Source organism: Arachis ipaensis, chromosome B10 (assembly GCF_059453495.1).
Source record: "Arachis ipaensis isolate K30076 ecotype BB chromosome B10, ASM5945349v1, whole genome shotgun sequence".
In the NCBI taxonomy this organism is placed as follows: Eukaryota; Viridiplantae; Streptophyta; class Magnoliopsida; order Fabales; family Fabaceae; genus Arachis; species Arachis ipaensis.
Genome location: NC_142435.1, coordinates 93,159,624 through 93,231,712, shown reverse-complemented (window position 1 = coordinate 93,231,712; position 72,089 = coordinate 93,159,624). Strand labels below are relative to the sequence as shown.

At 38.4% G+C, this 72,089-nt stretch overlaps 2 non-coding genes and 1 pseudogene across 2 annotated transcripts; 1 reads left to right on the top strand and 2 right to left on the bottom strand.

Moving 5' to 3' along the window:
- The first annotated feature begins 51,197 nt into the window (after positions 1–51,197).
- LOC148580897 (small nucleolar RNA R71) lies at positions 51,198–51,305 on the top strand. Its single transcript, XR_015896291.1, has one exon. It is a non-coding gene; the product is annotated as a small nucleolar RNA R71 (small nucleolar RNA).
- Positions 51,306–56,316: 5,011 nt separating this feature from the next.
- On the bottom strand, positions 56,317–57,539 carry LOC107620658 (uncharacterized; annotated as a pseudogene).
- Positions 57,540–64,848: 7,309 nt separating this feature from the next.
- LOC148580896 (small nucleolar RNA R71) lies at positions 64,849–64,956 on the bottom strand. The gene has a single exon (XR_015895848.1). It is a non-coding gene; the product is annotated as a small nucleolar RNA R71 (small nucleolar RNA).
- Positions 64,957–72,089: the final 7,133 nt, after the last annotated feature.

The following is a 72,089-nucleotide window of genomic DNA, read 5'->3' as shown; positions in this document are numbered from 1 at the left end:
ATGTGCCACAGAAATCCTAATTACCCAAATATAAGAGGATTATATGTCACGTATCCCGTTAAGTCCAGATAATTAGAAATTTAGGAGAATATATTTCCAAGCTATTGTTCAAGTAAAGAGCTTTTCCAAGTTATACAAGAACTCAATTAGAAAGAGGGTTGATGAGCGGATAATTTATACGCTTTTTGGCATTGTTTTTAGTATGTTTTCAGTATGATTTAGTTAATTTTTATTATATTTTATTAGTTTTTAATTAAAAATCACATTTCTGGACTTTACTATGAGTTTGTGTATTTTTCTGTGATTTCAGGTATTTTCTGGCTGAAATTGAGGGAGCTGAGCAAAAATTTGATTCAGGCTGAAAAAGGATTGCAGATGCTGTTGGATTCTGACCTCCCTGTACTCGAAATGGATTTTCTGGAGCTACAAAAGTCCAAATGGTGCGCTCTTAATTGCGTTGAAAAGTAGACATCCAGGGCTTTCCAACAATATGTAATAGTCCATACTTTGCTCAAGGATAGAGGACGTAAACTGGCGTTCAACGCTAGTTCCATGTTGCATTCTGGCGTCAAACACCAGAAATAGGTTACAAATTGGAGTTGAACGCCAGAAACAGGTTACAACCTGGCGTTTAACTCCAGAAACAGCCTAGGCACGTGAGAAGCTTAAGTCTCAGCCCCAGCACACACCAAGTGGGCCCCAGAAGTGGATTTCTGCACCAACTATCTTAGTTTATTCATTTTCTGTAAAGCTAGGTTACTAGTTTAGTATTTAAACAACTTTTAGAGATTTATTTTGTACCTCATGACATTTTAGATCTGAACTTTGTACTGTTTGACGGCATGAGTCTCTAAATTCCATTGTTGGGGGCGAGGAGTCTGCTGTGTCTCGATGAATTAATGCAACTATTTTTGTTTTCTATTCAAACACGTTTGTTTCTATCTAAGATGTTCATTCGCACTTTAATATGATGGATGTGATGATCCATGACATTCATCACCATCCTCAACCTATGAACGCGTGCCTGACAACCACCTCCATTCTACATTCGATTGAATGAGTATCTCTTGGATTCCTTAATCAGAATCTTCGTGGTATAAGCTAGAATCTATTGGCAGCATTCTTGAGAATCCGAAAAGTCTAAACCTTGTCTGTGATATTCCTAGTAGGATTCAAGGATTGAATGACTGTGACGAGTTTCAAACTCACAAGGGTTGGGCGTAGTGACAGACACAAAAGGACCAATGGATCCTATTCCAGCATGAGTGAGAACCGACAGATGATTAGCCGTGCGGTGACAGCGCACCTGGACCATTTTAACTGAGAGGACGGATGGTAGCCATTGACAACGGTGATCCACCAACATACAGCTTTCCATAGGAGAAACCTTGCGTACGTGAAGAAGAAGACATGGAGAAAGCAGAGATTCAGAAGACAAAGCATCTCCAAAACTCCGACATATTTTCCATCACAGCATAACAAGTATTATTTATTCCATGCTCTTTTATTCTTCGAAATTCAAATTGATAATTATAATTGATTTCCTGACTAAGATTTACAAGATAACCATATATTGCTTCAAACCAACAATCTCCGTGGGATCGACCTTACTCACGTAAGGTATTACTTGGACAACCTAGTGCACTTGCTGGCTAGTGGTACGAGTTGCGAAAAGTGTGATTCACAATTCGTGCACCAAGTTTCTGGCGCCGTTGCCGGGGATTGTTCGAGTTTGGACAACTGACGATTTATTTTGTTGCTTAGATTAGGAAAAAAATTTCTTTTTGGTTTAGAGTCTTCTATTATTGTTTTTGGTTGAATTTTTTTTTAAAATCCTTATTTTCTCTTTTTAAATTTTTCAAAAATTTTATAAACTGATAATTGAGTTTTTCTGTTTGAGTTTAATTTCATATTTTAAGTTTGGTGTCAATTGCATGTTTTTATTTTCTTTTAAATTTTCGAAATTGTGTTCATTGTTCTTTCTTAATCTTCAAGTTGTTCTTGTTTATTTTCCTTGTTTGATCTTTAGTTTTTCTTGTTTTGTGATTTTTCTTGTTTTTCTTGTGTATTTTCGAATTATTAGTATCTAAAAAAAATTTTATTTATTAAATACCTTATTAAAACACGTTAAATTTATAGCTCAATTGGCTAGAGCGTTGTGCTTATGTTCTTGGTAATTGGCTATCTTCTTTTTAAAACTTTTTCAAAAATAATTTTTCTTTGAATAAATCTTGTGCCAAACTTTAAGTTTCGTGTTCTCCTGTTAACTTTTCTTTAGTTTTCAAAAATTTTATTTTGGTTTTCTAAAAATTTTTAGTTTGGTGTTCTTTCTTCATGTTCTTGTGTTCTTGTGAGTCTTCAAAGTGTTCTTGACTCTCCCTTGTGTTTTGATCTTAAAATTTTTAAGTTTGGTGTTCCTTGGTGTTTTCCCTCCAAAATTTTCGAAAACAAGGAGCATTAGATCTAAAAATTTTAAAGTTGTGTGTCTTTTGTGTGTTTTTCTTTTTCATCATAAAATTCAAAAGTAAAAAAAATATCTTCTCTAACTATTTTTGAGCAAATATTTCGAAATTTTTCAAAAAAATTCAGATTTTTATTTTAAAATTTCTATTTTATCTTATCTTAGTTTTAAAAAAAAAATTCTCAAAATTCAAACTTTTTTTCAAAAAAAAAAATCATATCTTTTCTTTTTTTATTTTATTTTATTTTGTTACAAGTATCTTTAATTTTAAGACATATCTTTTTCAAAACTTCCTAACCAATTTCTCTCTCTTCATTTTTTTTAGAAAATCCTCACCCATATCTTTTTCAAATCTTTTTAATTAATTAATTTAGTTTTTAATTTTCTTTTATTTCTTTTTCTTCTAATTTTCGAAATTATAGTCAAATTTTCATTTATTTTATTTTGTTTTATTTTAATTTCAGTTTTCAAAATAAATAAATAAATAAATAAATAAATAAATAAATAAATAAATAAATAAATAAATAAATAAATAAATATTTTATTTGCAATTTACAACATCTCCCTTTCTCCATCATGGACCTAAGTAGAAATGAACAGTCCAGAAGGACTCTAGGGTCATATGCTAACCCCACTACTGCTTCATATGGGAGTAGTATCTATATACCCTCCATCGGAGTCAGTAGTTTTAAGTTGAATCCTCAGCTCATTATCATGGTGCAGCAAAGTTGCCAGTATTCTGGTCTTCCACAGGAAGAACCTACAGAGTTTCTGGTACAATTTTTATAAATTGCTGACACAGTACATGATAAGAAAGTAGATCAGGATGTCTACAGACTATTACTGTTTCCATTTGCTGTAAAAGACCAAGCTAAGAGGTGGTTAAATAACCAACTTAAGGCTAGCATAAGGACATGGAAACAGCTATCAGAAAAATTCCTGAATCAATATTTCCCTCCAAAACGGATGACACAGCTAAGGCTAAACATCCAAGGCTTTAAACAAGGAGATAATGAATCTCTTTATGATGCCTGGGAGAGATACAGAGAGATGCTAAGAAAATGTCCCTCTGAGATGTTTTCAGAGTGGGTACAGTTAGACATCTTCTATTATGGGCTTACAGAGAAAGCTCAGATGTCTTTGGACCACTTAGCTGGTGGATCTATACACATGAGAAAGACAATTGAAGAAGCTCAAGAGCTCATTGATACAGTTGCCAGAAATCAGCATCTGTACCTAAGTAGTGAGTCTTCCATGAAAGAAGAGGCTAAAACAGTAACTGCTGAACAAGTTACTGAATTCAATAAGCAATTAGATTTTCTAACAAAACAGCTAGCCGAATTCAAGGTGATACTACAAGACACAAGAATGGCTAATATGAATATGGAAGTACAGTTGAAGCAAACAAAACAGCAGTTATCAAAACAAATAACATAAGAGTGCCAAGTAGTTCAATTAAGAAGTGGGAAAACATTAAATACCTCACTTCAAAGCAGCAGGAAGCCAAGAAATGAACAAACTGCTACCTAAAATCCCTCTGAGGACTGTAAGAGCCCAGAGAGGAATAATTCTGGCGCTCAAACGCCAGAAAAGGGTGAAGAGCTGGCGTTAAACGCCCAACCCATGCTAAGTTCTGGCGTTCAAACGCCACAAACAGGCAAGGAGTTGGCGTTAAACTCCCAATGGAAGCTCAGTTCTGGCATTCAAACGCCATAAACAGGTAAGAAGTTGGCATCCAACGCTAATCCAGCTTCCAACCCTGGCATTCAAATGCCAGTGAGGGATCAGACACACACATGTGCTGATAACAACCCCTCTAAAAAGGCTTCTCCAACCTCCTCTGTAGGAAATAAACCTGCAGTAACCAAGGTTGAGGAATACAAAGCCAAGATACCTTATCCTCAAAAAATCCGCCAAGAGGAGCAGGATAAGCAATTTACTCGCTTTGCAGACTATCTCAGGACTCTTGAAATAAAGATTCCGTTTGCAGAGGCACTTGAGCAAATACCCTCTTATGCCAAGTTCATGAAAGAGATCTTGAGTCATAAGAAGGATTAGAGAGAAACTGAAAGAGTTCTCCTCACTGAGAAATGCAGTGCAGTCATTCTGGAAAGCTTCCCAGAAAAGCTTAAAGATCCCGAGAGCTTTCTGATACCATGCATATTAGAGGGTAATTGCACTAAGACAGCTTTATGTGATCTTGGGGCAAGCATCAACCTAATACCTGCATCCACTATCAGAAAGCTTGGTTTAACTGAAGAAGTTAAACCAACCCGGATATGTCTCCAACTTGCTGATGGCTCCATTAAATACCCATCAGGCGTGATTGAGGACATGATTGTCAGGGTTGGGCCATTCGCCTTTCCTACTGACTTTGTAGTGCTGGAAATGGAGGAGCACAAAAGTGCTACTCTCATTCTAGGAAGACCGTTCCTAGCAACTGGACGAACTCTCATTGATGTCCAAAAGGGGGAAGTAACCGTGAGAGTCAATGAGGATGAGTTTAAGTTGAATGCTGTCAAGGCTATGCAGCATCTAGACACACCAAAAGACTGCATGAAAGTTGATCTCATTGACTCTTTAGTAGAAGAGATCAACATGGCTGTGAGTCTCGAATCAGAGCTGGAAGACATCTTTAAAGATGTTCAGCCTGATTTGGAGGATTCAGAGGAATCAAAAGAACCTCTGAAATTTCCTCAGGAAGAGGAGAAACCTCCTAAACCCGAGCTCAAGCCATTACCACCATCCTTGAAATATGCATTTCTGGGAGGTGACACTTTTTCGGTGATCATAAGCTCTGTTTTAAATCCACTGGAAGAGGAAGCACTACTTCAAGTGCTAAGGACACACAAGACAGCTCTTGGGTGGTCCATAAGTGATCTTTAGGGCATAAGCCCAGCTAGATGCATGCACAAGATCCTATTGGAGGATGATGCTAAGCCAGTGGTTCAACCACAGAGGCAGCTAAATCCAGCCATGAAGGAAGTGGTGCAGAAAAAGGTCACCAAGTTACTGGAGGCTAGGATTATTTATCCTATTTCTGATAGCCCCTGGGTGAGCCCTGTCCAAGTTGTCCCCAAAAAGGGAGGTACGACAGTGGTTCATAATAAAAAAAATGAAATGGTTCCTACAAGAACAGTTACAGGGTGGCGTATGTGTATTGACTATAGAAGGCTCAATACAGCCACCAGAAAGGATCACTTTCCTTTACCATTCATAGACCAGATGCTAGAGAGACTAGCAGGTCATGAATATTACTGCTTTTTGGATGGCTACTCAGGCTACAACCAAATTGCAGTAGATCCTCAGGACCAAGAGAAAACTGCATTCACATGTCCTTTAGGAGTGTTTGCTTACAGAAGGATGCCTTTTGGTCTGTGTAATGCACCTGCAACCTTTCAGAGGTGCATGCTCTCTATCTTCTCTGATATGGTAGAAAAATTTCTGGAAGTCTTCATGGATGACTTTTCAGTATTTGGAGACTCATTCAGCTTCTGCCTTAACCATTTAGCACTTGTTCTGAAAAGATGCCAAGAGACCAACCTAGTTTTAAACTGGGAAAAATGTCGCTTTATGGTGACTGAAGGAATTGTCCTTGGGCATAAAATTTCAAACAAGGGAATAGAGGTGGATCAAGCTAAAGTGGAAGTAATTGAAAAATTACCACCACCTGCTAATGTTAAGGCAATCAAAAGCTTTCTGGGGCATGCAGGATTCTATAGGAGGTTTATAAAGGATTTTTCAAAAAATTGCAAAACCCGTGAGCAATCTGCTAGCTGCTGACACGCCATTTGTGTTTGACACAGAGTGTCTGCAAGCGTTTGAGACTCTGAAAGCTAAGCTGGTCACAGCACCAGTTATTTCTGTACCAGACTAGACATTACCATTTGAACTAATGTGTGATGCCAGTGACCATGCCATTGGTGTAGTACTGGGGCAGAGGCATGACAAGCTTCTGCATGTCATTTATTATGCTAGCCGTGTTTTAAATGATGCCCAGAAAAATTACACAACCACAGAAAAAGAATTGCTTACAGTGGTTTACGCTATTGACAAGTTTAGATCATACTTAGAAGGATCAAAAGTGATTGTGTACACTGATCATGCTGCTCTTAAATATCTACTCCCAAAGTAGGATTCAAAACTCAGGCTTATAAGATGGGTGTTGCTTTTGCAAGAGTTTTATATAGAAATAAGAGACAGAAAAGGGACAGAAAACCAAGTGGCTGATCATCTGTCCCGGATAGAGCCAGTAGAAGGGGCGTCCCCCCCTCTTTTGAGATCTCTGAAACCTTTCTGGATGAGCATCTTTTTGCCATTCAGGAAACACCATGGTTTGCAGACATTGCAAACTATAAATCTGCAAGGTTCATACCCAAGGAGTACAGCAGGCAACAAAAGAAAAAATTAATTACTGATGCAAAGTACTACTTGTGGGATGAACCCTATCTCTTTAAGAGATGTGCAGACAGAATAATCCGTAGGTGTGTGCCTAGAGAAGAAGCACAAAAGATCTTATGGCATTACCATGGGTCACAATATGGAGGCCATTTCGGAGGTGAGCGAACAGCCACCAAGGTCCTCCAATGTGGCTTCTGCTGGCCTACCCTCTATAGAGATTCCAGAGAGTTTGTACGTAACTGTGACAGTTGCCAGAGAGCTGGTAATCTGCCTCATGGTTACGCCATGCCTCAACAAGGAATCTTGGAGATTGAGTTGTTTGATGTATAGGGAATTGACTTTATGGGGCATTTCCCACCATCATACTCAAACATTTATATTCTGGTGGCAGTCGATTATGTATCAAAATGGGTAGAGGCCATTGCCACACCCACTAATGATACTAAGACAGTGCTGAAGTTCCTCCAGAAACATATCTTCAGCAGGTTTGGTGTCCCTAGAGTACTAATCAGTGATGGGGGCACTCACTTCTGCAACAAACAGCTTTACTTTGCCATGGTCCAGTATGGGATTAGCCACAAGGTGGCAACTCCATATCATCCACAGAACAAATGGGCAAGCTGAAGTTTCTAATAGAGAACTAAAAAGAATCCTGAAACGGACTGTAAGTACCCGTAGAAAGGATTGGGCAAGAGGCTTGGATGATGCTCTGTGGGCTTACAGAACAGCATTCAAGACTCCTATAGGGACCTCTCCATACCAGCTTGTGTATGGCAAGGCCTGTCATCTGCCCGTGGAACTAGAACATAAGGCCTACTGGGCAACCAGATTCCTAAACTTTGATGCCAAATTAGCTAGAGAAAAAAGATTGCTCTAGCTGAATGAGCTAGAGGAATTCAGACTCATTGCTTTCGAAAATGCCAAGCTTTATAAAGAGAAATAAAAAAGGTGGCATGACAGAAAGCTATCATCTAGAGTCTTTGAACTAGGATAAAAGGTTCTGTTGTTTATCTCTAGGCTCAGGCTATTTTCCGGGAAACTGAAATCCTGGTGGAGGGGACCATATGTGATTACAAGTGTATCACCATATGGCTATGTGGAGCTTCAAGACCTTGATTCTAATAAGAAGTTCAATGTTAATGGACAGAGAATCAAGCATTATCTTGAAGGCAATGTTGAGCAAGAGTGCTCAAGGCTGAGGCTAGATTAAAAGCTCAGCAAGGTCCAGCTAAAGACAATAAAGAAGCGCTTGCTGGGAGGCAACCCAGCCATTAGCAAAACTTTTTCTGTTATCTTATTTTATCCTGTTGTTCATTTTATTTATTTTTAAAGTATATAAGTTCAATATTAATAAGGTAAAGAGTCAATTGCATAAGTTCACAGGGTTACAGAAGGATTCAGAGCACAAGAAAAAAAAAGAGCTCACTGGCAAGAAAACGCCAGTAAGAGGCAAAACTGGGCGTTAAACGCCCAAAAGGAGCATCTACTGGGCATTTAACGCCATTAAAGATAGCCATCTGGGCGTTCAGAAAAACGCCCAGTGACAAAGGAGTTTCTGGCGTTTAACGCCAGCTAGAAGCAACAACTGGGCGTTAAACGCCCAGACCAAGCACCAACTGGGCGTTAAACGCCCAAAACATGCAGTAGTTGGGCGTTTAACGCCATGATTGTGGGGAGTAGACAATTTCGTTTTCAATTCAAATTTTTTTTCCATTTTTTATGTTTCAATTCATGATTTCTTGCATAAACATGTTACAAATCCTAATTTTTCAAATCATTTTTTAAAAGATATCAAATGTATCTTAATCCATAAACCCTTTTCTTTTAATTCTCTTCAAATTATTTTCAAATCTTTTTTAAAAAAACAAATCTATCTCTTTTCCTTCTAAAATCTTTTAAACTCATCAATATCTTTTTCAAATCTTCACATCATCTTTTTCAAAATTCAGATTTATCTTTTTCAAATGTCTTTCATATCTTTTCAATTTTAAATCACATATTTTCCTATCATACTCATCTTTTCCAAATCACTTTTTCTATCATATCTTTCTCAAATAATTTTCGAAACTCACCCCCCTTCCCTTTAAATATTGGTTCGGCCTCTCCCCCCTCCTCCACAAGTTGCGCGTGGCTCTCCTTCCTTCCCTCTCCTTTCTTTTCTTTTGCTTGAGGACAAGCAAACCTCTAAGTTTGGTGTGTTCATCCGTGATCACTAAACCAATACCCACTAAGATCATGGCTCCTAAGGGAAAACAAACTGACTCAAGAGGCAAGAAAGAGAATATTCCAAAACCACTTTGGAATCAAGGGAAGTTCATAACCAAAGAACATTCAGACCATTTTTACAAAATAATGAGTCTAAGGTCAGTGATCCCGGAAGTTAAATTCAATCTGAAAGAAGATGAATATCCAGAGATCCAAGAGCAAATCCGAAACAGGAGCCGGAAGTCCTAGCTAATCCTAAAACAAAGGTGGAAAGAAACATGGTTTAGGAATTCTACGCTAATTTGTGGCAGACAGACAGGCTAATAATAGCTGGAACCGCATTCTATGACTATAGAACTCTGGTCAGAGGGAAGATTGTTCACACCCACCCTGACAAAATAAGGGAGATCTTCAAGCTGCCTCAACTGCAAGATGACCTAGACTCCTTCAATAGGAGAATGATGAGATCAAACCTGAGCTTGGACAAAATCCTAGAGGACATATGCCTCCCTGGAGCTAAATAGACAACCAACACAAAGGGTGCCCCAAACCAACTCAAAAGAGGAGATCTCAAACCCGTTGCCAGAGGCTGGCTGGACTTCATTGGACGCTCTATACTGCCCACTAGCAACTGCTCTGAGGTCACCATCAGAAGAGCTGTGATGATTCATTGCATGATGCTGGAAAAAGAAGTGGAAGTTCATCAGCTGATTGCTTGTGAGCTTTACAAAATTACAAACAAGAACTCCAAAGATGCTAAATTGGCTTATCCAAGCCTGGTCTCTCTGTTATGTAAAGATGTTGGGATAAAAATGGGAGTAGATAAGTATATCTTAGTTGAGAAACCAATCACCAAAAAGTCTATGGAAGGACAACAAGTGCAGGAAGACCCCATCAAGAGAAAAGCAGAGGAGTTCCTCCCGGAAATCCCTCAAATTGAATACTGGGAGCGCCTAGAAGCATCTGTCACCAAGTTGCAAGAAGCTGTGGATCAACTGAAGGAAGAACAGCAAAATCAAAACAGCATGCTATGCAAACTGCTTAAAGAACAAGAAGAGCAAGGGCGTGACTTAAAGGAACTGAAGCGCCAGCAGCTATCTCTCGAAGGGCCAAGCACCCCACAGACCAAAGAGGCATCTACCTCCCAAAATAACGGTTGTTGAGTCCTAACTCTGTGATAACCTTTTATCCATTTTAAGAGTATATGAGTATTAGAGTTAGAGTCATTTATTTTTATGTCTTTAATTTCTTGTCTTTTATTATTAAGTGTCTGCTTTTATGCCTAATTTATATTATTTTTAATAAATAAAGATTAGAGTCTATGCCTTAAAGTTATGAATATCTTATGAATCCATCACCTTTCTTAAATAAAAAAATTATTTTAATTACAAAAGAACAAGAAGTACATGGTTTCAAATTCATCCTTGAAATTAGTTTAATTATTTTGATGTGGTGACAATACTTTTTGTTTTCTGAATGAATGCTTGAACAGTGCATATGTCTTTTGATATTGTGGTTTATGAATGTTAAATATGTTGGCTCTTGAAAGAATGATGAACAGGAGAAATGTTATTTGATAATCTGAAAAATCATAAAATTGATTCTTGAAGCAAGAAAAAGCAGTGAATACAAAAGCTTGCAGAAAAAAAAGGGAGAGAAAAGAAAAATGGCGAAAAAAAATTTAGAAAAAGAAAAGCAAGCAAAAAAAGCCAAAAGCTCTTTAAACCAAAAGGCAAGAGCAAAAAGCCAGTAGCCCTTAAAACTAAAAGGCAAGGGTAAAATAAAAAGGATCCAAGGCTTTGAGCATCAGTGGATAGGAGGGCCTAAAGGAATAAAATCCTGGCCTAAGCGGCTAAACCAAGCTGTCCCTAACCATGTGCTTGTGGCGTGAAGGTGTCAAGTGAAAACTTGAGACTGAGCGGTTAAAGTCAAGGTCCAAAGCAAAAATAGAGTGTGCTTAAGAACCCTGGACACCTCTAATTGGGGACTTTAGCAAAGCTGAGTCACAATCTGAAAAGGTTCACCCAATTATGTGTCTGTGGCATTTATGTATCTGGTGGTAATACTGGAAAACAAAGTGCTTAGGGCCACGACCAAGACTCATAAAGTAGCTGTGTTCAAGAATCAACATACTGAACTAGGAGAATCAATAACACTATCTGAACTTTGAGTTCCTGTAGATGCCAATCATTCTGAACTTCAATGGATAAAGTGAGATGCCAAAACTATTCAAGAGGCAAAAAGCTACTAGTCCCGCTCATCTAATTGGAGCTAAGTTTCATTGATATTTTGGAGTTTATAGTATATTCTCTTCTTTTTTTATCCTACTTGATTTTCAGTTGCTTGGGGACAAGCAACAATTTAAGTTTGGTGTTGTGATGAGCGGATAATTTATACGCTTTTTGGCATTGTTTTTAGTATGTTTTATGATTTAGTTAATTTTTATTATATTTTTATTAGTTTTTAATTAAAAATCACCTTTCTAGACTTAAATATGAGTTTTTGTATTTTTCTGTGATTTCAGGTATTTTCTGGCTGAAATTGAGGGAGCTGAGCAAAAATCTGATTCAGGCTGAAAAAGGACTGCAGATGCTGTTGGATTCTGACTTACCTGCACTCGAAATTGATTTTTTGGAGCTACAAGAGTCCAAATGGCGCGCTTTCAATTGCGTTGGAAAGTAGACATCCAAGGCTTTCCAACAATATATAATAGTTTATACTTTTCTCAAGGATAGACGATGTAAACTGGCATTCAACGCCAGTTCCATGTTACATTCTGGCGTCAAACGCCAGAAACAGGTTACAAATTGGAGTTGAACACCAGAAACAGGTTACAACCTGGCGTTTAAGTCCAAAAACAGCCTAGGCATGTGAGAAGCTTAAGTCTCAGCCCCAGAACACACTAAGTAGGCCCCAGAAGTGGATTTCTGCACCAACTATCTTAGTTTATTCATTTTCTGTAAACCTAGGTTACTAGTTTAGTATTTAAACAAATTTTAGAGATTTATTTTGTACCTCATGACATTTTAGATCTGAACTTTGTACTCTTTGACAGCATGAGTCTCTAAACTCCATTGTTGGGGGCGAGGAGCTCTGCTGTGTCTCGATGAATTAATGCAACTATTTCTGTTTTCTATTCAAACACGTTTGTTTCTATATAAGATGTTCATTCGCACTTTAATATGATGGATGTGATGATCCGTGACATTCATCACCATCCTCAACCTATGAACGCGTTCCTGACAACCACCTCTGTTCTACATTCGATTGAATGAGTATCTCTTGGATTCCTTAATCAGAATCTTCGTGGTATAAAATAGAATCTATTGGCAGCATTCTTGAGAATCCGAAAAGTCTAAACCTTGTCTGTGGTATTCCTAGTAGGATTCAAGGATTGAATAACTATGACAAGCTTCAAACTCACAAGAGTTGGACGTAGTGACAGACGCAAAAGGACCAATGGATCCTATTCCATCATGAGTGAGAACCGACAGATGATTAGCCGTGCGGTGACAGCGCACCTGGACCATTTTCACTGAGAGGACGGATGGTAGCCATTGATAATGGTGATCCACCAACATACAGCTTGCCATAGGAGAAACCTTGCGTGCGTGAAGAAGAAGACAGGGAGAAAGCAGAGATTCAGAAGACAAAGCATCTCCAAAACTCCGACATATTCTCCATCACTGCATAACAAGTATTATTTATTCCATGCTCTTTTATTCTTCGAAATTCAAATTGATAATTATAATTGATTTCCTGACTAAGATTTACAAGATAACCATAGATTGCTTCAAACCAACAATCTCCGTGGGATCGACCCTTACTCATGTAAGGTATTACTTGGACGACCCAGTGCACTTGCTGGTTAGTGGTACGAGTTGCGAAAAGTGTGATTCACAATTCGTGCACCAAGGGTCATACTTCCGTTCCACCCAATTTCATAAGATAAAGAACGAACACAATTCTTGAAATATAAATCAGTACATGAATTAAAATAGAAAAATAATATTATCAATCCATACAATAGACAGAGCTCCTAACCTTAACAATGGAGGTTTAGTTACTCATGGTTCAGAGAGAAAATAAGGATTCTGAAAAATTGTAAATTGTGGAATGAGCTGGAGGAGAAGAGATAAGTTTCTCTTCTCTTTTATATCTAATCCTAATTAATGTAAAATATATTTTCTAAAACTAAAATAATATCTTTTCCTATCTAAAAATAGTATACAAATTTAATCAAAATTAATTGATTGTTCGTGCAACCATGCTGATATTGAGGATCCACGCTGAACTTGGAAAAAGCCAAGTTCAGCGTGGAGGAGGCAGTGTGATATTTAGCGCTCCTCTTTGATTCCACGCTGAACTTGGCTTTTTCCAAGTTCAGCGTGGAGTGTTACGCATGGTTTCCTGGGAGCTTTCAAGTTCCACGCTGAACTTGGCAGGGGCCAAGTTCAACGTGGAGGAGGTAGAGGTTGCTGGAGAAGAAGTATGCACTATTATATATCGTTGGAAAGCCTTGGAAGTTAGCTTTCCAATGCCGCTGAAATCACGTCAATTGGACCTCTGTAGATCAAGTTATTCTTGTTTGAGTGCAAGGAGGTCAGGATTGACAACATCATTCGCTTTCCTCCTTTTCTGCTACAAAACTCTGTCAAATCCATTCGAATGCTACCTGAAATAAATAGAATTGTGCAAAACTCAAAGTAGCATCTATAGTGACCAAAAGATATTTAAATTTTGATCAAACTTAGCAATTCAAGTGCAAATTCACAAGGAAAAGATAGATAAGATGCTCATGCATCAATTATATGTCACATATACCAATTAGTTCATGTAATTAGCAATTTAGGAGGAATTTGTTTTCAAGCTGTTGTTTAAGTGAGATAACTCTCTCGAGAATCACAAGAACTCATGTAGAATAAGGGTCATACTCTCGTTCCAGCTAGATTCATAAGATTAAGAATGAAAATAATCCTTGAAACTGGATCAATATATTAATTAAAATAGAAAAGCAATAGTCTTAATCCATAGAAATAAACAGAGCTCTTAACCTTAACAAAGAAGGTTTAGTGGCTCATGACTTATAGAGAAAAACTAGGGTTCTGAAAAATGTCGAAGAGAAAAGATCCCCCTCCGGGAGGCGTGTCCCCTTGGGGAGGAAGAAAGTCCCCTATTTATAGTAGAGCCTCTAAGACTAAATCTAGAATTCAAATCCAAAATAAATCAAAACAAAATCAAATCTAATTATTCAAATTCAAACTAAATCAAAATAAAATCAAATCTAAGAAAATCAATCTTTTCTTAATGACTCTCTAACTAATGATTTTCCTTGTATTTTAAGCTTGGTGTCTTCAAATCTTCATTAATTATGCATATTTCTCGGGTTCGGGGCTGTTGTAGGCATATGGCGCCATTTTGGTGGTGTCCAGCGCCAGAATTGGCAATGCTTGGGCGCTAGTTCTATCCTTCTTGGGTGCTAAACACCAGGCTCAGCGTTTATCGCCAGAATTGGCAGTGATTCCAGAAGAAAAGTATATTCTATTATATATCATTGAAAAGCTCTGGAAGTTGGCTTTCCAACGTCATTAGAACCACATCAATTGAACCTTTATAGTTCAAGTTATGCTCATTGGAATGCAAGGAGGTCAGGGTTGACATCATCCACTTTCTTCCTTTGTTTTTGCACAAAACTCTACCAAATTCGTCCGAATTTTACCTGAAATAATAAAAATACCAAAACAACTCAAAGTAGTATCCAAAGAAATATTTGCACTAAATAATATAAAACTTAATAAATTCTAACTAAAAATGACTAGAAAACTAAGGAAAAAAGGGTACAAGATGCTCACGCATCAGTCATAATCTCTAATATGTTGTTATTTCTTCAAACTCAACAATCTCCCCCTTCATAACAAACATTATAAATTGAATTAAAAAGAAATAAGAAGAGTTTTAGGAACTTTCCTTTGATGATTATGCTTTGATATAAAACTCTCCCTTTTCTTTTATTCACTTGGCTCTCCCTTGATGTTTGTATTTTTCAACCTATGATCCACAAAATTTACAAAGAAGCAATGCAAAATATTCAAAAGCTATTTCAAGCAGTTTTATATATGAGAGAACCCATTTGATCACTAGAAAATATTTACAAAGTTATTTATCCAAATAAAATTATCAAACAGCTTCAACTTAATATCAAAGATTATTTAGAATCAGCAGTAACAATATTGATAAAAAATACCAATCTGAGCTGCCACCAATACTTTCAAAACATCAGCCAACTTTGAATAGTCTTAAAAATAGCAGCCAGCCTCAGTTCATCAAACAAATAAACATCTTAACAATTCATTTCTTTCATTTACTCTTCCTTTTGTTTTTAAGGAGGGTAAATGAATCTGCACAAAAGTTGTTAAGTGTCCTAAATAGTCTACCAGAACAGTTCAAAGTTAAGTGCCTACAACTATTACAGTAATCCAAAGTTAAAATATAGTATCCAAAATATATCCAAAGTCCAGAAATTGTTAACATAAGAAAACAAGTAGCATCAAACAGGAACTAGACATCAGATCCCTCTTCATCGGGTCCTAGAATGTCTTCTTCTTCAGGCTCAGACATTACTTGATCATCATCCAACGAGTCAAGGTACTTCAAAAGTACTTCAACCTTGCTTTGAGACTTTCGCAATGATTTTTAATTTTGTATTGCTAGTCTCCGAGCTTGTTGGATAGAATTGATAATTTATTATATAAGATTGACAAACTCTTGTAATACATCATTGACAATTCCGTTGATCAAATATTTGTTTGAATTTGATGTGCCTGCAGCCGAGTGAGGAGGGATACTTTCATCATCTTCTTCCTCCATAACTGTATCATTGATAGTCTTAGTTCTTTTTTCTTTTGTTTGTTTTACTGCACCACCGTCCTTGAGTGAGGAAATTTTATTTTCTTGGTGCTCATTGTTCAGATCAACAGCGAAATATTCAAAGATGCAAGTTAAAAACATGCCATATGGAAGAGATACATTTTTTTATCACTTTTGATGCAATCATGCATATGACGCATCATTAATAAGTAAGAAAATGAGATTTCAATTTTGTTGAGTATAGCATAGAGAACCAAGGTATCACAGAGGGTGACTCGTTGATATGAACCACTTTGGGGCATGAGAATGTATGTAATGAGGCGGTGAAGTTGGGCTTTGACAGGACCTAGGGCTTTATGGTTAGGAGTCATACCATCCATGAGAGATATATTCTCACATATGTTAGTTTACACATCCTTATATGATACACCCATATCATTATCCATTTTTCTGAGACGTAGGCATTCACGTCAACATCGTAATAATCAAGGGCATTACTAAGGGATTATTTGTTCAAATATATTTCTCGGCCTTTAACATATGATTGAATGCTTCCTTCATGGTAATACATATTAGCGTAGAATTCTCGAACTAGATCAGGATAGACTGGTTTTTGATTTCAAAACATTTTCTCTAGTCAAAATAAACAAAATTTTCTACAAAATCAATTTCCTTTTCAGCCAGAGTTTTCAAATCCACCACATATGTAGAACACAGAGGTCTTTTAGAAACAACAACTTTATGGAATTCATAGTTCATGCTAGAAGAAAAATGGTGAGGATCATAATGAGAGTGAGAACGGTTACCGAAGTGGGACTTATAACCAACAGGATCAAGATTTATGGGCTCTTTCACTGAGTTGAAAAAAGGTCTTCGATTACCTTTGGTAGGGTGACTAGATGGTGCTTAATGTCCTTAAGGATGAGAAGATGAATGAAGAAGAGGAGAAGTTGGAGGTTCTTCATCCGTCATAGGTCTTTTTCCTTTCACAGTATTAGCCCTAGAAGTTCCAGCATCAGTGGGTACAGAGGATGAACATCGTGAGGGGTTCTTGTTTTGTACCATGGGTTCTAGAATAGGAGAGGAGTGGGAATGGATGTGGATGCGGATGTTGACTTGTCCCTTTTGTGGTAGGTTGAATGGAGGACAAAAGGTGCTTGTACCTCTGCGAGTTGCAACCTTCTTTCTCATCTTTATGAGAGCACAAGGAAAGAGAATGTGGGAGAGGTGGAGAAGATGAGAATTTTTTCAAAAAATAACGGTCATAAATGCTTTGAATCCTTTTTGAAAACACAAAAAGATATAAAATAAAAAGGTGTTTCAAAGAATTTTGAATTTAAAATAATGTAAACAAGAAGTTTTGAAAAGACAAATCAAATATAAAATCTTGAAAAATTTGAATTTGATTTGACTTGATGAAGAATTCTAAAAGCAAATACTCTTTTTAATATAAATAATCAATGCAAATAATGAAGCTCACATCATAAAATAGAACTTCTTCTTTTTGGGCCTATTGGTGGTTTTAAGGAAATACAATGGACTACTAAGAATTTAATTTTGACCCATATCATTTAATTTTATCAACACTTAGTTTGATATTCAGGGAACCTAGAGAGAGTTGATGAGTGAATATTTTATACGATTTTTGGCATTGTTTTCTTTCTGTTTTCAGTATATTTTGTTAAGTTTTATCATGTTTTCATAGGTTTTATTGCAAAATTCACTTTTTGGATACTACTTTGAGCCTTTGTGTTTTTCATATGATTTTAGGTAAATTTTGGGTGAAATTGGCAAGTTTTGGCAAAAATATGATTCAGAGGCAAAAAATGAGTGTAGATCCTGTCAAATCAGACCTCCATGCATTCAAACAAGCATTTCTGGAGCTACAGAGATCTAAATGACGCGTTTTAAACGGCGTTGGAAAGCTAACTTCCAGAGAATTCCATTAATATTTAATGGTCTATACTTTTCTTTGGATTAGACTGCCAAAAATGGGCGTTGAACGCCCAAACTATCCCCTAGTGGGAGTTCAACGCCCCAAGAGGACCAAGGCGAGCGTTGAATGCCCAAACCTGGCGTTCAATGCCAGCAAGGGAGTTCAAGGCAGTGTGGACATCCCCCTAATGGGCGTTCAATGCCCATTCCTCAAGTTAGACTCTAAAAGTGGATTTTTGCATCTTTTTGGGCCCAAAAGTGGATTTTTGGATCTTTCTGCTTAGTCTAGTTCACTTTTGTAATTTTTAATTATTAGATTAGTATATATAGGCGAAGATCACCCATGTTTAGGATCTTCAGCCCCTCAGAACATATCACATGTTACTTTCTGTACAGTATGAGCAACTAAACCTCCTAGGTTAAGGTTAGGAGCTCTGATGATTCCTACGGATTAATACAATTACTTTTTGATGAGTGGATATTTTATACGCTTTTTAGAATAGTTTTTATATAGTTTTTAGTATGTTTTGTTTAGTTTTTATTAATTTTTTATAGGTTTTAGTGTTAAATTCATATTTTTGGATTCTACTATGAGTTTTTATGTTTTTGTATAATTTTAGGTAATTTATGGCTGAAAAGGAGCTGGAGCAAAACTCTGATTCAGAGACAGAGAAAGCACTGCAGAGGCTGTCCGAATCTGACCTCCTTGCACTCGGAAGAGCTTTTCTGGAGCTACAAAAGTTCAAATGGAGCATTCTCAACGGCTATGGAAAGCTAACTTCTAGAGTTTTCCAGCAATGTATAATAGTTCATACTATGCTTCGGATTATAAGGCCCAAAACTGGCGTCCAACGCCAGCCTCCTGCCGCCTTCCAGGTGTCCAGCGCCCAAGGAGTAAAGCCCAGCGTCCAAACGCCCAAAGAGGACCCCCTAGCCAGCGTTCAACGCTTTAGAGGCCACCTAGCACGTGGATCTCATCAAAGTTCAGCCCAAACACTCACCAAGTGGGCTCCAGAAGTGGATTTTAGCACTAAAAAGACTGTTTTACCCTTACTAGTCATTGCTTAGTATTTAAGGGATTAGATTTATGTTATTCGAACACTTTTTACCATCATTTAGCATATTTTTGTTTTACACTTTGTATTTCCTTTCAGTATGAGTTTCTAAACCTCCTAAGTTGAGGAGAGGAGGCCTGCTGAGTCCAATGAATTAATAAAAGCTTTACTGTTTCTTCTTCGATTCTTGTCTGATTTATTTCTAAGATGTATACTCGCTCTTCAACATGGTGAATAGGATGATCAGTGACAATCAGCTCTGTTCATCATACTAAGATGAACGTGCCTGACAAACACTCGCATCTACTTGGGTTTGTGTGAATACGTGACTGGAAAGCACGAACTGCCAGCTATGTTTATACATCTCTCAGACGGCTAATCCACGACTTCGTTGGGGACTTCTCGAGACACTAATAAACCCCATTTGTAGGGTTTATCTTATGCCTCATTTAAGGGATTTTATCACCTTTTACCCATATTTATTCAATGAAATAGCATGGTTTTTCTTATTCTCCTTTAATTGTGCTTAAAGGTGAAAACATGCTTTTTAGGACTTAGAATAGCTAAATTTAATTCACCTTGATTCCATTAGATGCCTTGATATGTTTGTTAACTGATTTCAGGTTTAGGAGGCAAATATTGGATCAAGGGAATGAAGGAAAAGCATGTAAAAATGGAGAACTCATGAAGAAATTAAGGAATCACAAAAGCTGTCATACCGACCTCTACGCACTTAATCGACCATAACTTGAGCTACAGAGGTCCAAATGATGCGGTTCTAGTTGAGTTGGAAAGCTAACATTCGGGGCTTGACAACGATATAAGATTTCCCATAGTTTTTACACGTATGGTGATGCGTACACGCACTGTACGTGCACGTGTTGTTGCTGCCATATGATCCACTTAAAGCAATATGTGGCCAGCGAATTCTAAAGCCTTGTTGCCCAATCCAACTCATTTCTGATGCTATTTGACCCAAGGATTAAAGAGGTATGAGACATCTAGTCATTAGTTTAGTTTTATTTTAGTTTTATCATGCTTTAGTTAGTTTCTAGAGAGAGAAGCTCTCTCTTCTCTCTAGAATTAGGAGTAGGTTAGATCTAGATTAGGAATTCTTAGATCTAGGTTAATTTCATGCTTTGATTTACTTTTTTTTTGCAATTCTTCTTCTTCTACCTTTTCTCTCTCTAGTTTAGCATTTAATTCATGTAATTCTCTACTTTTATATTGATGCACTTTTGTTCTTCTATCTCTCTTTCAATGCAATTTATGATTCATGTTCCTTTATCGTTGATTTGATTTTTTGTTGTTTAATTCCTTGCAATTGAGTAGTGTAGATTTACTTTCCTTGCTATTTTACCATGTTTTCCTTTTATGCCTTCCAAGTATTTGATGAAATGCTCGGTTGGATTTTAGTGTAGATTTACATTCATTGCAATTTTACTATGTTTTCCTTTTATGCCTTCTAAGTGTTTGATAAAATGCTTAGTTGGATTTTAGAGTAGAATTTAGTGCTCTTGGCTTGGGAAGGTAACTTAGGAACTCTTGGCTTACTAATGTCCAAGTGATTGATGGTTGGGAGCCATTAACTCTAGATCTCACTAATTGATTTGGTGTAGAACTTAGACTTATGGACTTGGATTGACATAGCTCATTTGACTTTCCTTTATTAGTTAGAGGATGACTTACTGGGGTTGATCCTTGCCAATTCTCATGTTGTGGTTAGTGATTAGGATAGAGATCCTTGACCACCAAACCTTGCTAAGACCTCTTTAGTTGTTAGTTTATTTTCATTTCCATTTACTTTTCATGCCTCTTATTGAAAACCCCAAATATAACTCATAACCAATAACAAGACACTTTATTGCAATTCCAAGGGAGAACGACCCGAGGTTTCAATACTTTGGTTTATAAATTTAGGGGTTTGTACTAGTGACAACCAAATTTTTGTATGAAAGGACTATTGCTTGGTTTATGAACTATATTACAACGAGCTTTCAATTGTGAATTCTAAATCACACAAAAGTCCAATCATCAAAATGGCACCGTTGCCGGGAAATTGCAATGGTGTTGTGTTATTGGTTATCTTATATATGTGAATAGTGTGAATATGTTTGCTTTTGTTAGCTCTTGCTAGTTTTAGGATTTGGTTTTCTTTGTTTCTTATTTGATTCTATTTTCCTTTTCTCTTGCTATCATGAATTCTCACTTTGGCTATGAGTTTGGTTCTAACTATGTTGTAGGAAATGAGGGCTACAATGAAGAAATGCATCAAGGATGGAACAATCAAAGGTGGGAGGAGCCATATGCATATGATCAATCCTCTTGGCAACAACCTCCACTAATGCACTATGAAGAAGAGCCATTCTATGATGCATACCAATCCAATGGCTATGGTGAATCTCCTTGTGACTTCCAAGAACCAGCACCATATGCCTATGAACCATATCCTCAACATGAACCTCAACCATACTCACAAGCCTATTTTCACCAAGCACCTCCATATGACCTTAATTTATATCCACCATATCAACCTCCTTTTGAACCATATGAGCCATACATGGAACCACCATTTCAAGATCACTACTCCCAAGAACCACCTCAATATATACCACCACACCCTTACCAAGAAGAACCACCTTCCTATCATGAACCCTTTCTCGAAGACATTGAACTCTCTTACCCAATCCAATCCCCAATGGATGAAATCCTTGGCCTTATACTTCAAGGGCAAGGAGAAATAAAAAGGGAGACACTAGAATTTGTGGCTACCTTGACCAAGGTAGTAAGCATTTTAACCTCCCAATATTTGAGCACTCAAAGCACTCCCATGGTCACATATGGAGAATCAATTGAAAAGCATAAGGAGAGATTGGAAACTCCGGTGGAAAATGAGGAATGCTATTTTGTATTAGAACAATTGGAGGAGCCTATGATCATTGAAGAAGAGGAAGAAGTGGTCGAAGACTTAGGAGATGCGGAACCTCCTTGGGAACCTAGAGTTGAAGAGAACCTCTCTAAGAAGATTGAATTTGATGTTGAGGAGGAAAGTGCACAACCTCCAAAACAATTTTTGAATGAAGACTTGGAAGGAATGAAGCAAGAATTGAGTTCTCTTGGTGATGAAGATCATGCATCCAATCTTCTTGGTGGTGAATCCTTTGAGTTTGAAGAACCTTCTTCTAAAGAAATAGGAAGCAATGGGGAGGTAGATTTCTCTTAACTTCCCATTTATGATTTGAGTGATAGAGAAGAGCTAGATGAATTTGATGAACAAAGGATTGAAATCGAAGAAGTGTGTCAAAAGGTGGAAGTGATCAAGGAAGAACATAAGGGAGTAGAGCTTGCAAGGACATTGGAAATACCTCTCCCCAAGCCATCACCATCCATTCTTTCATTCAAGTGGGTAAATTTCTTATACTTAAGCTTTATTATTCCCCTTGAATATGGTTTGCTAGAGACGAATGGTCAACTTAGATATATTTGTGGCTTTAAGAGCAAACGGGAGATGGTTAGTGGTTGGAAATATCATTCTAGGTGCATGATGGCTACACGTTCAAAGCTTAATTGCAATGGTTGGTGTAGAACTAGATTACTTGGGTCTAGGATGTTGTTTGGTTGCTTAAATGAGAATTCCAAGATTATGCCACCCAAATGGAATAATGATAATCAACTCGAAGATGGGTGTGGCAACAAGATATGGGATCCGGGAATACATGAGGATCAATTTTAGGAGCCCATAATCTATGAAGAACTCCATCAAAGCTTGGAAAAATTGAACTTGAAGAATGGAGCTTATTGGAAATGCAAGCATTGGTGGGTGTTCAAGGATGGTTTCAAGCACAAGCCACCATGAAGGAGCTCCCCATAAGTCCAACTTAAGGACAATAAACAAAAGTACTAGGTGGGAGACACCCCACCATGGTAACTTCTTTTCATTTTCTTTTTTTGTACATATTGGTAATTAGTTTAAATTTATGTTTTTGATTGATTTGTTGAGTTTGTTTGGTAGTTTAGTATGTTAAATAAGGTTTTATAGTGTTTTGGTAGTTGTTTGGAGGTTTGGAATGCTTGGATTGGTGCAAAAACAGAAAAAAAAATTTTGAAAAAAAAAGGAGCACCATCCGCGCGTACGCGCACTGCACACGTACGCGTGCATCAAGCATTTTCGCCGATCCACGGGCACGCGCCATATACGCGTATGCGTGGATTGAGAAATTCCACCCCCAAGCCAAAAATCCGAGAGATGTGCGAACGCTGCGCTAGCATTGTGCCTTTCGCAAAAACCAACTCGCGCGTACGCGCACATGACGCGTACGCGTCACTCTCGAAATAAGCCATCCGCGCGCACGCGCCATGTACGCATACGTGTCGCGTCCATTGCACCACCATCCGTGCGCGCGCGCCATGCGCGCGTACGCGCGGATGTCCTTCCTTTAACACATCCCTTTTCTTCTCCTCTTTCCATTTCTTTCCTTCTCCTTTCTTCTTCCCTTCTTCTACCCCTCATCTAACACTCCCAAAGACCATTGATAACCATTTATTTTAGTTAACTAATTAGTTAGTTAGTTAGTTGATTAGTTAGTTTTAGTTAGTTTTCATTTCATTTTCTCTTTTTCATTGTAAGTGTTGGATTGTTATTCTTGTTTACCATTAATTGCTGCTGAGTATTAAAAGAGGGATGTTATCTTAACATCATTATGTTTATAAACGTTGTTGGATTCTATTGTTGAGGTTATATTTTGCTACTTGGTTTTGAGTTTTTCATGCTTACCTTTTAAGAATACCAAGTGATGAGAATTGCCTTCGAGCTTGTAACTCTTCTTGAATTGCATGATTTGGCCACCATGTGATTTGAACCCTATTCTTTGATTAGGCAATCTCTTGACATTGGATGTTGAGCATTTACTTCAATGCATTGTATTCCATGATCATATGCATCCATATGCTTATAGCTTGAATGTCTTCATGCATCTTTAATGCTTGTTTTACCTTACAAGCTTACTTAAAGCATCTAAAGCACACTAGGATAAGTGAAGTGCATGCTTCTTTTGTGACATCGCTTTTTATGCTAATGTGTGTTCTAAACCACGCAATTTAGAATTCACACACTTATTTGTCATTAATGTCACACTAATTCACTCACTCAATTCTAGTGATTAGTCCCTTATTCCAATAATGTATGCTTTCTTGCTTTTGTTTTCTCATCTTATGGTGTTGTATTTTTGTTTTTCATGAATGATGCACCACCAACAAAAATGGAAGCGGAAGAAAGAACAGGCAGCAACCGGTTGACCTACCAGCTGAAGGTAGCAATCCGGAGAGTCGCCGTACCCCCTTGCTCATCTTTAAGTGCACCGAGGATGGTGCAAACTTTTAAGTGTGGGGAGGTCGTCCGACCGGTCGGCGATTTTGGGTGACAAGTTTCTAATCTCAACACTTTTGCATTTCATGTTTTTTAGGTCTTTTAGGATTTTTACTTGCATTTTCTTATTTTTGCATATATATACATAATAAGCTTAGTAAAAATAATGAAAATTTTTCAAGATTTTATCTATAGGGCACCTCAATTGATTTGAGTGAAAACTTTTCATAGAACTTTCGTGAATTATATATATATATTGTGGAACATGTTTTGAGCTAAGAACACAAGCTTGTGAGATTTGAGCCTAATGGTGTGGTTACATCTTATAACCACTTATTTTCCTTCTTGTGTGCATTATTCTCTTCCTATGATTGTAATCTTTGATTTGTTCGATTCTTTATGTCCATTATTTTGTGTATTCATGTATTTATATGATTGAGGCCATTATTTCATTAGCTCACTTATCCAAATAGCCTTACCTTTTACTCTCCATTGTTAACCAATTTTGAGCCTATGCTTAACCCAATTGTTCTTTATTTTAGCATATTACAAGCCTAAAGCGGAAAACAATAAATGTCCTTTATTTGGATCTTTGATTAGCTTAGGCTAGTGTGTGTGTATCATTCAAGTGTGGGAACCTTGGGACGTTGGGTGAATAAAAGGGTAGTTTTGTATTTTGTTTTAAATATTTGGGAATTGGGTACATGCTCATGTATTGATTAAATGTATAGACCTTATGCATTGATGTTCTTGTATATAGTTTGAAAGAAAAAAAATTGAGAAAAACAAAAGAAAAGAAAAAGAAAAAGAAAAATAAACAAAAAGAAAAGTATAGAAAAGAAAAAAAATAAAAAAACAAAGAAAAAGAAAAGGAAAGAAATAAAAAAGGGGACAAAATGCCCCAAAGCAAAGCGAAAGTCAATAAGAATCAATGCATATGTGTTGTGATCAAGAAAAGAAAATACATGAGTATGTGAAATAGTAAAAAAATGGGTAGTTAGGTTAGAGCTTAATTGTATAGGATGTCATAGGTTAGGTGGGAAGTTTAAGCTTATCAAAGATTCAAATTTTAAGCTCACTTGACCAAATATGCATCCTACCTTGACCCTAGCCCCATTACAACCTAAAGAAAAGACCTAATGATATTTGTATGCATGCATGAAATAAATGTTGATTGTTAGAAGAAAAACAAATTTTGGAAAGCATGATTAGGGGAGAATTGAGTGAATCAACCCTAAACACTTGAGCGAATAGAGTGCAAACACATCCGGTGAGGGTTTGATGCTCAATTACATGGTTTCCACCTATGATCATCACTCCTCATGCAAGTTTGTAAAAATATTTAATAGCTCAATTCAATTGTGGTTTGGTATGGTTGTTAATACCTTTAGCCCTTGTGCATATATGCTTTTTGGACATTGATTTATTTTGACCAAGCAATTGCATTCATGTAGATAATTGCATATAGTTTAGGTTGCATTTAGTTAGATTTCATTGAATAAATGTTGATACCCCTTTGCTTTCTCTTGGTTTAAGCATGAGGACATGCTTGGTTTAAGTGTGGGGAGGTTGATAAACCCCATTTGTAGGGTTTATCTTATGCCTCATTTAAGGGATTTTATCACCTTTTACCCACATTTATTCAATGAAATAGCATGATTTTTGTTATTCTCCTTTAATTGTGCTTAAGAGTGAAAACATGCTTTTTAGGACTTAGAATAGCTAAATTTAATTCACCTTGATTCCATTAGATGCCTTGATATGTTTGTTAAGTGATTTCAGGTTTAGGAGGCAAAGATTGGATCAAGGGAATGAAGGAAAAGCATGTAAAAATGGAGAACTCATGAAGAAATGAAGGAATCGCAAAAGCTGTCAAGCCGACCTCTTCACACTTAATCGACCATAACTTGAGCTAAAGAGGTCCAAATGATGCGGTTCTAGTTGCGTTGGAAAGCTAACATCTGGAGCTTCGAAACAATATAAGATTCGCCATAGTTGATACACGTATGGTGACGCGTACGCGCACTGTACGCGCACATGTCGTTGTTGCCATATGATCCACTTAAAGCAATACGTTGCCAGCGAATTCTAAAGCCTTGTGGGCCCAATCCAACTTATTTCTGATGCTATTTGACCCAAGGATTGAAGAGGGATGAGACATCTAGTCATTAGTTTAGTTTTATTTTAGTTTTATCATGCTTTAGTTAGTTTCTAGAGAGAGAAGCTCTCTCTTCTCTCTAGAATTAGGAGTAGGTTAGATCTAGATTAGGAATTCTTAGATCTAGGTTAATTTCATGCTTTGATTTACTTTTCCTTTTGCAATTCTTCTTCTTCTACCCTTCCTCTCTCTAGTTTAGCATTTAATTCATGTAATTCTCTACTTTTATGTTGATGAAATCCATTCAATTACAACCAAAAATCATCATCAAATATGGATTCATCAATTCCCCCACACTTAAACACTAGCATGTCTTCATGCTAAACATACTCAAAGGAGATAGATGAAAGAAAAATGAATTATTCTAAGTACTACCTAAATGCATGTAACTATCCTAAAGGTTACTACCAATATGCACTATGCTAAGAGTTGGTAAAACAAACCATGAAATTCCAATCCATCATAAGAAGGCTTTGGAGCAATAATGAGGGAAAAACGATTCCACACAAACTCACCGGCAAGTATACCGGGTCGCATCAAGTAGAAATAACTCACAAGAGTGAGGTCGATCCCACAGGGATTGATGGATTGAGCAACTTTAATTAGGTGATGAATTTAGTTAAGCGTGGGATGATGAATTGAGCAACTTTAGTTAGGTGATGAATTTAGTTAAGCGAATAGTTGATGATTTGAGTGAAACTTGATTAACAGAAGTAAAAGTGCAAGAAACTAAAAGGGAGAGGGTAAATTGACAGAATCTTAAAGTACAGAAAAAGTAAATTGTAGAAACTTAAAGTACAAGAAAGTAAAAGAACTGAAACTTAAATTGCAAGAAATGTAAATAACTGAAACTTAAAGTGCAAGAAATTTAAAGTTGCTAAATCTAAATTAACAGGAAACTTAAATTGCAATGAAGAATAAAGGGATTTGGGTGTTGGAATTCAAATTGAACTAGAAAATGTAAATTAAAATAAATCAGAGTGCTATGAGATGAAGAGATTCAGATCTGGATCTCAGTAGCAAAACAGAAATGAAAAATTTCTTGAAGAAATAAAACAACAAGAAAACTTAGATCAATTATGAAATTCTAAAAAGAAATTGACAATTTCAGCAAAGTAACAAAATTAGAAAGAAAGTCTAAAGCTCAATTGTTCTCTTGTCAAAACAGAAAGGAAGAAGTTACAGAAGAACTAAAATGAAAACAGAAAAGAAGATTTAGATCCAATTTCCAATTCTTAGAACTATATAGAAAAACAATAAAAGATGATTCTCAGATGAAGAATTGTAGTGGAGTTCTTCAATCTGAGTTCAAAATCCAAAATAGAAAATAGAAGTTACAGAAGAAAGAACAAGCAAAAGAAAACTCAGATCTAATCCCAATTCCCCAAATTCAAAAGAAAATTCAAAGAGAGCCAAAAGTAAAAGTAAAACAAAAAATGTGAAGTAAAGGTCCTCCTTAAATCAAAATTGCATTTATTTATACGCTTTCTATTTTCAGTCATTGAGCAATTGGAATGGGCTTTTGATTTGGCCTTGAAGAAGTGGATCCGGATTTGCTTGGTTTAATTGGACCAGGATGCATTTTGTGCTCCTAGTGGAGCGTTCAATTCACTTTGTGAACTCCACGTTCACTCCTTTAGTGCGCCAATTTGGTGCGCAGGTTGGCTCCCTTAGCATTCCCTTAGTGAACACTAAGTTCACTTTTTGAGCGCTCGCCCTTGCTGATTGCTGCACCATTTGGTGCTTCTTGGTGCCAATTTGGAGCGTTACGCTCCTTTGTTTGAGAGCTACACTTCCTTGGCTTGAAAGTCACAAAAAAGTTGACTTAGTGAGCGCCAAGTTCACTTTTGGAGTGCTACCCTTTTGCTGAGCCTTCCTTGGTGCGTGCCTCCCCTTCATGAGCCCTGCTTTAGTGAATGCTGAGTTCACTTATTGAGTGCTACTTGGTGTACGGATGGCCAAAAGCTTGCCTCCAAAGCTGAAAAACACGAAAACATTCACAAAGTGAACGCTATCCCAAAAGCGTTGCTGAGTGTGGCGTTCACAAAGAGAACATAGCACTTCCCTGATTGCTTCTCTTTCTTTCTCATTTCTTCACCTACAAGCAACCAAACAACCAATCAAAGTCTCAAACCACAAGATCTTTGCATCATTCATAAAATCAATTTATTCTAGCATAAAACCTATGATTTTGTGTAAAATAAATGATGTATGATTGATTCAACATAATCATGAAAATTCAATCCAATCACTTACTTATTGTGCAAGAAAGTGCATAAAACCTAATGAAACAAATGAAAAATGCTTGTAAAACTAGCATAAGATGACTTGTCGTCACAAAACCAAACTTAAATCTTGCTTGTCCCCAAGCAAGCACTAAATATGAGAAGAAATGAAACAAAACAGAGAAGTATATGTGTCCTTATTTAGCAGGTAATAGAATTTGAACTATGGGGTTTTAGGTAGACAAGATGCAGCTCAATTTATTCTTAGCTGACAGATATGAAATGTCTCTTTGAGGATTCACTAGAGTTGCTATTATAATCCCTTGTTCTTTTATTGATCCCTGTTAGCTTTTTCCTTCTTTCTTTTGCTTAGAAACTTATTTCTCAATGATAGCTTAGTGTCAGGTGTTGCAGCAGCCTTTTAGCTCAATTTTTCTCAACACCTCTTCACTACAGACACTTGGCTCACATTTCTTCTTAGGAACATTGATCCCCAGCACCTCTTTGGGTTACTAAATGCTTTGTAGCTAGGTTGCTCTTGATAATGGACTTTCGGTTGGTACTTCCGGATTAGTTAATCCAAGTTACCAAGTTTTAAAAGACTCCTCAGAACCTAATTGTCTAAGCATATCCTAGTACAAGAAACACCACAGGCATATGTCCTAAGGTTCAAGCTATTGGTGTCTAGCCTTGTTATTTTCTTCTTTTATTCTTGTTGCCAATCATTGGCTTTTCTTTTCTTTTCTTTTTCTTTCTTACTTTTCTTCATTTTCCAGGGATGTTTATTAATAAAAGGTTTTATAACAGCAACTAAGTTCTCACTACAAAAGACATTCTATTATGCAGCTTTTATTATTGAGCTTATCATTTAATCAAGCAATTACCACCACAAGTCTTTATTCTAATTCCTACTACATTGGACAATCACTTTCTTTTTCAAACATTTTCTCTTATTGATGCAAAAGGAAAACAAGACAGAATTTAATGCAGATGAAGATGAAGATAAGCATTTCAACTAGTGCAGACATCAAAAATTACATTATTTGAACTAAACATCAAGGTAAACAGCAGCTCATCATTCAGAATATTTCAAAGCTGAGTGAATTTTGTGATAGTACAACCTCTCAGGTGTGTCTTGCAGTTTTCCTTTTGTCATCATCATCTTTTACTTTTGCATTTCCCTTGGTGATGATTCTTTTAAGACGCTGAATGTCTTTTCTGCATAATTATTGGAAGTTGCTTGTTGTTCCAAGCACTTAGGTAGATGGTTAGCATGCAAGAATTATTATAGTTTCTTGAACTTAGTTTAATGAGGGGACACCAAACTTAGTCCCTTGCTACTGTCTATGATGCATCAGTTACATGAAACGTTACGCTTTTGCTAAAAGCAATAAAACTAAAAACTAGAAAAGAGACAATGGTTTAGTGACTTCCCTGATTGCTTGGAGCTAGTAACCAATTATGCATAGGGTTGAAATGTGTTTTTAAATGAGATTTTTGGTAGAACACCAAACTTAGCATCCTTCATTCACCCTTAAATTATTTTGGTGGGCAACACAAAACTTAGCTCCTTGCAATACAGAATAGTATACTTAACCTTTTTATTAAAATAGTTTAGGAAAAGAAAACTACCTCTGGTTAAGTTGCCTCCCAACAAGCGCTTTTTTAGTGTCACTAGCTTGACATTGGTCCCTTGTTAGGGTGGCTGATGATTGTGGTGCCTTAGCTTGTCCCCTCTCACTGTGAGCCTTCTTCCTGTGTGTTGATGATCAATCTCCATATGCTCCAGTGAGAGTATCTTATTGACGATGTAGTAATCATCAGTTTGTGGATCTGTCTCTAACTGTTGGTATATCATTCTTACTCTGTCCTCTTTTGAGAATCCTTCAGTTGGTATCTTTTTGTTTCTCCACCTTTTTGGAATCCTTTTCTTACTCTTCTTTCCTTTCTTCAATGGTCCTTCTTTCTTTGCAGCAGGTTTTATGTCAAGGACCTCCTTCCCAATAATTAAATCTTCAATCTCTTCCTGCCTTCTCTTCTTTGCCTTCACATGTTCCTTACCCTCTTTTTTCTTCTCCACTATCCATCTCTTGCTTTACAGGTGAGCTGATGAGCGCTTCATTGGATTTTTCTTTCCACTGTAAATCTTCTTCTTCAACCCTTATGCAGCTTTTCTCTTTAACAGTATGCTGTATTTCCTGGAAGACATTTAAAGTGATATTCTCATCATTTACCCTCAAAGTCATTTCTCTTTTTTCCACATCAATGATGGCCCTTGCTGTGGCCAGGAAAGGTCTTCCCAATATAATAGAGTCATTTCCCTTTTCACCTAAGTCCAGGATTACAAAATCTGCTGGAAATATGAATTTTCCTACTCTGAACAAGAGATTTTCAATCACCCCCTTGGGAATTACCAGAGATCTATCCACTAGCTCCATTGACATATGTGTAGGCTTTACTTCTTCTATACATAGCCTTCTCATCATAGACATAGGCATCAGGTTGATACTGGATCCCAAATCACACAGTGCCTTGTCAATGACTATGTTACCAATGGTACAAGACAAGAAGAAGCTCCCAGGGTCTTTGAGTTTTGATGGGAGGCCTTCTTGAATTACTGCACTGCATTTCTAGGTTAGGATCACTGTCTCCTTCTCATTCCAGCTCCTTTTCTTGTTGATGAGCTCTTTGAGGAATTTTGCATATAGAGGCATTTGTTCTAGAGCTTCAGCAAGTGGAATATTGATCTCCAGCTTCTTAAAAACTTCCAAAAACTTTGGAAACTATTGCTCCTTTAGCTCCTTTTGCAATCTTTGAGGATATGGCAGAGGAGGAGTGTAAGTTGTCACTAACTTCCACTGTTCTTGTGAGTGTTCCTCAATAATCTGCTTCCCCTTCTTTGAAGCTTGAAGTTCCTCATCCCTGAGCTTTTCTTGGTCCTTCTCCTTAAGTGTCACTCCTTCCTTGCTACTAGCCTTATCATTCTCAGCTGGCCTCTTATTAGTTTCTTTGTCATTCACCAAGGTTCTTCCACTCCTTAATTGGATTGCTTTGCATTCTTACTTGGGGTTGGGAATGGTGTCACTTGGCAGTGCGTTGGTTGGTCTCTTAGCTGCTGTTTGCTTGGACAGTTGGCTAATTTGCCTCTCTAGATTCCGCAGTGAAGCTTCATGGTTTTTGATGGCCAATTCTTGATGCTTGATCATCTTTTCCATCATCATCTCCAGGTTGGAGATCCTTTGAGATTCTTGGGGTGGTTGTGGTTGACTATGGGATGTTGAGGGTGAATGATAGTTATTTTGGTTTGTGGATGGGTTATTGGGTGGATAGTAGTTGGGTTGGAGTTGATTGTTTTGTGGTTTTCTGTATTGGTTTTGGTTAGTGTTTAGATGGTTTTGATGGTTTGTGTTTCTGAAGTTATTTTGGTTTGAGTTTCTTTGCCAAGGTTGCTGGTTTTGGTTTTCTCTCTATTTTAGATTTGGGTGGTTTCTCTAGGATGAGTTATAGGTATCTCCATGGAAATCATTTGATCCAGAACGTTGATTGTGCATGTACTGCACTTGTTCAGGCTGCTGCTCCTCATAGCTTTCCTCCTGCTGCCCCCACATCACTGATGGTTGGTTAATTATGCTCACTGCTGCAAGTTGTAATCCATCCATCTTCTTTGACATTGTTTCAATTTGCTGTTGAAGCTGCTGGTGCATGAGTTTGTTCTGAGCTAATATGGTATCAACTCTTTCAAGCTCAAATACACCTTTCTTTGGGGCTGCTTGTCTTTCAGAAGAGTAGAAGTACTCATTGTTGGCTACCATGTCTATGAGATCATGTGCCTCTTGAGCAGTTTTCATCATTTGCAAAGATCCTCCTGAAGAATAATCCAAAGCTTTCCTTGAAGGTAAGGACAAGCCTTCATAGAAATTCTGCAACTCTACCCATTCATTGTACATTCCTTCTAGACACCTTCTGATTAGAGCTTTATACCTCTCCCAAGCTTCATACAATGATTCTCCTTCTTGCTGTCTGAAGGTTTGCACATCAGTTTTTAGCTTAATGACTCTTTAGGGTGGATAGAATTTGGCTAGAAATTTGCTAACCAAATCATCCCAACTGGTGATGCTCTCTTTAGGGAAGGTTTCTAACCAATGTGTGGCTGATAGATAGAATCATCGTCGGTCTAGAATTTCTTGAGTTAATAGTCAAAATCGTCCCTGAAAGATACTCCGATCTCCATTTTAGTCCTCGAAAGATAAAATTAATCAAAATTGTCCCCGAAAGTTACTCACGTTGATCGAGTTTGTCCTTCTGTCATCTCAGTTGGTGATGTGGCAAACGATTGCTGAGCTAGAACATTAAGTGCCAGCGTGGTAGACTACAGCTTGGCAACGGTTAATGCTGATAAGATATGTTTGCCTATTTAGGTCAAATTAGTCCTAAAGCCACAACCTTACCTAACCCCCAATCTGTAGTATAAATGTGCGTGATTCTCGTAGTAGATGACGATATATGTTTGAGGAGTCACTACTATGATGAGTGGAAGCCGTAGCGGTGACCTGCCGTCGCAGTCTATCGGTAGCCATGAGTCGAACTCTTGCATACAACAGAGGAGGAAGATGAAGGAACAGACTTGCTTTTGTGGGTTGAAGACAACAATCAAGAAATCCGGCACAAGAGAGAATTCGGATAGGTTGTTCCACACTTGTGCGAGGTACCCGGTGAGTTAGTTTAGGATATATTAAGCTTGTTTTCCATATTCCTATGTCTATTCTGTTGGGTAGTTGAAGTTGATTCTCTTTTTTTTTGAAAATATTCAGAAGGGAAGCCATTGCAACTTCTTTGGTGGGGACTATGATGTGGGCCAGCCATGTACTTCAAACAACTCCTCTTTATCATCTCCGCACCATTGGGGAGTTGGTGCACGGAATTGTGATCTCAGGCAACGGCGCTAAAAACTCTGTACGCACGTCTTAATAAATCATTTTTCATTCATAACTTCGATACAACTAACCAGCAAGTGCACTGGGTCGTCCAAGTAATAAACCTTACGTGAGTAAGGGTCGATCCCACGGAGATTGTTGGTATGAAGCAAGCTATGGTCACCTTGTAAATCTCAGTCAGGCGGATGTAAAATAGTTATGGAGTTTTCGAACATAAATAATAAATAGATAGAAAATAAGGATAGAAACACTTATGTATATCATTGGTAAGAATTTCAGATAAGTGTATAGAGATGCTTTGGTTCCTCTGAACCTCTGCTTTCCTACTGTCTTCATCAAATCAGTCTTACTCCTTTCCATGGCTGGCTTTATGTAAGGACATCACCGTTGTCAATGGCTACTTTTTATCCTCTCTGGAAAATGGTCCGATGCGCTGTCACTGCATGGCTAATCGTCTGGAGGCATCACCCTTGTCAATGGCTGCATCCCATCCTCTTGTGAAAATGGTCCAAATGCTCTGTCACAGCACGGCTAATCATCTGAGGTTCTCGATCATACTGGAATAGGATTCACCCTCCTTTTGCGTCTGTCACTACGCCCAGCACTCGCGAGTTTGAAGTTCGTCACAGTCATTCAATCCCAGAGTCCTACTCGGAATACCACAGACAAGGTTTAGACTTTCCGGACTCTCATGAATGCCACCATCAATCTAGCTTATACCACGAAGATTCTGATTAAGAGATCCAAGAGATACTCATTCAATCTAAGGTGGAACGGAAGTGGTTGTCAGGCACGCGTTCGTGGGGGAATGATGATGATTGTCACGTTCATCACATTCAGGTTGAAGTGCGAATGAATATCTTAGAAGCGGAATAAGTTGAATTGAATAGAAAAACAGTAGTACTTTGCATTAATCTTTGAGGAACAGCAGAGCTCCACACCTTAATCTATGGAGTGCAGAAACTCTACCGTATGAAAATACATAAGTGATAATGGTTCAGGCATGGCCGAATGGCCAGCCCCCATGAAAGTCTAAGATAGCATAAAACTGATCAAAGATGTCTAATACAATAGTAAAAAGTCCTATTTATACTAAACTAGTTACTAGGGTTTACAGAAGTAAGTAATTGATGCATAAATCCACTTTCGGGACCCACTTGGTGTGTGCTTGGGCTGAGCTTGAATGTTACACGTGTAGAGGTCAATCTTGGAGTTGAACGCTAGTTTGTAACGTATTTCTGGCGTTTAACTCTGGCTTGTGACGTGTTTCTGGCGTTTAACTCCAAACAGCAGCGTAGAACTGGCGTTCAACGCCCTTTTACGTTGTCTAAACTCGGCCAAAGTATGGACTATTATATACTTCTAGAAAGCCCTGGATGTCTACTTTCCAACGCAATTGGAAGCGCGCCATTTTGAGTTCTGTAGCTCCAAAAAATCCACTTTGAGTGCAGGGAGGTCAGAATCCAACAGCATCAGCAGTCCTTCTTCAACCTCTGAATCTGATTTTTGCTCAAATCCCTCAATTTCAGCCAGAAAATACCTGAAATCACAGAAAAACACACAAACTCATAGTAAAGTCCAGAAATGTGAATTTAACATAAAAACTAATGAAAACATCCCTAAAAGTAACCAGATTCTACTAAAAACATACTAAAAACAATGCCAAAAAGCGTATAAATTATCCGCTCATCACAACACCAACTTAAATTGTTGCTTGTCCCCAAGCAACTGAAAATCAAATAGGATAAAAAGAAGATAATATACTATAAATTCCAAATTATCCGTGAAACATAGGTCCAATCAGATGAGCAGGACTTGTAGCTTTTTGCCTCTTGAATAGTTTTGGCATCTCACTTTATCCATTGAAGTTCAGAATGATTGGCATCTATAGGAACTCAGAGTTCAGATAGTGTTATTGATTCTCCTAGTTCAGTATGATGATTCTTGAACATAGCTATTTTATGAGTCTTGGCCGTGGCCCTAAGCACTTTGTTTTTCAGTATTATCACCGGATACATAAATGCCACAGACACATAATTGGGTGAACCTTTTCAGATTGTGACTCAGCTTTGCTAAAGTCCCCAATTAGAGGTGTCCAGGGTTCTTAAGCACACTCTTCTTTTGCTTTGGACCTTGACGTTAACCGCTCAGTCTCAAGTTTTCACTTGACACCTTCACGCCACAAGCACATGGTTAGGGACAGCTTGGTTTAGCCGCTTAGGCCAGGATTTTATTCCTTTAGGCCCTCCTATCCACTGATGCTCAAAGCCTTGGGATCCTTTTTATTTACCCTTGCCTTTTGGTTTTAAGGGTTATTGGCTTTTTGCTCTTGCCTCTTGGTTTTAAGAGCTTTCGGCTTTTTCTACTTGCTTTTTCTTTTTATTTTTTTTTCCGCCTATATTTTTTTTCTTTTTTTTTTCTGCAAGCTTTGTTCTTTGCTGCTTTTTCTTGCTTCAAGAATCATTTTTATGATTTTTCAGATTATCAAATAATATGTCTCCTTATCATCATTCTTTCAAGAGCCAACATATTTAACATTCTTAAACAACAACTTCAAAAGACATATGCACTGTTCAAGCATTCATTCAGAAAACAAAAAGTATTGTCACCACATCAATATAATTAAACTAAGTTCAAGGATAAATTCAAAACTCATGTACTTCTTGTTCTTTTGAATTAAAATAGTTTTCATTTAAGAGAGGTGATGGGTTCATAGGACATTCATAACTTTAAGACATAGTTACTAACTACTAATGATCATGTAATAAGACAAAAACATGGATAAGCACTTAACATTAAGAAAACGAAAAATAGAAAATAAGAACAAGGAATGAGTCCACTTTAGTGATGGTGGCGTTTCCTTCTTGAGGAACCAATGATGTCCTTGAGCTCTTCTATGTCTCTTCCTTGTCTTTGTTGCTCCTCCCTCATTGTTTTTTGATCTTCTCTTATTTCATGAAGGATGATGGAGTGCTCTTGATGTTCCACCCTTAATTGTCCCATGTTGGAACTTAATTCTCCTAGGGAGGTGTTGATTTGCTCCCAATAGTTTTGTGGAGGAAAATGCATTTGAGGCATCTCTGGGATCTCATGGTGATGAGCTTCATGTGTCTCTTGAGATCCATGAATGGGCTCTCTTGCTTGCTCCATCCTTTTCTTAGTGATGGGCTTCTCTTCCTTAATGGGAATGTCTCCTTCTATGAAAGCTCCAGCTGAGTAACATAGATGGAAAATAAGATGAGGAAAAGCTAGCCTTGCCCCAGGAGAGGGCTTTTCGGCTATTTTGTAGAATTCAAGGGAGATGACTTCATGAACTTCTACTTCCTCTCCAATCATGATGCTATGAATCATGATGGCCTGATCCACAGTAACTTCAGATCGGTTGCTAGTGGGGATGATGGAGCGTTGGATGAATTCCAACATCCTCTAGCCACAGGCTTGAGGTCCAGTCTTCTTAATTGAACCGGCTTGCCTTTGGAGTCAATCTTCCATTGAGCTCCTTCCACACATATGTCAATGAGGACTTGGTCCAACTTTTGATTAAAGTTGACCCTTCTAGTGTAGGGGCGTGCATTTCCTTGCGTCATAGGCAAGTTAAATGCCAACCTCACATTTTCCGGACTAAAATCTAAGTATTTCCCCCGAACCATTGTAATATAATTCTTTGGTTTTGGGTTCTTACTTTGATCATGGTTCCTAGTGATCCATGCATTGGCATAGAACTCTTGAACCATTAGGATGCCGACTTGTTGGATAGGGTTTGTGAGAACTTCCCAACCACTTCTTTGGATTTCATGTCGGATCTCCGGATACTCATTCTTCTTGAGCTTGAAAGGGACCTCGGGGATCACCTTCTTCTTGGCCACAACATCATAGAAGTGGTCTTGATGAGCTTTTGAGATGAATCTTTCCATCTCCCATGACTCGGAGGTGGAAGCTTTTGTCTTCCCTTTCCCTTTTCTAGAGGATTCTCCGGTCTTGGGTGCCATCAATGGTAATGGAAAAACAAAAAGCTTATGCTTTTACCACACCAAACTTAGAATATTGCTCGCCCTCGAGCAAGAGAAGAAAGAATAGATGAAGAAGAAGAAAAAAATATGGAGAGAGGGGGGAGGGGTGTATTCGGCCAAGAAGGGGAAGAGAGGGTTGTGTTGTGTGAAAATGAAGAAGAATGGAGGGCTTTATATAGGGAAGGGAGGGGGGTTAAGGTTCGGCCATAAGGGTGGGATTTGGGTGGGAAATTGATTTTGAATTTTGAAGGTAGGTGGGGTTAATGAGGTAGGTTTATGGGGAAGAGTGGATGGATGTGAGTGGTGAAGTGGTCATAGGGAAGAGAGATTGAGGTGATTGGTGAAGAGTTTTGGGGAAGAGTGTTTATGGGATTGTGTGAAAGAGGGGTGAGAAGAAGTGAGTGGAGGTAGGTGGGGATCCTATGGGGTCCACAGATCCTAAGGTGATCCTGTAGGGTCCACAGATCCTGAGGTGTTCAAGGATTTACAACCTTGCACCAAATTAGGCATGCAAAATGCCCTTGCACACAACTCTGGGCGTTCAGCGCTAGATTGGTGCTTGTTCTGAGTGTTGAACGCCCATTTGTTGCCCATTTCTGGCATTGAACGCCAGAACCATGCTTGTTCTGGGCGTTTGATGAGCGGATATTTTATACGCTTTTTGGGGATAATTTCATATAGTTTTGAGTATGTTTTAGTTAGTTTTTAATTTATTTCCAGTAGTTTTTAGGAAAAATTCATGTTTCTGGACTTTACTATGAGTTGTGTGTTTTTCTGTAATTTCAGGTATTTTTCTGGCTGAAATTGAAGGAGCTGAGCAAAAATCTGATTCAGGCTGAAAAAGGACTGCTGATGCTGTTGGATTCTGACCTCCCTGCACTCAAAGTGGATTTTCTGGAGCTACAGAACTCGAAATGGCGTGCTTCCAATTGCGTTGGAAAGTAGACATCCAGGGATTTCCAGCAATATATAATAGTCCATACTTTGCACAATAATTGACGACGTAAACTGGCGTTCAACGCCAGCCTTCTGCCCAAATCTGGCGTCCAGCGCCAGAAAAGGATCAAAAACTGGAGTTGAACGCCCAAACTGGCACAAAAACTGGCGTCAACTCCACAAATGGCCTCTGCACGTGAATTTCTTAACGTCTCAGCCCCAGCACACACCAAGTGGGCCCCAGCACACCAAGTGGGCCCCAGAAGTGGATCTCTGCATCATCCATCATAGTCCACTCATATTTTGTAACCCTAGGCTACTGGTTTAGTATTTAAACAACTTTTAGAGACTTATTTTGTATCTCATGACATTTCAGATCTAAACTTTGTATTCTCTGACGGCATGAGTCTCTAAACCCCATTGTTGGGGGTGAGGAGCTCTGCTGTGTCTCGATGAATTAATGCAAGTATTTCTGTTTTCCATTCAAACATGCTTGTTCCTATCTAAGATGTTCATTCGCGCTTAACTGTGATGAAGGTGATGATCCGTGACACTCATCACCTTCCTCAAACCATGAACGTGTGCCTGACAACCACCTCCGTTCTATATTCGATTGAATGAATATCTCTTAGATTCCTTAATCAGAATCTCCGTGGTATAAGTTAGAACTGATGGCGGCATTCATGAGAATCCGGAAAGTCTAAACCTTGTCTGTGGTATTCCGAGTAGGATTCAAGGATTGAATGACTGTGACGAGCTTCAAACTCCTGAAGGCTGGGCGTTAGTGACAGATGCAAAAGGATAGTAAATCCTATTCCAACCGGATCGAGAACCAACCGGTGATTAGCCGTGCTGTGACAGAGCGCGTGAGCGTAGTTTTCACTGGAAGGATGGAAGGTAGTCATTGACAACGGTGATCCACCAACACACAGCTTGCCATAGGAGGACGTGCGTGCGTGAATCAGAAGACAGAGGAAAGCAGAGATTCAGAAGACAAAGCATCTCCAAAACTCCAACATATTCTCCATTACTGCACAATAAGTAACTTTTAATTTATGCTGTACTGGTTACTCACAATTAAATTGATAAACATAATTGATTTCCTGACTAAGATTTACAAGATAACCATAGATTGCTTCAAACCAACAATCTCCGTGGGATTCGACCCTTACTCACGTAAGGTATTACTTGGACGACCCAGTGCACTTGCTGGTTAGTGGTACGCGTTGTGAAAAGTGTGATTCGCAATTCGTGCTACCAAGTTTTTGGCGCCGTTGCCGGGGATTGTTCGTGTTTGAACAACTGACGGATTATTTTGTTGCTTAGATTAGGAAAAATCTTCTCTTTTTTGGTTTAGAGTCTTTTATTATTTATCCATTGTTAAAACACTTTAAATTTATAGCTCAGTTAATTAGAACGTGGTGTTTATGTTCATGGTAATTGGCTATCATATTTTTAAAAACCTTTTTCAAAAATAATTTTTCTATTAAATCCTGTGCCAAACTTTAATAAGGTCCCATAACTCATTTGGCTAGAACATTAATTTGATTGGGTTAGAATCTTTTATACTCTTTTCAAAACCTTCTTTTTCAAAAATATTTTTTCTATTAAATCTTGTGCCAAACTTTAAGTTTGGTGTTTTCTTGTTGATTCCCCTTTGATTTTCGAAAATTTTGGTTTGGTTTTCTAAAAATTTTAAGTTTGGTGTTCTTCCTTCATGTTCTTGTGTTCTTGTGAGTCTTCAAAGTGTTCTTGAGTTTTCTTGTGTCTTGATCTTAAAATTTTTAAGTTTGGTGTTCCTTGGTGTTTTCCCTCCAAAATTTTCAAAAACAAGGAGCATTAGATCTAAAAATTTTAAATCTTGTACTATCTTATTGTTTTTCTCTCTCCTCACTAAATTCAAAAATATCTTTTCAAAATATCTTTTCTAACTTCCTATCTTTTCAAAATTTGTTTCAACTAACTAACCAACTTTTTGTTTGTTTCTTAACTTTTTCAAAACTACCTAACTAACTCTCTCTCTCTCAAAATTTTCGAAAATATCTCCCCTCTTTTTCAAAAATTTCTGTTTTTTTTTAACTAATTATTTTTAATTTTTTTTACGAAAAAAAAATAAAAAAATAAAAAAAAAATAATTTTCAAAATTCAAATTCTTTTTAGTTATTTTATTTTATTTAAGTATTTACTTCTTATAAAATAAAATAAATAAAAAGATAAATCAGTCCAAGTTATATCCATAGATCCATCATGGACATAAGTGGAAATGAACAGTCCAGGAGGACTCTGGGGTCATATTCTAACCCCTCTACTGCTTCATATGGGAGTAGCATATGCATACCCTCCATTGGAATTAGTAGTTTTGAGTTGAATCCTCAGCTCATTATCATGGTGCAGCAAAGTTGTCAGTATTCCGGTCTTCCACAGGAAGAACCTACAGAGTTTCTGGCACAATTTTTACAAATTGCTGACACAGTACATGATAAGGAAATAGATCAGGATGTCTACAGACTATTACTGTTTCCATTTGCTGTAAAAGATCAAGCCAAGAGGTGGTTAAATAACCAACCAAAGGCCAGCATAAGAACATGGAAACAGCTGACAGAAAAATTCCTGAATCAATATTTCCCTCCAAAAAGGATGACACAGCTAAGGCTGGACATCCAAGGCTTTAAACAAGGAGATAATGAATCTCTTTATGATGCCTGGGAGAGATACAGAGAGATGCTACGAAAATGCCCCTCTGAAATGTTTTCAGAGTGGGTTCAGTTAGACATCTTCTACTATGGGCTTGCAGAAGGAGCTCAGATGTCTTTAGATTACTCAGCTGGTGGATCTATCCATATGAGAAAGACAATCGAAGAGGCTCAAGAGCTCATTGATACAGTTGCCAGGAATCAGCATCTGTATCTAAGCAGCAACCCTTCCATGAATGAAGAGGTTAAAACAGTAACTGCTGAATTCAGTACTGTAAAACAAGCTGCTGAATTCAATCAGCAATTAGATTTTCTAACAAAGCAGCTAGCTGAATTCAAAGACAGGTTACAGGAGACAAGGATAGATAATATACATATGGAAGAACAGTTTAAGCAAACAAAGCAGCAGCTATCAAAGCAAATAGCAGAAGAATGCCAAGCAGTTCAATTAAGAAGTGGGAAAACATTAAATACTCCACCTCAAGGCATCAAAAATTCAAGAAATAAGCAACCCACCAAAGATTCCCCTGAGGACAGTAAGAGCCCAGGGAAAAATAATTCTGGCACTAAAACGCCAGAAAATGGGTGGAAGGCTGGCGCTGAACGCCCAGACCATGCCCAAAACTGGCGTTCAGCGCCAGAAACAAGGCAGGATTGGCATTCAACGCCAGAAATGGGCAAGAATCTGGCGTTGAACGCCCAACAGGGGCACATTTCTGGCGTTCAGGCGCCAGGAACAGACAGTGAGCTGGTGTCTAATGTCACTCCAGCTTCTGACTCTGGCATTCAATTGCCAGTGAGGGATCAGACACACACAAGTGCTGACAACAACCCCTCTAAAAAGGCTTCTTTAACCACTAAGGTTGAGGAATATAAAGCCAAGATACCTTATCCTCAAAAACTCCGGAAAGAGGAGCAGGATAAGCAATTTGCTCGCTTTGCAGATTATCTAAGGACTCTTGAAATAAAGATTCCATTTGCAGAGGCACTTGAGCAAATACCTTCTTATGCCAAGTTCATGAAAGAGATCTTGAGTCATAAAAAGGAGTGGAGAGAAACAGAAAGAGTTCTCCTCACTGAAGAATGCAGTGCAGTCATTCTGAAAAGCTTTCCTGAAAAGCTTAAAGACCCTGGGAGTTTTCTGATACCATGCATATTAGAAGGTGATTGCACCAAGACAGCTTTATGCGATCTTGGGGCAAGCATCAACCTGATACCTGCATCCACTATCAGGAAGCTTGGCTTAACTGAAGAAGTTAAACCAACTCGGATATGTCTCCAACTTGCTGATGGTTCCACTAAATACCCATCAGGCGTGATTGAGGACATGATTGTCAGAGTTGGGCCATTCGCCTTTCCCACTAACTTTGTTGTGCTGGAAATGGAGGAGCACAAGAGTGCTACTCTCATTCTAGGAAGACCCTTCCTAGCAACTGGACGATCCCTCATTGACGTCCAGCAGGGGGAAATAACCCTGAGAGTCAACGATGACGAGTTCAAGTTGAACGCTGTCAAAGCCATGCAGCATCCAGACACATCAACAGACTGCATGAAAGTTGACCTTATTGACTCTTTGGTAGAAGAGATCAACATGGCTGAGAGTCTCGAATCAGAGTTGGAAAACATCTTTAAAGATGTTCAGCCTGATTTGGAGGATTCAGGGGACGTGAAAGAGCCTCTGAACTTTCTTCTGAAAGAGGAAAAACCTCCTAAACCAGAGCTCAAGCCACTGCCACCATCCTTGAAATATGCATTTCTAGGAGAAGGTGACACTTTTCCAGTGATCATAAGCTCTGCTTTAAATTCACAGGAAGAGGAAGCACCTATTCAAGTGCTAAGGACACACAAGACAGCTCTTGGGTGGTCCATAGGTGACCTTAAGGGCATAAGCCCAGCTAGATGCATGCACAAAATCCTACTGGAGGATAATGCCAAACCAGTGGTTCAACCACAGAGGCGGCTAAATCCAGCCATGAAGGAAGTGGTGCAGAAAGAGGTCACCAAATTACTAGAGGCTGGGATTATTTATCCCATTTCTGATAGCCCCTGGGTGAGCCCTGTTCAAGTCGTCCCAAAAAAGGGAGGCATGACAGTGATTCATAATGAAAAAAATGAACTGGTTCCTACAAGAACAGTTACAGGGTGGCGCATGTGTATTGACTACAGAAGGCTCAATACAGCCACCAGAAAGGATCATTTTCCTTTACCATTCATAGACCAGATGCTAGAGAGACTAGCAGGTCATGATTATTACTGCTTTTTGGATGGCTACTCAGGCTATAACCAGATTGCAGTAGATCCCCAGGATCAAGAGAAAACAGCATTCACATGTCCATCCGGAGTGTTTGCTTATAGAAGGATGCCCTTTGGGCTATGCAATGCACCTACAACCTTCCAGAGATGCATGCTCTCTATTTTCTCTGATATGGTGGAAAAATTTCTGGAAGTCTTCATGGATGACTTCTCAGTATATGGAGACTCATTCAGCTCCTGTCTTGATCACCTGAAACTTGTTCTGAAAAGATGCCAAGAAACCAACCTAGTTTTAAACTGGGAAAAGTGTCACTTCATGGTGACTGAAGGAATTGTTCTTGGGCATAAAATCTCAAACAAGGGAATAGAGGTAGATCAAGCAAAAATAGAGGTAATTGAAAAATTACCACCACCTGCCAATGTTAAGGCAATCAGAAGCTTCCTGGGGCATGCAGGATTCTATAGGAGGTTTATAAAGGATTTTTCAAAAATTGCAAAACCCCTAAGCAATCTGCTAGCTGCTGACACGCCATTTGTGTTTGACACAGCATGCCTACAGGCGTTTGAAATGCTGAAAGCTAAGCTGGTCACAGCACCAGTCATTTCTGCACCAGACTGGACATTGCCATTTGAGTTAATGTGTGATGCCAGTGATCATGCCATTGGTGTAGTACTGGGACAGAGGCATGACAAGCTTCTGCATGTCATTTATTATGCCAGTCACGTTTTAAATGATGCCCAGAAAAATTACACAACCACAGAAAAGGAATTACTTGCAGTGGTTTACGCCATTGACAAGTTCAGATCCTACTTAGTAGGATCAAAGGTGATTGTGTACACTGACCATGCTGCTCTTAAGTATCTACTCACAAAGCAGGATTCAAAACCCAGGCTCATCAGATGGGTATTGCTTCTGCAAGAGTTTGATATAGAAATAAGAGACAGAAAAGGGACAGAGAACCAAGTAGCTGATCATCTGTCCCGGATAGAGCTAGTGGAAGGGACGTCCCTCCCCTTCCTTGAGATCTCTGAGACATTCCCTGATGAGCATCTATTTGCCATTCAGGAAGCACCATGGTTTGCCGATATTGCAAACTATAAAGCTGCAAGGTTCATACCCAAGGAGTACAATAGAATACAAAAAAAGAAAATAATTACTGATGCAAAGTACTACTTGTGGGATGAGCCCTATCTCTTTAAGAGATGTGCAGACGGAATTATCCGTAGGTGTGTCCCCAGAGAGGAAGCACAGAGAATCTTATGGCATTGCCATGGATCTCAATATGGAGGTCATTTCGGAGGTGAGCGAACAGCCACCAAGGTCCTCCAATGTGTCTTCTATTGGCCCACACTCTATAAAGATTCCCGAGAGTTTGTACGTAATTGTGACAGTTGCCAAAGAGCTGGTAATCTGCCTCATGGTTACGCCATGCCTCAACAAGGAATCTTGGAAATAGAGTTGTTTGATGTATGGGGAATTGACTTCATGGGACCTTTCCCACCATCATACTCAAACACTTATATTCTGGTGGCAGTTGACTATGTATCAAAATGGGTTGAGGCTATTGCCACACCCACCAATGATACTAAAACAGTGCTGAAGTTCCTCCAGAAACATATCTTTAGCAGGTTTGGTGTCCCTAGAGTGTTAATCAGTGATGTGGGCACTCACTTCTGCAATAAACAGCTTTACTCTGCCATGGTTCGGTATGGAATTCGCCACAAGGTGGCCACTCCATATCATCCACAAACCAATGGGCAGGCTGAAGTCTCTAACAGAGAATTAAAGAGAATCCTGGAACGGACAGTAAATACCCGTAGAAAGGATTGGGCAAGGAGCTTGGATGATGCTCTGTGGGCTTACAGAACAGCATTCAAGACCCCTATAGGGACCTCTCCATACCAACTCGTGTATGGTAAGGCATGCCACTTGCCCGTGGAACTGGAACATAAGGCCTACTGGGCAACCAGATTCCTAAACTTAGATGCCAAATTAGCAGGAGAAAAACGATTGCTCCAGCTAAATGAGCTAGAAGAATTCAGATTCACAGCTTTCGAAAATGCCAAGCTTTATAAAGAAAAATAAAAAAAATGGCATGACAGAAAGCTGTCATCTAGAATCTTTGAACCAGGACAGAAGGTCCTGTTGTTTAACTCTAGACTCAGGCTATTCCCCGGGAAACTGAAATCCCGGTGGAGGGGACCATACGTGATTACAAGTGTGTCACCATATGGTTATGTGGAGCTTCAAGATATTGATTCTGATAAGAAGTTCATTGTCAATGGACAGAGAATCAAGCATTATCTTGAAGGCAACACTGAGCAAGAATGCTCAAGGCTGAAGCTAGATTGAAAGCTCAGCAAAGTCCAGCTAAAGACAATAAAGAAGCGCTTGCTGGGAGGCAACCCAGCCATGGGGCAACAATCCTCTAAGCATTTTGCCCTATTTTTATTTTTATTTGTTTATATAAAGTTCACTGACACTAAGGTAAAGAATCATTTGCATAAGTTTACAAGGTTACAGAAGGAATCTACACACAAAACAGAGATAGGGAGCTTACTGGCAAGAAAACGCCAGTGAAGGCCATTTTGGGCGTTCAGCGCCCAAAATGGGCATCCAGTGGGCGCTGAACGCCAGTAAGGATGGCTATCTGGCGTTCAACGCCAGAAAAGGGCAACAACTGTGCGTTGAACGCCCATGATAGCAGCATTTGGGCATTGAACGCCCAAAACAGGCAGTGTTTGGGCGTTCAAACGCCAGGATGGTGGGGAGGAGCTCTCCTTCTACCCATCTCCTTCTTTTTCTTTTGCTTGAGGACAAGCAAAGCTCTAAGTTTGGTGTGCTTATCCGTGATCACTAAGATCATGGCCCCTAAAGGAAAACAACCCACTCCAAGAGGAGCAAGGGCGTGATTTAAAGGAACTGAAGCGCCAGAAATTCTCTCTTGAAGGACCAAGCACCTCACAGACTAGAGGAACATCCACTTCCCAAACCTCAAGGTTGTTGAGTTCCAATCTTAGCCTTAACTCTGTGATAACTATTCTTATTTTAATTTTACCTTAGGAGTCATATAGTAGTAATTAGTCTATTTTGATTTTATCTCCAATTAAGCTATAGTTTATTTTTCTCATCATCAGCAAACATGAATAAAATAGTAGATCTTTTAAATAAGAAGCAATAAAATTTCGAGTTTTAATAAGAGAAATTCTAATTAGTTAAATGTGGTGGCAATGCTTTCTGTCTTCTGAATGAATGCTTGAACAGTGCATATATCTTTTGAATTTGTTGTTTAAGACTGTTAAATATGTTGGCTCTTGAAAGAATGATGAACATGAGACATGTTATTGAGAATCTGAAAAATCATAAAAATGATTCTTGAAGCAAGAAAAAGCAGCAAAGAACAAAGCTTGCAGAAAAAAAAATATCCAAAAAAAAAACTAAAAAAAAAAAAAAAGAGAGAGAAAGAAAAAAGAGAAAGCAAGCAGAAAAAGCCAAAGCCCTTAAAACCAAAAGGCAAGGGTAATAAAAAGGATCCCAAGGCTTTGAGCATCAGTGGATAGGAGGGCCAAAAAGGAATAAAATCCTGGCCTAAACGGCTAAATCAAGCTGTCCCTAACCATGTGCTTGTGGCGTAAAGGTGTCAAGTGAAAACTTGAGACTGAGCGGTTAAAGTCAAGGTCCAAAGCAAAAAGAAGAGTGTGCTTAAGAACTCTGGACACCTCTAATTGGGGACTTTAGCAAAGCTGAGTCACAATCTGAAAAGGTTCACCCAGTTATGTGTCTGTGGCATTTATGTATCCGGTAGTAATACTGGAAAACAAAGTGCTTAGGGCCACGGCCATGACTCATAAAGAAGCTGTGTTCAAGAATCATCACACTGAACTAAGAGAATCAATAACACTATCTGAATTCTGAGTTCATATAGATGCCAATCACTCTGAGCTTCAATGGATAAAGTGAGATGCCAAAACTGTTCAGAAGCAAAAAGCTACTAGTCCCGCTCATCTAATTAGGATCTGAGCTTCAATCAAAAACTCTTAGATATTATTGCTTTTCAACCTATTAGTCTTCTATTTTATTTGTCTAGTTGCTTGAGGACAAGCAATAGTTTAAGTTTGGTGTTGTGATGAGCGGATATTTTATACGCTTTTTGGGGATAATTTCATATAGTTTTGAGTATGTTTTAGTTAGTTTTTAATTTATTTCCAGTAATTTTTAGGAAAAAATCATGTTTCTGGACTTTACTATGAGTTGTGTGTTTTTCTGTAATTTCAGGTATTTTTCTGGCTGAAATTGAAGGAGCTGAGCAAAAATCTGATTCAGGCTGAAAAAGGACTGCTGATGCTGTTGGATTCTGACCTCCCTGCACTCAAAGTGGATTTTCTGGAGCTACAGAACTCGAAATGGCGTGCTTCCAATTGCGTTGGAAAGTAGACATCCAGGGCTTTCCAGCAATATATAATAGTCCATACTTTGCACAAGAATTGACGATGTAAACTGGCGTTCAACGCCAGCCTTCTGCCCAAATCTGGCGTCCAGCGCCAGAAAAGGATCAAAAACTGGAGTTGAACGCCCAAACTGGCACAAAAACTGGCGTTCAACTCCACAAATGGCCTCTGCACGTGAATTGCTTAAAGTCTCAGTCCCAGCACACACCAAGTGGGCCCCAGCACACCAAGTGGGCCCCAGAAGTAGATCTCTGCATCATCCATCATAGTCCACTCATATTTTGTAACCCTAGGCTACTGGTTTAGTATTTAAACAACTTTTAGAGACTTATTTTGTATCTCATGACATTTCAGATCTAAACTTTGTATTCTCTGACGGCATGAGTCTCTAAACCCCATTGTTGGGGGTGAGGAGCTCTGCTGTGTCTCGATGAATTAATGCAAGTATTTCTGTTTTCCATTCAAACACGCTTGTTCCTATCTAAGATGTTCATTCGCGCTTAACTGTGATGAAGGTGATGATCCGTGACACTCATCACCTTCCTCAAACCATGAACGTGTGCCTGACAACCACCTCCGTTCTATATTCGACTGAATGAATATCTCTTAGATTCCTTAATCAGAATCTCCGTGGTATAAGCTAGAACTGATGGCGGCATTCATGAGAATCCAGAAAGTCTAAACCTTGTCTGTGGTATTCCGAGTAGGATTCAAGGATTGAATGACTGTGACGAGCTTCAAACTCCTGAAGGCTGGGCGTTAGTGACAGATGCAAAAGGATAGTAAATCCTATTCCAACCGGATCGAGAACCAACCGGTGATTAGCCGTGCTGTGACAGAGCGCGTGAGCGTAGTTTTCACTGGAAGGATGGAAGGTAGCCATTGACAACGGTGATCCACCAACACACAGCTTGCCATAGGAGGACGTGCGTGCGTGAATCAGAAGACAGAGGAAAGCAGAGATTCAGAAGACAAAGCATCTCCAAAACTCCAACATATTCTCCATTATTGCACAACAAGTAACTTTTAATTTATGCTCTACTGGTTACTCACAATTAAATTGATAAACATAATTGATTTCCTGACTAAGATTTACAAGATAACCATAGATTGCTTCAAACCAACAATCTCCGTGGGATTCGACCCTTACTCACGTAAGGTATTACTTGGACGACCCAGTGCACTTGCTGGTTAGTGGTACGCGTTGTGAAAAGTGTGATTCACAATTCGTGCTACCAGCGTTCAGCGCCAGCTCTTCTCCAGGGTACAAGTCTGGCGTTCAAACGCCCAGATGCTGCCCATTTTGGGCGTTCAGCACCAGAACCATGCTCTGTTCTGGCGTTGAACGCCAGCCAGATGCTTCTTACTGGCGTTTAAACGCCAGTAAGGTCTTCCTCCAGGGTGTGATTTTTCTTCTGCTGTTTTTGATTCCATTTTCAATTTTTATATTTATTTTATGACTCCACATGATCATGAACCTAATAAAACATGAAAGAACAAGAAAAATAAAATTAGATAAATAAAAATTGGGTTGCCTCCCAACAAGCACTTCTTTAATGTCAATAGCTTGACAGTGGGCTCTCATGGAGCCTCACAGATGTTCAGAGCTTTGTTGAGACTTCCCAATACAAAACTTAGAGTTTGGTTGTGGCCTCCCAACACCAAACTTAGAGTTTGAATGTGGGGGCTCTGGTTGACTCTGTTTTGAGAGAAGCTTACTGTGCCTCTTTTCCATGTTTACAGAAGGGTAACCTTGAGTTGTAAACACAAGGGAGTCCTCATTCAATTGAAGGACTAATTCACCTCTGTCAACATCAATCACAGCTCTTGCTGTGGCTAGGAAAGGTCTTCCAAGGATGATGGATTCATCCTCATCCTTCCCAGTATCAAGGATTATGAAATCAGCAGGGATGTAAAGGCCTTCAACCTTTACTAACACGTCCTCTACTTGTCCATAAGCCTGCTTTCTTGAATTGTCTGCCATCTCTAATGAGATTTTAGTAGCTTGCACCCCAAAGATTCCCAGTTTCTCTATTACAGAGAGGGGCATGAGGTTTATCCCTGAACCAAGGTCACACAGAGCCTTTTCAAAGATCATGGTGCCTATGGTACAAGGTACTAGGAACTTTCCAGGATCCTATTTCTTCTGAGGCAATCTCAGTTGATCCAGATCACTTAGTTCATTGATGAACAAGGGAGATTCATCTTCCCAAGTTTCAATACCAAATAATTTGGCATTCAGCTTCATGATTGCACCAAGGTACTTGGCAGCTTGCTCCTTAGTAACATCCTCATTCTCTTCAGAAGAGGAATACTCATCAGAGCTCATGAATGGCATAAGGAGGTTCAATGGAATCTCTATGGTCTCTAGTTGAGCCTCAGATTCCTTTGGTTCCTCAGAGGGAAACTCCTTATTGATCACTGGACGTCCCAGGAGGTCTTCCTCCTTGGGATTCACATCCTCCTCCTCTTTTGTGGTTTCGGCCATGATGGTCATTTCAATGGCCTTGCACTCTCCTTTTGGATTTTCTTCTGTATTGCTTGGGAGAGTACTAGGAGGGATTTCAGTGATCCTTTTACTCAGCTGGCCCACTTGTGCCTCCAACTTTCTAATGGAGGACCTTATTTCATTCATGAAACTTACAGTGGCCTTAGATAGATCAGAGACTAAGTTTGCTAAATTAGAGGTATTTTGTTCAGAGTTCTCTGTCTGTTGCTGAGTGGATGATGGAAAAGGTTTACTATTGTCAAACCTATTTTCTCCACCATTATTAAAGCCTTGTTGAGGCTTTTGTTGATCCTTCCATGAGAGATTTGGGTGATTTCTCCATGAGGGGTTATAGGTGTTTCCATAAGGTTCACCCATGTAATTCACCTCTGCTATTGCAGGGTTTTCAGGATCATAAGCTTCTTCTTCAGAAGATGCCTCTTGAGTACTGTTGGATGCAGCTTGCATTCCATTCAGACTCTGAGAAATCATATTGACTTGCTGAGTCAATATTTTATTCTGAGCCAATATGGCATTCAGAGTATCAATTTCAAGAACTCCCTTCTTCATAGGCGTCCCATTACTCATAGGATTCCTCTCAGAAGTGTACATGAACTGGTTATTAGCAACCATGTCAATGAGTTCTTGAGCTTCTACAGGCGTTTTCTTTAAGTGAATGGATCCACCTGCAGAGGTATCCAATGACATTTTAGCTAATTCAGACAGACCATCATAGAATATGTCCAGGATGGTCCATTCTGAAAGCATGTCAGAAGGACACTTTTTGGTCAGTTCTTTGTATATCTCCCAAGCTTCATAGAGGGATTCACCTTCTTTCTGTCTGAAGGTCTGAACATCCACTCTAAGCTTACTCAGCTTTTGAGGAGGAAAGAACTTGGCTAAGATGAATAAATAAATAGAAGGAGATAAGAGAGAGATAGAATTTTCGAAAATAATTTTTGAAAAAGAGTTAGTGATTTTCAAAAATAGTTTTTGAAAAAGGTTAGTAATTTTCGAGAATTAAAATAAAAAATTAAAATAATTAGTCAATTAAAAAGAAATTTTGAAAAAGAGGGAAGATATTTTCGAAAATTAGAGAGAGAGAGAGAGAGAGAGAGAGTTAGTTAGGTAGTTTTGAAAAAGATAAGAAACAAACAAAAAGTTAGTTAGTTAGTTGAAACAAATTTTGAAAATCAATTTTTGAAAAGATAAGAAGATAAGAAGTTAGAAAAGATATTTTAAAATCAAATTTTTGAAAAAAGATAAGATTAGGAGATATTTTTGAAAAGATATGATTGAAATTTGTTTTGAAAAAGATTTGATTTTTAAAATCAAAATTAATGACTTGATTCACAAGAAATCACAAGATATGATTCTAGAACTCAAAGTTTGAATCTTTCTTAACAAGCAAGTAACAAACTTGAAATTTTTGAATCAAAACATTCATTGATGATGTTATTTTCAAAAATTAGGAGATAAAGATAAGAAAAAGATTTTTGAAAAATATTTTTAAAATTTTCGAAAATAAATAAGAAAAATGAAAAAGATTTGATTTTTGAAAAAGATTTTGAAAAAGATAAGATTTTTAAATTGAAAATTTGATTTGACTCATAAAAACAACTAGATTTTAAAAAGTTTTGAAAAAGTCAACTCAAATTTTCAAAATTTATGAGTGAAAAAGGGAAAGATATATTTTTTTTTTTGATTTTTGAATTTTTAATGATGAGAGGGAAAAACATGAAAAAGACTCAATGCATGAAAATTTTGGATCAAAACAATGAATGCATGCAAGAATGCTATGAATGTCAAGATGAACACCAAGAACCTTTTGAATGTCAAGATGAACATCAAGAACTTATTTTTGAAAAATTTTTAATGCAAAGAAAACGTGCAAGACACCAAACTTAAAAATTTTTCATGTATAGACACTATGAATGCAAGAATGCATATGAAAAACAAGAAAAGACACAAAATATGAAAACATCAAGATCAAACAAGAAGACTTACCAAGAATAACTTGAAGATCATGAAGAACACTATGAATGTATGAATTTTTCGAAAAATGCAAGATGAATATGCAATTGACACCAAACTTTCAACTTGACTCAAGACTCAAACAAGAAACATGAAATATTTTTGATTTTTATGAATTTTTTTATTTTTTTGGATTTTTGTATATTTTTTTCGAAAAAAACATATAGGAAAAAGAAAATAAGGATTTAAAAATTTTTTAATATGAATTCCAGGAATCTTGTATTCTTAGTCTAAAGCTCCAATCCGAGGGTTAGGCATGGCTTAATAGCCAGCCAAGCTTTAGTATGTAACTCAGACATGCCACGGCTGACATTCCAATTAACTTACCTCTATGCTGATGGTTGGAAGCCCCTATCCAAAAGAATTAGACATGGCTTTACAGCTAGCCAGGCTTCAACATGCTTCATGAAACTCTAGAATTCATTCTTAAAAATTCTGAAGAAAAATATATTTTTGAAAAGATTTATTTATTTTTTTTTTCGAAAACAGATGAGAAATTTTTGAAAGTTTTTTTGAAAAATTTTTTGAAAAATTTTTGGAAATAAAACAAAAAGAAAATTACCTAATCTGAGCAACAAGATGAACTGTCAGTTGTCCAAACTCGAACAATCCCCGGCAATGGCGACAAAAACTTGGTGCACGAAATTGTGATCTCAGGCAACGGCGCTAAAAACTCTGTACGCACGTCTTAATAAATCATTTTTCATTCACAACTTCGATACAACTAACCAGCAAGTGCATTGGGTCGTCCAAGTAATAAACCTTACGTGAGTAAGGGTCGATCCCACGGAGATTGTTGGTATGAAGCAAGCTATGGTCACCTTGTAAATCTCAGTCAGGCGGATATAAAATAGTTATGGAGTTTTCGAACATAAATAATAAATAGATAGAAAATAAGGATAGAAACACTTATGTATATCATTGGTAAGAATTTCAGATAAGTGTATAGAGATGCTTTGGTTCCTCTGAACCTCTGCTTTCCTGCTGTCTTCATCCAATCAGTCTTACTCCTTTCCATGGTTGGCTTTATGTAAGGACATCACCGTTGTCAATGGGTACTTTTTATCCTCTCTGGAAAATGGTCCGATGTGCTGTCAGTGCATGGCTAATCGTCTGGAGGCATCACCCTTGTCAATGGCTGCATCCCATCCTCTTGTGAAAATGGTCCAAATGCTCTGTCACAGCATGGCTAATCATCTGAGGTTCTCGATCATACTGGAATAGGATTCACCCTCCTTTTGCGTCTGTCACTACACCCAGGACTCGCGAGTTTGAAGTTCGTCACAGTCATTCAATCCCAGAGTCCTACTCGGAATACCACATACAAGGTTTAGACTTTCCGGACTCTCATGAATGCCGCCATCAATCTAGCTTATACCACGAAGATTCTGATTAAGAGATCCAAGAGATACTCATTCAATCTATGGTGGAACGGAAGTGGTTGTCAGGCACGCGTTCGTGGGGGAATGATAATGATTGTCACGTTCATCACATTCAGGTTGAAGTGCGAATGAATATCTTAGAAGCGGAATAAGTTGAATTGAATAGAAAAACAGTAGTACTTTGAATTAATCTTTGAGGAACAACAGAGCTCCACACCTTAATCTATGGAGTGCAGAAACTCTACCGTATGAAAATACATAAGTGATAATGGTTCAGGCATGGCCGAATGGCCAGCCCCCATGAAAGTCTAAGATAGCATAAAACTGATCAAAGATGTCTAATACAATAGTAAAAGGTCCTATTTATACTAAACTAGTTACTAGGGTTTACAGAAGTAAGTAATTGATGCATAAATCCACTTCCGGAGCCCACTTGGTGTGTGCTTGGGCTGAGCTTGAATGTTACACGTGTAGAGGTCAATCTTGGAGTTGAACGCCAGTTTGTAACGTATTTCTGGCGTTTAACTCTGGCTTGTGACGTGTTTCTGGCGTTTAACTCCAGACAGCAGCGTAGAACTGGCGTTCAACGCCCTTTTACGTCGTCTAAACTCGGCCAAAGTATGGACTATTATATACTTCTAGAAAGCCCTGGATGTCTACTTTCCAACGCAATTGGAAGCGCACCATTTTGATTTCTGTAGCTCCAAAAAATCCACTTTGAGTGCAGGGAGGTCAGAATCCAACAGCATCAGCAGTCCTTCTTCAACCTCTGAATCTGATTTTTGCTCAAGTCCCTCAATTTCAGCCAGAAAATACCTGAAATCACAGAAAAACACACAAACTCATAGTAAAGTCCAGAAATGTGAATTTAACATAAAAACTAATGAAAACATCCCTAAAAGTAACCAGATTCTACTAAAAACATACTAAAAACAATGCCAAAAAGCGTATAAATTATCCGCTCATCAGGAGCCTAGCGATTAGATAACTTTGTCATGGCTTCTAGTCTGCTTTGCTGAACCGGGGGTAAAATTCCTTGATAAGTGCTCAACTTCAGTTTGTTATCGACCATGCTCTTCATGATTATTCTTCTCACCTCTTCAGCCAAAGTCAAAATCGGCTTGGTCCTTTCATGATTTATTTTAGCATTGAATGATTCGCAGGCATTGTTGCAAATGTTGTCATTCTTGGGATCCTCACTGAAGTACGCCTTAGTCCAAGCTTCCTTCGGCCACTTTTCAAGATACTGCCAAGCCTGCTCGTTGATGACCTTTACTCTCTTCATGTTCCTCTCGAACTCATTACGTGTTCTTGATCTAGCACACTCCCAGACCAGGTCTTTCAACTATGTGCTACCCCATTGTTTTGAAAAATTCTGCCACAAATACCACACACAGAATCTGTGCTGGGCCATGGGCATGACTTCCTTCACTGCTGGGATTAGTCCCTGACAGATACAGAGAAACCCGAAAAGAGTGTTAATCAAATGAATCCCTCAAAGTTGATCATTAAATCAATTTAGTCCTACAAGTATATCTCATTAAATCAAACAAAACCCAAAACTATGAATACGAGTATGAAAATTGTCCTCACCTTCTGCATGTCTGAAATGATGCACAACTTGTTATCATTGTAGTTGCCAAGGTCTGGCTGCAACAGGTCCAGAAACCATTTCCAGTTGTCTTTATTTTTCACATCGACAATTGCATTGGCATCCTGAGCACACGCCGTCAATATTTTTCCACCGTGCAAGGTCTTAAGAAAAGCCCCATCCAATCCAATCATTGGTCTACACCCAACCTTAAAACCTTTTTTACACGCATCAAGACACACATAAAACCTCTCAAATTGAGGAGGACCTCTGGCATCGGGATTACACCAACTTAAACTGTAGACCCCGGATTACTTGTAAGCAACTCATTAGCATTGTCCCAGATTAACCCATACAGGGCAACTTCATCCCCCTCTACCACTTTCCTAGCACCTTTCAATGCTCTAGTGATGCAGGTGCTGTTGAGGTTTACATTACACTTCCTCACAAACCACTCATACACTTCACGATGTCTCATTGTAGGGTGCTTCCTAAGTTTTGGTATAAGTTTGCTTAGTGTCCACTGTTGGGTCGCTGCCCTATTTTTTCGCCTTCTAGGATAGATATGGTTGTCAACGAGGGTTTTAATCTGCAAGAACCCGTCTTGTTTACTACGTGCACAATATACTACCTAAGGACAACCCTCAGCCTTACACACAGTCCTAACCCGAACATTGTCATTCTTTGTAAACAATATATTTCTACCTAACTGGATTGTATAGTCCCTACTTGCATGCATAAAATGTTCCTTTGATTTGAATATCATACTAACCTCAAATTTGAGGTCCCCGAACTTTGTCTTGTCATTATACTGAGGATATACGGTTGGTGATTCCTCATCAGAGTCCAGTTCCAGGCCTGAGTCCTCCGAGTGTCATGAGTTGAGATCCGAATCACTATCTTCAAGGAGATTATCTTCTAGGTCTGCCAAATGGAAACCACAAAGTAATTACTCATGTGACCAAAATTAAATCAACAACTACAAACCAATTGAGTTAGCCAAATACCTGAGTCACTTTCATCCTCATCCTCAGAAGCTTCATAGTTTGAATCGTCAGTCTCTATTTCTTTCTCTGCTAATATGGTCTTAGCAGGCTTGTGCTTCTCTGTCACCTCACTTTTTTTGTTCAGCCTTGTAGAGTTCACACCATCATCATTTTCACTGCTAGATTCATCATCTCCTAGTACCTTTGGAGGTTTGTAAAGGCTGTCCTCAGCACTCTCATAGGAGTCATGAGAGTCACTATCTTCAACCTCTAATGTCTTCACAGGCCTTCTTGCTCTTGTGGTGGTAGTGACCTTGGTCTTTCCTTTGGTCTGAGATGGAGCAGGGGTAGGTTTGGTAGGCTGACTATAGGGTTTTTTATGCTGTGATGGAGTTTGCACAGGGTGATGTGACTTTTTGGTGGGCTGAGATGATGGTCTAGTGGGCTTAGATGATGGTGTATTGGGCTTAGATGATGGACCCGTGGGTTTGATAGATGGTCCAGTGGGCTTAGTGGGCTCCTTAGTGGGCTGAATTGGTTGCTTAGTAGGCTTGGTATGCAGTTTACTAGGCTGACTTGGTTCCTTTGTAGGTTGGGTAGAAAATTTCGTGGACTGAGAAGGCAACTTTAAAGGCTGAGATAATCTGCTACCATCAGCTGATGCCTTCATGGATTCAGAGCATGCTTTTTGGTGGGATGGTAACTTAGTGGGTTGAGAGTGATGTCTCTTGGTTTGGGTTGGCTTAATTTTTGGCACATCTTCTTCCTACTCATCAACCATACATGGCTCTGAAACACCATGCTCAAAATACAGGTTGATCAAGTTGAAGTTCCTCCTGCAATCCTTCACCATTGCAATCAAATTATGATCTGTGGCCAGTCTCCTCAACCCATATTCAAGGGGAACTCCTAGAGATTTCCACCAACACTCCCTAGCCTCAGCATATCCCAGTTCCACATAGTATCCCTTCACAAAGAACACGTCAAGTGTGTCAGCTTCAACTCCCATTAACACCTCTGTGTGATCCGGCTCATAGTACAGATTTCTACCCTCATCCTTTTTAAACTTCCCACCATGGTGAAATATAAACGTCATAGGAGGACCCTCCATCTACAAGTGCAAAAATAAATAAATGTAGTTAACAACAAAATTTGAATCAACTACATCCTTACACCTGCATGTCAACACATAGCAAACAACATAATCATAACCATCGCAAACCCTCCATTCCCCAGAAAAAACCCACCGCATAACGACCAAGAAACCCCTAACGGCAAATGCATATAGAACATGTTCTTTCTAATCCGAACCCTAGTGACACTAGATGGTTCTTAGAACTAACTCAAGCTAAACCAACGAACACCAACATTGCAAAATCAACAGAAACTGTCAAAAAAATTAAATCTTACCCTATGGCAGTTACTGTTCCTTCCTACAACAGCGAAACTCCTCCGCGAGCTCCTCTAACTATCCAACGTAGTAGAGCCAACTCCTCTACAAGCCTCGACACGCACAGGAATCATCAATAACGCTACGAGGTTCTGATCAAAGGATCTTTGGGCAGAGTACCAGAGTAGAGAGAAGATGAGGGGTTTTGGAGCAAAAGTTGAAGAGGGTTGTTATGAGAGGAGAGAAGGGAAGAACGTTTGAATATCCCACTCTGGACCATAAACGACGTCGTTCTGTTGATTTGGGAGTGGAGGAATGAAACTACGTCGTTTTAGAGTTTACCATGCTGGCACTTAACATTCCAGCTCAGCAAACGTTTGCCACATCACCAACTGAGATGACGGAAGGACAAACTCGATCAATGTGAGTAACTTTTGGAGACGATTTTGATTAATTTTATTTTTCGGGGACTAAAATGGAGATCGGGATATCTTTCAGAGACAATTTTGACTATTAACTCAGAATTTTATCTTATAGAAAAGAATTACTTCGTTGTAAGCATAGCTCCAAACCAATAAATAACTCTCTCATCAAATTTAATTTGGTTTTGTCACAAGTACAAACCCCAATAAAAATTAACCGAAGTATTTAGACCTCGGGTCATCTCATAAGGAATTGCAATGAAGTGGTCAATTATTGGCTATGAAGGTACAAGGGGTTTGATTTATAAGAGGGGCAAGAAAAGTAAATCAATCAAGTAATTAAAAAAAGCAAGGTAAAGAACTCTTGGCTAAGACATAGGTAATTGAGATCACCATCCTTGTCAATAAATCAAATATTGATAATTATGAGGAACCGAGCTCATTAGGTCTACTCAATAAAGCCTTAAGTAGGTAATGTTTACTCCTAGGCTTGGAGTACGTCAAATGGCTTGATCAACATCAATCCATAAGTCCCAACCTAGCTACTAATTAACTTAATAGTAGGCTAGAGTCAATGGTTATCAAATTGATCCCCAAGGATTCTAGAATCACCAATTCAATGAAGCCCAATGACTCAAGATCACTCAATCCCCTTAGCTTAGGCCAAGGGTCAAGAGAACTACTCAAAAACTATAGGAAACATTCTATCAAACACCTAATGTACAATAAAAGTAAACATCACAAAATGCAAGAATTAAGGAAACCCATAACTAACATAAGCAAGAAATCAACAATAGCAATGAAGATAAACATAAAAGAGACATGGAAACATAAAATTGCATTAAAAGGAAATTGAGATCCAACAATTGTTCATTAACATAAAAGAGAGTAAAATAAGAAATTAACACTACAACTAAGAGAAATAAGATGTAGAAACAAGAAATTGTAAGAGAAACAAGATGAAATCAAGTAATTAATTCAAGATCCAAGACAATCTAACCTAATCCCAACCTAATTCTAGAGAGAAGAGGGAGCTTCTCTCTCTAGAAAACTAACTAAAGGCTCATGTCGAATAACTAAAGGGTGGATTCCATTGGTTTTGACAGTGTCACAAATTCTCAAAAACACAGAGAGGTGTTGGTTTGGATCTTCAACAACATTTCCTCTATATTGACAATTGTTCTGAACCAGGGTAATCAATTGAGGCTTGAGTTCGAAGTTATTGGCATGGACATTGGGTGTTAGAATGCTACTCCCACAATTCCTTGGATTGGGGATAGTGTAGGAGGCTACTCCCATCAGGTAGATTTGGGACATTCCTTTCCATCTCTTGATCCTCTTCTTCTGATTCTGCTTCTCCTACAACTCCCTTTCCCCTTGCTTCTCTTATTCTTCTCAAGAGTGTTCTCTCCGGTTCAGAATCAAAGGAGGTGGACTCACCTCTTCTTCCTCCTTGACATACAAACAAAACCAGAAACCAAAATGAAACACTCTACTGCTAGAGTGAGGTTAATGTTAGCTTAAACAAAAACTCAAACAGTTAGAATGCTAAACAAAAATAATGAAAAAGTGCTTAATCTAGATTATCACCCTACTTAATCATTGTCAATCTAAATCAATCCCCGGCAACGGCGCCAAAAACTTGATGAGGGAAAAACGATTCCACACAAACTCACCGGCAAGTGTACCAGGTCGCATCAAGTAGTAATAACTCACAAGAGTGAGGTCGATCCCACAGGGATTGATGGATTGAGCAACTTTAGTTAGGTGATGAATTTAGTTAAGCGAATAGTTGATGATTTGAGTGAAACTTGATTAACAGAAGTAAAAGTGCAAGAAACTAAAAGGGAGAGGGTAAATTGATAGAAACTTAAAGTATAAAAGAAGTAAATTACAGAAAGTTAAAGTGCAAGAAAGTAAAAGAGCTGAAACTTAAATTGCAAGAAATGTAAATAACTGAAACTTAAAGTGCAAGAAATTTAAAGTTGCTGAATCTAAATTAACAGGAAACTTAAATTGCAATGAAGAATAAAGAGATTTGGGTGTTGGGATTCAAATTGAACTAGAAAATGTAAATTAAAGTAAATCAGAAAGCTATGAGATGAAGAGATTCAGATCTAGATCTCAGTAGCAAAACAGAAATGGAAAATTACTTGAAGAAACAAAACAACAAGAAAACTTAGATCAATTATGAAATCTTAAAGAGAAATTGACAATTTCAGCAAAGTAACAAAATCAGAAAGAAAGTCTAAAGCTCAATTGTTCTCTTGTCAAAACAGAAAGGAAGAAGTTGCAGAAGAACTAAACTGAAAACCGAAAAGAGTATTTAGATCCAATTTCCAATTCTTAGAACTATATAGAAGAACAATAAAAGATGATTGATGAGCGGATAATTTATACGCTTTTTGGCATTGTTTTTAGTATGTTTTTAGTAGGATCTAGTTACTTTTAGGGATGTTTTCATTAGTTTTTATGTTAAATTCACATTTCTGGACTTTACTATGAGTTTGTGTGTTTTTCTGTGATTTCAGGTATTTTCTGGCTGAAATTGAGGGACTTGAGCAAAAATCAGATTCAGAGGTTGAAGAAGGACTGCTGATGCTGTTGGATTCTGACCTCCCTGCACTCAAAGTGGATTTTCTGGAGCTACAGAACTCGAAATGGCGCGCTTCCAATTGTGTTGGCAAGTAGACATCCAGGGCTTTCCAGCAATATATAATAGTCTATACTTTGGCCAAGAATTGACGATGTAAACTGGCGTTCAACGCCAGCCTTCTGCCCAAATCTGGCGTCCAGCGCCAGAAAAGGATCCAAAACCAGAGTTGAACGCCCAAACTGGCACAGAAACTGGCGTTCAACTCCACAAATGGCCTCTGCACGTGGAACACTTAAGTTCAGCCCAAACACACACCAAGTGGGCCCAGGAAGTGGATTTATGCATCAATTACTCACTCATGTAAACCCTAGTGACTAGTTTATTATAAATAGGACCTCTTACTATTGTATTAAACGTCTTTTTGACCATCTTTGGATCCTGGATTGTATTTTGATCCTGTGATCACGTTTTGGGGGCTGGCCATCTCGGCCATGCCTGAACCTTCACTTATGTATTTTCATACGGTAGAGTTTCTACACTCCATAGATTAAGGTGTGGAGCTCTGCTGTTCCTCAAAGATTAATGCAAAGTACTACTGTTTTCTATTCAATTCTTCTTATTTCGCTTCTAAGATATCCATTCGCACCCAAGAACGTGATGAAGGTGATGATTATGTGTGACGCTCATCACCATCCCCCCTTATGAACGCGTGCCTGACAAACACTTCCGTTCTACATGAAATAAGCTAGAATGAATATCTCTTAGATCTCCTAACAGGAATCTTCGTGGCGTAAGCTAGAATGATGGCGGCATTCATGAGAATCCGGAAGGTCTAAACCTTGTCTGTGGTATTCTGAGTAGGATTCAATGATTGAATGACTGTGACGAGCTTCAAACTCGCGAGTGCTGGGCGTTAGTGACAGACGCAAAAGGAGGGTGAATCCTATTCCAGCATGATCGAGAACCGACAGATGAATAGCCGTGCCGTGACAGGGTGCGTGAGCATATTATTCACTGAGAGGAGGGGATGTAGCCACTGACAACGGTGATGCCCTTGCATAAAGCCAGCCATGGAAAGGAGTAAGACCGATTGGATGAAGATAGCAGGAAAGCAGAGGTTCAGGGGAACGAAAGCATCTCCATTCGCTTATCTGAAATTCCTACCAATGATTTACATAAGTATCTCTATCCCTATTTTATTATATAATATTCGAAAACACCATTATCACTTTATATCTGCCTGACTGAGATTTACAAGGTGACCATAGCTTGCTTCATACCAACAATCTCCGTGGGATTCGACCCTTACTCACGTAAGGTATTACTTGGACGACCCAGTGCACTTGCTGGTTAGTTGTATCGAAGTTGTGACAATTATGAATTAAGATCAGAGCACCAAGCTTTGGAGCCATTACCAGGATTTGTTCGAGCCTGGAGATGACAATTTCGTGCACCAAGTTTTTGGCGCCGTTGCCGGGGATTGTTTGAGTTTTCGGCAAGCTTTTGGTCCGGTAACATCAGTGCCAGATTCCCTTTTGATCCGGCAACAGCACCAAGTTTTTGGCGCCGTTGCCGGGGATTGTTTGAGTTTGGACAACTGACGGTTCATCTTGTTGCTCAGATTAGGTAATTTTCTTTTTATTTTATTTTCAAAAATTTTTCAAAAATATTTCTAAAATTTTCTCATCTGTTTTCGAAAATAATAAAAATGTTTTCAAAAAAAAAATTTTTTTTTTATTCAAAATTTTTAAAGAATGAATTCTAGTGTTTCATGAAGCTTGTAAAGCCTGGCTGGCTGTAAAGCCATGTCTAAATTCTTTTGGACTGAGGTTTTGGATTAAAATTGAATGAATTACATTCATATGTTTGCTGAAGCTTGGCTGGCCATTGGCCATGTCTAGTGTTTTGGACTGGAGCTTTCTTTGAAAGCTTGGCTAGCTAGTGAGCCATGTCTAATTCCTGGACTGAAGCTTTAGACTAAGAATGCAAGATTCCTGGAATTCATATTAAAAATTTTGGAATCCTTATTTTCCTTTTTCTATTAATTTTCGAAAAATAAAATAAAATAAAATAAAATCCAAAAAAGTTAGAAAATCATAAAAATCAAAAATATTTTGTGTTTCTTATTTGAGTCTTGAGTCATATCATAAGTTTGGTGTCAATTGCATGTGCATCTTGCATTTTTCGAAAATTTCATGCATTCATAGTGTTCTTCATGATCTTCAAGTTGTTCTTGGTAAGTCTTCTTGTTTGATCTTGATGATTTTTTGTTTTGTGTCTTTTCATGTTTATCATATGCATTCTTGAATTCTTAGTGCGTAAGCATTAAAGAATTCTAAGTTTGGTGTCTTGCATGTTTTCTTTGCATTAAAAATTTTTCAAAAATATGTTCTTGATGTTCATCATGACATTCAAAGTGTTCTTGGTGTTCATCTTGACATTCATAGCATTCTTGCATGCATCACATGTTTTGATATAAAAATTTCATGCATTGCATTTTTTTTTGTGTTTTTCTCTCTCATCATAAAAATTCAAAAATCAAAAAAATATCTTTTTCTTTTTCTCTCATCAAATTCGAAAATTTGGATTGACTTTTTCAAAAATTTTTAAAATCAAATTGTTTCCCATGAGTCAAATCAAATTTTCAATTTGAAAATCTGATCTTTTTCAAAATCTTTTTCAAAAATCAAATCTTTTTCAAAATTCTTAGTTATTTTCGAAAATTCCAAAAATATTTTTCAAAAATCTTTTTCTTAGTTTTATATCAAATTTTCGAAAATAACATAATCAATTAATGTTTTGATTCAAAAATTTGAAGTTTGTTACTTGCTTGTTAAGAAAGATTCAAACTTTGAGTTCTAGAATCATATCTTGTGATTTCTTATGAATCAAGTCATTAATTGAGATTTTAAAAATCAAATCTTTTTTAAAAACTAATTTCTATCATATCTTTTCAAAAAAATATCTTCTTATCTTATCTTTTTCAAAATTTGATTTCAAAATATCTTCTCTAACTTCCCAACTTCTTATCTTTTCAAATTTGTTTCAACTAACTAACTAACTTTTTGTTTGTTTCTTAACTTTTTCAAAACTACCTAACTAAATCTCTCTCTCTAATTTTCGAAAATATCTTCCCTCTTTTTCAAAAATTTCTTTTTTATTAACTAATTATTTTTATTTTTTTATTTAAAAAAAAATTTCGAAAAAATACTAACCTTTTTCAAAAACTATTTTCAGAAATCACTAACTCTTTTTCAAAAATTGTTTTCGAAAATTCACTTCCCCCTCTCATCTTCTTCTATTTGTTTATTGATATACTAACATCTTTCCTTCAACTCTCCAAAAATCCGAACCCCCTCTCTCTCTGAGTTCAGATTTTCTTCCCTTCTTTTCTACTACTAACACAAGGATCCCTATACTGTGGTATAAAGGATCCATATTATTATTACTATTTTTTCTGTGCCATCTTCCTTGTCATATGAGCAGGAGCAAGGACAAGAACATTCTTGTTAAAGCAGATCCAGAACCTGAAAGGACTCTGAAGAAAAAATTAAGAGAAGCTAAAATACAACAATCCAGAGATAACCTTTCAGAAATTTTCGAACAGGAAAAGGAGATGGCAGCCGAAAATAATAATAATATAAGGAAGATGCTTGGTGACTTCACTGCACCTAATTCCAATTTACATGGAAGAAGCATCTCCATTCCTGCCATTGGAGCAAACAACTTTGAGCTGAAACCTCAGCTAGTTTCTCTGATGCAGCAGAACTGCAAGTTTCATGGACTTCCATCTGAAGATCCTTTTCAGTTCTTAACTGAATTCTTGCAGATATGTGATACTGTTAAGACTAATGGAGTAGATCCTGAAGTCTACAGGCTCATGCTTTTCCCTTTTGCTGTAAGAGACAGAGCTAGATTATGATTGGATTCTCAACCCAAAGACAGCCTGAACTCTTGGGATAAGCTGGTCACGGCTTTCTTAGCCAAGTACTTTCCTCCTCAAAAGCTGAGCAAGCTTAGAGCTGATGTTCAAACCTTCAGACAGAAAGAAGGTGAATCCCTCTATGAAGCTTGGGAAAGATACAAACAGTTGACCAAAAAGTGTCCTTCTGACATGCTTTCAGAATGGACCATCCTGGATATATTCTATGATGGTCTATCTGAGCTATCAAAGATGTCACTGGACACTTCTGCAGGTAGATCCATTCACCTAAAGAAAACGCCTGCAGAAGCTCAAGAACTCATTGACATGGTTGCTAATAACCAGTTCATGTACACTTCTGAAAGGAATCCTGTGAGTAATGGGACGCCTATGAAGAAGGGAGTTCTTGAAGTTGATACTCTGAATGCCATATTGGCTCAGAATAAAATATTGACTCAGCAAGTCAATATGATTTCTCAGAGTCTGAATGGAATGCAAGCTGCATCCAACAGTACTCAAGAGGCATCTTCTGAAGAAGAAGCTTATGATCCTGAGAACCCTGCAATAGCAGAGGTAAATTACTTAGGTGAACCTTATGGAAACACCTATAACTCAACATGGAGAAATCATCCAAATTTCTCATGGAAGGATCAAAAGCCCCAACAAGGCTTTAATAATGGTGGAAGAAACAGGTTTAATAATAATAAACCTTTTCCATCATCAACTCAGCAACAGACAGAGAACTCTGAACAAAATGCTTCTAATTTAGCAAATCTAGTCTCTGATCTATCTAAAGCCACTGTAAGTTTCATGAATGAAACAAGGTCTTCCATTAGAAATCTGGAAGCACAAGTGGGCCAGCTGAGTAAAAGGATCACTGAAATCCCTCCTAGTACTCTCCCAAGCAATACAGAAGAGAATCCAAAAGGAGAGTGCAAGGCCATTGACATAAGCATCATGGCCGAACCTGAGAGGAGAGGAGAGGACGTGAATCCCAAGGAGGAAGACCTCCTGGGACGTCCAGTGGTCAATAAGGAGCTTCCCTCTGAGGAACCAAAGGACTCTGAGGCTCATCTAGAGACCATAGAGATTCCATTGAACCTCCTTATGCCCTTCATGAGCTCTGATGAGTATTCCTCTTCTGAAGAGAATGAGGATGTTACTGAAGAGCAAACTGCCAAGTTTCTTGGTGCAATCATGAAGCTGAATGCCAAACTATTTGGCATTGATACTTGGGAAGTTGAACCTCCCTTGTTCATCAATGAACTAAGTGATCTGGATCAACTGACATTGCCTCAGAAGAGACAGGATCCTGGAAAGTTCATAATACCCTGTACCATAGGCACCATGATCTTTAAGGCTCTGTGTGACCTTGGTTCAGGAATAAACCTCATGCCCCTCTCTGTAATAGAGAAACTGGGAATCTATGGGGTGCAAGCTGCTAAAATCTCATTAGAGATGGCAGACAGCTCTAGAAAACAGGCTTATGGACAAGTAGAGGACGTGTTAGTAAAGGTTGAAGGCCTTTACATCCCTGCTGATTTCATAGTCCTGGATACTGGAAAGGAAGAGGATGAATCCATCATCCTAGGAAGACCTTTCCTGGCCATAGCAAGAGCTGTGATTGATGTTGACAGAGGTGAAATATTCCTTCAATGGAATGAGAACTCCCTTGTGTTTAAAACTCAAGGATCTCCCTCTGCAACCATGGAGAGGAAGCAGAAAAAGCTTCTCTCCAAGCAGAGTTAACCAGAGCCCCCACAGTCAAACTCTAAGTTTGGTGTTGGGAGGCCACAACCAAACTCTAAGTTTGGTGTTGAACTCCCATATCCAAACTCTAAGTTTGGTGTTGGAGAGTCTCAACAAAGCTCTGCACATCTGTGAGGCTCCATGAGAGCTCACTGTCAAGCTATTGACATTAAAGAAGCGCTTGTTGGGAGGCAACCCAATGTTTATTTATTTAACTATATTTTTCTTAGTTATGTGTCTTTATAGGTTCATGATCATGAGGAGTCACAAAATAAATATAAAAATTGAAAACAGAATCAAAAACAGCAGAAGAAAAATCACACCCTGGAGGAGCATCTGTCTGGCGCTGAACGCCCAGAATGGGAGCATCCTGGCGCTGAACGCCCAGAACAAGCATGGTTCTGGCGTTCAACGCCAGAAATGGCAGCAAAGGGGCGTTGAACGCCCAAAATGGGCACCAACCTGGCGATGAACGCCCAGAGTTGTGTGCAAGGGCATTTTACATGCCTAAATTGGTGCAGGGATGTAAATGCCTTGACACCTCAGGATCTGTGGACCCCACAGGATCATCTCAGGATCTGTGAACCCCACAGGATCCCCACCTACCTCATCATCTCTCTTTCCATTCATGATCATCCCTTCTTTTTTTCCATTTACCACTCACATCCATACACCCACTACCTTCAAAAATTCAACATCTCTCTCCCACCCAATCCCACCCATATGGCCGAATACACACTCCCATCCATCTCCTCCATATCTTCTTCTTATTCTTCTATTCTTTCTTCTTTTGCTCGAGGGCGAGCAACATTCTAAGTTTGGTGTGGTAAAAGCATAGCTTTTTTGTTTTTTTCATAACCATTGATGGCACCTAAGGCCAGAGAAACCTCTAGAAAGAGGAAAGGGAAGACAAAAGCTTCCATCAAGGGTCTATAACTCAGTGGTAGAACATTTGACTGCAAATCAAGAGATCCCTGAGATACCTCAGGGGATACATTTTCTTCCACACAATTATTGGAAGCAACTAAGGGTGGAACATCAAGAGCACTCCATCATCCTTCATGAAATCAGAGAAGATCTAAAAGCAATGAAGGAGGAGCAGCAAAGACAAGGAAGAGACATAGAAGAGCTCAAGGACATCACTAAGGTGGATTCATTCCTTGTTCTTATTTCTTCTGTTTTTCGTTTTCTATGTTATGTGCTCATCTATGTGTGTGTCTTCACTACATGATCATTAGTAGTTAGTAACTTTGTCTTAAAGTTATAAATGTCCTATGAATCCATCACCTCTCTTAAATAAAAAATGTTTTAATTCAAAAGAACAAGAAGTACATGAGTTTCGAATTTATCCTTGAACTTAGTTTAATTATATTGATGTGGTGACAATGCTTCTTGTTTTCTGAATGTATGCTTGAACAGTGCATATATCTTTTGAAGTTGTTGTTTAAGAATGTTAAATATGTTGGCTCTTGAAAGAATGATGACTAGGAGACATGTTATTTGATAATCTGAAAAATCATAAAAATGATTCTTGAAGCAAGAAAAAGCAGCAAAAAAAAAAAAAAACAAAGCTTGCAGAAAAAAAAAGGGGCGAAAAAAAAAATTAAAAAAATAAAAAAAAAGAAAAAGCAAGCAGAAAAAGCCAATAACCCTTAAAACCAAAAGGCAAGGGCAAATAAAAAGGATCCCAAGGCTTTGAGCATCAGTGGATAGGAGGGCCTAAAGGAATAAAATCCTGGTCTAAGCGGCTAAACCAAGCTGTCCCTAACCATGTGCTTGTGGCGTGTAGGTGTCAAGTGAAAACTTGAGACTGAGCGGTTAAAGTCAAGGTCCAAAGCAAAAGAAGAGTGTGCTTAAGAACTCTGGACACCTCTAATTGGGGACTTTAGCAAAGCTGAGTCACAATCTGAAAAGGTTCACCCAATTATGTGTCTGTGGCATTTATGTCTCCGGTGGTAATACTGGAAAACAAAGTGCTTAGGGCCACGGCCAAGACTCATAAAGAAGCTGTGTTCAAGAATCATCATACTGAACTAGGAGAGTCAATAACACTATTCGAAATCTGAAGTTCCTATAGATGCCAATCATTCTAAACTTCAATGGATAAAGTGAGATGCCAAAACTATTCAAGAGGCAAAAAGCTATAAGTCCCGCTCATATGATTGAAACTCTGTTTCATTGATAGTTTGGAATTTATAGTATATTCTCTTCTTTTTATCCTATTTGATTTTCAGTTGCTTGGGGACAAGCAACAATTTAAGTTTGGTGTTGTGATGAGCGGATAATTTATACGCTTTTTGGCATTGTTTTTAGTATGTTTTTAGTAGGATCTAGTTACTTTTAGGGATGTTTTCATTAGTTTTTATGTTAAATTCACATTTCTAGACTTTACTATGAGTTTGTGTGTTTTTCTGTGATTTCAGGTATTTTCTGGCTGAAATTGAAGGACTTGAGCAAAAATCAGATTCAGAGGTTGAAGAAGGACTGCTGATACTGTTGGATTCTGACCTCCCTGCACTCAAAGTGGATTTTCTGGAGCTACAGAAATCGAAATGGCGCGCTTCTAATTGCGTTGGAAAGTAGACATCCAGGGCTTTCCAGAAATATATAATAGTCCATACTTTGGCCAAGAATTGACGACGTAAACTGGCGTTCAACGCCAGCCTTCTGCCCAAATCTGGCGTCCAGCGCCAGAAAAGGATCCAAAACCAGAGTTGAACGCCCAAACTGGCACAGAAACTGGCGTTCAACTCCACAAATGGCCTCTGCACGTGGAACACTTAAGCTCAGCCCAAACACACACCAAGTGGGCCCAGGAAGTGGATTTATGCATCAATTACTCACTCATGTAAACCCTAGTGACTAGTTTATTATAAATAGGACCTCTTACTATTGTATTAAACGTCTTTTTGACCATCTTTGGATCCTGGATTGTATTTTGATCCTGTGATCACATTTTGGGGGCTGGCCATCTCGGCCATGCCTGAACCTTCACTTATGTATTTTCATACGGTAGAGTTTCTACACTCCATAGATTAAGGTGTGGAGCTCTGCTGTTCCTCAAAGATTAATGCAAAGTACTACTGTTTTCTATTCAATTCTTCTTATTTCGCTTCTAAGATATCCATTCGCACCCAAGAACGTGATGAAGGTGATGATTATGTGTGACGCTCATCACCATCCCCCCTTATGAACGCGTGCCTGACAAACACTTCCGTTCTACATGAAATAAGCTAGAATGAATATCTCTTAGATCTCCTAACAGGAATCTTCGTGGCGTAAGCTAGAATGATGGCGGCATTCATGAGAATCCGGAAGGTCTAAATCTTGTCTGTGGTATTCTGAGTAGGATTCAATGATTGAATGACTGTGACGAGCTTCAAACTCGCGAGTGCTGGGTGTTAGTGACAGACGCAAAAGGAGGGTGAATCCTATTCCAGCATGATCGAGAACCGACAGATGAATAGCCGTGCCATGACAGGGTGCGTGAGCATATTATTCACTGAGAGGAGGGGATGTAGCCACTGACAACGGTGATGCCCTTGCATAAAGCCAGCCATGGAAAGGAGTAAGACTGATTGGATGAAGATAGCAGGAAAGCAGAGGTTCAGGGGAACGAAAGCATCTCCATTCGCTTATCTGAAATTCCTACCAATGAATTACATAAGTATCTCTATCCCTATTCTATTATTTATTATTCGAAAACTCCATGATTATTTTATATCCGCCTGACTGAGATTTACAAGGTGACCATAGCTTGCTTCATACCAACAATCTCCGTGGGATTCGACCCTTACTCACGTAAGGTATTACTTGGACGACCCAGTGCACTTGCTGGTTAGTTGTATCGAAGTTGTGACAATTATGAATTAAGATTAGAGCACCAAGCTTTGGAGCCATTACCAGGATTTGTTCGAGCCTGGAGATCACAATTTCGTGCACCAATGATTCTCAGATAAAGAATTGTAGTGGAGTTCTTCAATCTAAGTTCAAAATCCAAAATAGAAAATAGAAGTTGCAGAAGAAAGAACAAGCGAAAGAAAACTCAGATCTAATCCCAATTCTCCAAATTCAAAAGAAAATTCAAAGAGAGCCAAAAGTAAAAGTAAAACAAAAAATGTGAAGTAAAGGTCCTCCTCAAATCAAAATTGCTTCTATTTATACACTTTCTATTTTTAGTCATTAAGCAATTGGAATGGGCTTTTGATTTGGCCTTGAAGAAGTGGATCTGGATTTGCTTGGTTTAATTGGACCAGGATGTATTTTGTGCTCCCAGTGGAGCGTTCAGTTCACTTTGTGAACTCCACGTTCACTCCTTTAGTGTGCCAATTTGGTGCGCAAGTTGGCTCCCTTAGCGTTCCCTTAGTGAACGCTAAGTTCACTTCTTGAGCGCTCGCCCTTGCTGATTGCTGCACCATTTGGAGCATTATGCTCCTTTGTTTGAGCGCTACCCTTCTTTGGCTTGAAAGTCACGAAAAAGGTGACTTAGTGAGCACCAAGTTCTCTTTTTGAGCGTTACGCTTTTGCTGAGCCTTCCTTGGTGCATGCCTCCCCTTCATGAGCGCTGCTTTAGTGAATGCTAAGTTCACTTATTGAGCGCAACTTAGTGTACGGATGGCCAAAAGCTTGCCTCCAAAGCTGAAAACACGAAAACGTTCACAAAGTGAATGCCATGTTCACTTCCAAAGTGAACGCTATCCCAAAAGTGTTGCTGAGTGTGGCGTTTGATGGCACGGATACCGTCGATAAAGAATTTCACAAGATTTTTTGCGTTGCAAGTATAGTCCTCAACGGACAAATAATCCGCGAATCAAATTTAGAAGGAATTGGTTGTCACAAGTTCAACCCTAATAAAGTAACCGAAGTATTCAAACCTCGGGTCGTCTCACAAGGAATGGGCAAACATGTACATCAACATTGGTTAGAATTCCGGGGTTGCAAGTCATGAGCAAGAAATTAAACTAGGAATCTTAATAAGCAAGTAATCTTGAAATGCAAGAAACTAATTCAAATAACTAAAGCAAAAAGTGGGCAATTCCAAACTAATAAGATAACATCCAATAGAATTCTACTCTAAAACTAAACAAATAACTATAACTGAGGCAAAGCAATTAGGATTTTTGGGTTTTCAAATATGAATGATAAAAGCAACTCTTGGCTAAGCATGGGAATTGAGATTGCCATCCTTGTCTACATACCGAATATTGATCATTATGAGGTACCAACCCATTAAGTCTACTTCTCAAAAGCCTTAAGTACGTATTCCCTACTCCTAGGCTTGAAATACGTTAAATAGGTTTGATCACATCAACCCATAAGTCCCAACCTATCTACTAATTAGATTAGTAGTGGGTTAATGTCAATGGGTATCAAGTTGATCACCAAGGGTTCTCAAATCACCAATTCAATGAGACCCAATGACTCAAGGTCACTCAACTCCCCTAGCTTATGCCAAGAGTAGAGAAAACTACTCCATAATCAAGGGAAACATTTCATCAAACACATGGTAAGCATTACTAAAAGACATATTCAAAGTGCAATTAAATTGAAATTAGCAAGTACCCACTAACAATTATCAACAT